The sequence below is a fragment of the Tachyglossus aculeatus genome, unplaced genomic scaffold (assembly GCF_015852505.1).
Source record: "Tachyglossus aculeatus isolate mTacAcu1 unplaced genomic scaffold, mTacAcu1.pri scaffold_108_arrow_ctg1, whole genome shotgun sequence".
In the NCBI taxonomy this organism is placed as follows: Eukaryota; Metazoa; Chordata; class Mammalia; order Monotremata; family Tachyglossidae; genus Tachyglossus; species Tachyglossus aculeatus.
This window is the reverse complement of record NW_024044845.1, coordinates 101974-173794: the sequence shown is the minus strand read 5'-3', so window position 1 is coordinate 173794 and position 71821 is coordinate 101974. Positions and strand designations below refer to the sequence as shown.

At 47.5% G+C, this 71821-nt stretch overlaps 3 protein-coding genes, 4 non-coding genes and 1 pseudogene across 7 annotated transcripts; all 8 read right to left on the bottom strand.

Moving 5' to 3' along the window:
- Positions 1-6874: 6874 nt before the first annotated feature.
- Positions 6875-7012, bottom strand: LOC119922585. Its single transcript, XR_005448673.1, has one exon. It is a non-coding gene; the product is annotated as a small nucleolar RNA SNORA7 (small nucleolar RNA).
- A 5072-nt stretch (positions 7013-12084) lies between these two features.
- LOC119922536 (olfactory receptor 14A16-like) lies at positions 12085-22746 on the bottom strand. Its single transcript, XM_038742305.1, is given in 5 exon segments — positions 12085-12264; positions 12370-12461; positions 17679-17838; positions 17840-18767; positions 22721-22746. Coding segments are annotated over 5 exon segments (1386 nt in total).
- Positions 13318-13455, bottom strand: LOC119922575. The gene has a single exon (XR_005448663.1). It is a non-coding gene; the product is annotated as a small nucleolar RNA SNORA7 (small nucleolar RNA).
- Positions 22747-26211: 3465 nt separating the features above from the next.
- Positions 26212-27114, bottom strand: LOC119922572 (olfactory receptor 14A2-like; the record flags this gene model as incomplete). The annotated part of the gene is made up of 1 exon (XM_038742324.1): positions 26212-27114. A coding segment is annotated over exon 1 (903 nt), but the record flags the coding sequence as incomplete, so codon positions are not given.
- Positions 27115-29572: 2458 nt separating this feature from the next.
- LOC119922582 lies at positions 29573-29710 on the bottom strand. The gene has a single exon (XR_005448670.1). It is a non-coding gene; the product is annotated as a small nucleolar RNA SNORA7 (small nucleolar RNA).
- Positions 29711-36109: 6399 nt separating this feature from the next.
- LOC119922531 lies at positions 36110-37180 on the bottom strand (annotated as a pseudogene).
- Positions 37181-44432: 7252 nt separating this feature from the next.
- LOC119922577 lies at positions 44433-44570 on the bottom strand. Its single transcript, XR_005448665.1, has one exon. It is a non-coding gene; the product is annotated as a small nucleolar RNA SNORA7 (small nucleolar RNA).
- A 14308-nt stretch (positions 44571-58878) lies between these two features.
- Positions 58879-63784, bottom strand: LOC119922535 (olfactory receptor 14A2-like). The gene is made up of 3 exons (XM_038742304.1): positions 62846-63784; positions 59246-59268; positions 58879-58978 (listed from the first exon to the last, which is right to left on the bottom strand). Exons 1-3 carry the CDS (start codon positions 63782-63784, stop codon positions 58879-58881), a joined length of 1062 nt encoding a protein of 353 aa, XP_038598232.1.
- Positions 63785-71821: the final 8037 nt, after the last annotated feature.

The window sequence follows — 71821 nt, the reverse complement described above, 5'->3', positions numbered from 1 at the left end:
AAAGATCCCAGGTCCGGGAGTCAGAGGATCTGGTGTGTAATCCTGGCTCCGTGACTTTCCTGCTGTGTCACCTTAGGCATGTAACCTTTCTCTACCTCAGTTCCCTCATCTGTAAGACGGGGATTCGATATTTTTCCTTCCAACTTAGACCCTGAGTCCCACGCGAGAGGGACACTGTGTCTGACTTGATTATCGTGTGCTGAACCCAGCCTTCAATATTTTGCTTAGTCTATTGTAAGGTCTTGATAAATACTACAATTAGCATTATTCGTGGAGAAGGCAGAAACTAAAATAAATTACAAATAGGAGAAGGCCAGGGAGCATCAAGAGATGTATATGATGGCTATGGATTGCTCTCGATGATTTTATCTTATTTAGACAATAACACCCTCATATGTAAGCACACATATCATGGATATATACAGAAGCACACACACACAGCCACTCAGGCACACACACAAACAAGCTTCAACTGCCTGCAGTTACTTACACATAAACACACATAGTCATACAAACCCACACCTATTTAGCCACTCATTTACTCATTTAACTATTTGTTCAAGCATCACTCACCCAATTCAGAATTGTTTCTAGAGAGTCTCCAGTACTCTACCAGTTTTGGCTCTGGGAGGGAGAGTTAAGCAGAGGCATAGCCATTCCATTCATTGCTTGCGCTGTGGTTAGTGAGCAGGAGGCAATGTGCTCCAAGTCAAAACTCACTTATGCTGGGCAGCAGTGTCATGGAAGAAAGTCGAGGGGGAGACTCAAGTTTACTGCAGGGAAGTAGGCGATGGTAAACCACTTCTGTATTATTTCCAAGAAAATTTTATGGGTAAACTTGCAGATGGAGAATGGGGCATTCTGGGAGAGATGTGTCTACTGATAGGTCAGAGACGACTCAAACAGCATAAGACAAGACAAAGCATCGCTGAAACAACATCTCTCCTCTCCTCCAAACCCTTCACTTACACCATGTATCTTTTCACATGAAACAAAAACACCTCACAGTCAGTTTCAAGGCTTTCTACCATGTGAGACCCTGCCCCACCCACCTTGTCTAGCTCCTCTATTCAGTTGCTCTTCATTGTTCCCAAGCCAACCTTCAAGCTATAACTCACTGTTGATTTTCCCATCTCCATCCCTTGACTCACTGTTCCCCTGGCCTGGGCCTGAAAGTCTTTGATGGCTCAGTGGAAAGAGCACGGGCTTTGGAGTCAGAGGTCATGGGTTCAAATCCTGCCTCCACCAATTGTCAGCTGTGGGACTTTGGGCAAGTCACTTAACTTCTCTGGGCTTCAGTTACCTCATCTGTAAAATGGGGGTTAAGACTGTGAGCTCCCTGTGGGACAACCTGATCCCCTTGTAACCTCCCCAGCGCTTAGAACAGTGCTTTGCACCTAGTAAGCACTTAATAAATGCCATTATTATTATTATTATTATTATTATTATTATTATTATTATTGTATTCGGTAAGAACTTACTATGTACCAGGCACTGTACTAGTCACTGGGGTAGAGACAAGCTAATCAGGTTGGACACAGTCCATATTCCACACGGGGCTCACGGTCTTAATCCCCATTTTACAGACGAGATAACTGAGGCACAGAGAATCGAAGGGACTTACCCAGGTGACTTCCTTCCTCCTTTCCATATCAGACAGACCACAGCTTTACCCACATTCAGAGTCCCGCTCAATCTCACCTCCCCTAACCAGTTTCCCCCATTTAATATCCGAGCACCCTAAACCATATCATTTCTTCAGGAAACTCTGGCATGAATGAAGTGACTTGCATCCTCCTTACACTCATCGCATATGTCCTCTCAGTGCTGTAAGTATTTTTATTTTCATCTCCTTGTAGACAAGGAATGGGTCATTTGCTTTCAAACTTTGCCAACACCTAGTCGAAGACACTTCATCAAGTGGGTGTTCAATAAATACTTTTTTAAAAAAATGGCATTTGCTATGTTCTTACTAGGTGCCAGGCACTGTACTAAGCACTGGGGAAGATACAAGATAACTGGGTAGACACAGTCCCTATCTCATATAAGGCTCAGTCTTAATTCCCATTTTATAGATGCGGTATCTGAGGCACAGAGAAGCAGAGTACCTTGCCCAACGTCACCCAGCAGATGGGGCAGAGTCAGGATTAGAACCCAGGTCCCCGAGCTCGTTGTTGGTTAGGGATTGTCTCTATCTGTTGCCAAATTGTACTTTCCAAGCACTTAGTACAGTGCTCTGTACTCAGTAAGTGCTCAATAAATATGATTGAATGAACAAATGAATGGCAGAGTCAAGATTAGAACCCAGGTCCCCTTACTACTAGAGAAGCAGTGTCACTCAGTGGAAAGAGCACGGGTCATGGGTTCTAATCCCGCCTCTGCCTGTCAGCTGTGTGACTTTGGGGAATTCACTTAACTTCTCTGTGCCTCAGGTACCTCATCTCTATAATAGGGGTTAAGACTGTGAGCTCCAGGTGGGACAACTTGATCACATTATATCCCCCCAGTGCTTAGAACAGTGCTTCGCACATAGTAATCGTTTAACAAATACCATCATCATTATTATTATTACTACCACTACTATTTGCCTCTCCCTGGGCCCAGACACACTTTTTCCCTGGAAGGTGATGGGAGAAGATTCCCTTCTCCTCCTCCCCTCCAGAGCGCCATCAGCCAAGGTTTGTTCAATGCCTCCTCTGCCCCAAGCTGGTCACACACATAGCCGCCGACACAACAAATCCGATTGCACTTCTCAGAGCAAAATAAGTCCGACTGAGGTTTGGTTGACTCCATTCAACTCCTTGCCATTAGCGTCAAGGCTTTTTACCAGTGTTCTCTATGTTTCCCTTCCATCTTCACCAACTACCCACCAGCCCTTGGAAATAGATCTTCTCCCTGTGCATCTTCAAGGACATTCCCTTCACCAACACATGGCTTAGATCCTTCTTTCTACCCGAATCTCCCTCTCCCTTCAAATTTTCCCAGATTGATGTTTCTTCTCCCCATGCTGAATCAGCCCAGGTAACTCATCTGCATTTACACATTCACAACTGCTCATAGCTCTTCCCTGCCTATAGATTCACATTACTATGTAAGCACTTATTAAGCTATGCATCCACCTTTCCATTCTTATTTCCCCCTAGCTGTTAATTATTCTGAATCAGTCTAGCCCAGCAGACTGGTAAGTCCAGGAGGGAAGGGATTGAATCTCTTACCTCCATTGTGTTCACCTGACATTTCTGTATGGAGGAGTTGACGATAGTGCTCGTGGTCTAGAACCAATCACACTCTCTCATTCCCTCCCTCTCACTTCCCACCAGAAACATTTTCTGACACCCAGGACCCACTTCTGTCTGATGTGACCACAGCATGATGCTGCCGCTGTGCTGCAGGGCCCCAGCCAGGGAAGCAACTTCCATGTTAGCTGGATGGAGGTAGATGAGGAAAGTGAGTTGAGTGATGGTTGGGGCCACTGCACTGTCAAATACCTATCCTCCTGGAAGCCCACCTGCCCCTCTGGGGATGAAACCTTGCCCCAAAGTCCAACATTGGTCCAGCAGGTGAGCACTTGCCCAGAATGGCTCCATTTCTTGCATCCCCATTATGGTCTCTCCCTGCCCCTCCACCACCACCCGGTCACACTCACTGGGGCAGCGTAGGGCTAGAAGACTCTGACCTCTGACGGGTTGTGATGGTCCTCTCTCCACTCCAGATTTTGGGTGCAGCTGGCTATAAAGGAAGGGACAGCATGACACTCCCAGACCCTCTCTGATCTCCTGTGGGCAGGGAGATGATCTCCAGCGAGTCCCCCATACCCAAAGATAAAGCACTCACTGCTCCGTGGGGAACCCCTGGAAGATCAACTCAGCTGGGACCTCGTATGCTGGCCGATGCCAAAAGCCTCTGCCTGTGAGGTCCCTGAGGTCCTGCAGATATAAAGGCCCAGTCCCTAGAGCTGCAGCAATGGTGCTGAACCCCAGGGTTCCCATGGAAACAACATCATCTGCATCTCAACATCCCAACTGTTTCTAATATTACTGACAATCTACATCAACTGTGGGTGGTTTCAGCTTCATCTCATATACAACCTTATACAGTTTCCCATTCAATCTGTAAATTGATCGATTTCATTTTCTGACACTTTCTGATTACAAAGCTTGAGAGAGCAAGAGATTCCTCTGAATCAATCCTATGATCCTTTCCCTAGCTGAGTGGGATGGGACTGAGGCTTTGAGAATGGGGTGATTGGAAGAAGAAATTCCTGGCTTAAGGAAGAATTATATCGAAATGGCTCCTCCTGTTGTGATGATTTACTAACCTGCGTTCTGGAAACTAGAGTTCCATCAGTGAATGTCTCTGTCTCCTCACAAGATAAGACCTAGTCTTATCAGCCAACATCACAGACCTTGACGAATTCTGAATATTCATTCAATCGTATTTATTGAGTGCTTACTGTGTGCAGAGCACTGTACTAGACGTCCCAACCTGATCTTTGGGCCTCTGGGCCAGTGGTATATATCGTTAAGTCCAAGGGCAATTCCTCTTTTAAGGAGTGGTAGGGGATTATTGGTACCTGGACACAGACATTTTGTCACAGCATGAATGCTGGGGGAATGTCCCCTTTAAGATCCTGCCCAGGGCAGCCTTCAGGTCCCTGTTCCTCAGGCTGTAGATAAGGGGGTTCACAGTGGGGGGCACCACAGTGTAGAACATGGAAACTAGCAGATCCAGAGCCGAGGGCGAGTCTGAAGTTGGTTTGAGATAGGAAAATACTGCGGTAAAGAGAAAAGTGGTGATGACAGTGAGATGGGGCAGGCAGGTGGAGAAGGCTTTGGTTCGGCCCTCAGAGGACGGCATCCTCAGCACGGCTGAGAAGATGAAGATGTAGGAGTGGATTATGTAAATGAAGCAGACGGCATCTAAGACTGACCCAGCGTTCACATTCATGTCAATGGCAATGTGGACTTCAGAACAGGCGATCTTCAGCAGAGGGGGGACATCACAGAAAAACTGCTGAACAGCATTGGACCCACAAAATGTCAGGGAGAATGTAGAAGCTGAAAACAAGATTCCAAGCAGACCCCCACTGAGCCATGATGCTGCTAGTATGCACACACAGGCTGTATGGTTCATGATGAGCTCATAGCGCAGCGGGGAGCAGATGGTGGCATAGCGGTCATAAGACATTGCAGTGAGGAGAAAAAACTCTGAAGCGGCAAACAAGACCAGTAGGAAGAGCTGTGAGACACAACCCGGAAAGGAGATGGAGCTGTCACTGGTCAAGGAGTTGACGACGGATTTGGGTATCGTTGTAGAAATGTAGCAGAAGTCTATGAAGGACAAGTTCTTGAGAAAGAAGTACATAGGGGTGTGGAGACGCTGGTCGAGAGTGGTGACAGCAAAAATGAGTAGATTCCCCAGAAGGGCCACTAGGGAACAGCGTGGCATAGACCAGCTGCAGCTCCCGGATGTCAGAGAACCCCAGGAGAAGGAATTCAGCCACCGTGGAGATGTTGGTCATTTCTGGGAGATGATGCCGACTCCCTGGAAAGGAAGAGGGGAACTTCAATTTAAAATCACTGGCATTCCCTTCAGGCTGTAAGTTCCTTTTGGGCAGGTAACACTTCTACAAATTATGTCATATTGTACTCTCTCAAGCACTTAGTACAGTGCTCTACACACTGTAAGTGATCAATAAATATGATTGATTCCCATTTTATTAAATAAAGCAGTTGTGTTCATTGATCAGCTATAGAGTTCAATAGTTTACTGTGCGGTAGGTGTGATAACCAGAAATGGGCATCCTCACAGTAAGCGTTTGGGGGTCCTTCTTAAGTACTTTTTGTGCTGGAGGGTGCTAACCAGAAATGGGTGTTCTCACAATAACCGTTGGGCGGGGAGGCCTTCTTAAGTGCATACTCTGCAGGAGGTGTGATAACCAGAAATGGGCATCCACACAGCAACCGTTGGGGGGTCCCTAAACGCTTACTGTGCAGGAGGTGTGATAACCAGAATTAGAGAAGCAGTGTGGTTCAGTGGAAAGAGCACGGGCTTTGGAGTCAGAGGTCATGGGTTCAAATCCCGGCTCCACCGGTTGTCAGCTGTGGGACTTTGGGCAAGTCATTTAACTTCTCTGGGCCTCAGTTACCTCATCTGGAAAATGGGGATTAAAAGCTGTGAGCCCCCCGTGGGACAACCTGATCACCTTGTAACTCCCAGCGCTTAGAACAGTGCTTTGCACACAGTAAGCGCTTAACAAATACCATCATTATTATTATGTAGGGGTATGAACACATCAATCAATAGCTCAATGGTATTTACTGAATACTCACTGTGTGCAGAGCACTGTACTAAGTGCTTGGGATAGTTCAATCCAACGGAGTTGGCAGACATGTTCCTGCCCACCAGGAGGTAACAGTCTGGTGGGTAGACTCTGCATACCATAAATGCTTAATAAATACAATGGAATGATAGCATCGATGAAGTAATCAACACTAATTCCTTTTGGAGTTTGCCAGCGCTTAGAACAGTGCTTCACACATAGTGAGCGCTTAACAAATACCATCATCATTATTATTAAATCAATCTGTTGTATTTATTTTTCACCTGTAGTGTTCAATAGTATTGATATGTGCAGTTGTCTGGCACGTCTTGACTTATGCTGTCTATTCGCCTATGACCCATAACGACTCCATGGATGCATCCCTCCCAGAATGCCCCACCTCCATTTGCAAGCATTCTGGTAGTGGATCCACAGACTTTTCTTGGTAAAAATGGAGAAGTGGTTTACCATTGCCTTCTTCCACCCAGTAAACCTGATTCTCCACATTCGACTCTCTCCCCTGCCACTGCTGCCCAGAATGGGTGCATTTTGACACGCAACAGATTGTCTTCCACTTGCTAGCCACTGCCTAAGCTAGGAATGGAATGGGTATCTCTCTGTTTGACTCTCCCTCCCTTGGCTGAGACTGGTAGAGTACTGGAAACTCTCCAGCTGTGATCCTGAGAGGGGGCAGGGGTATGTACCCATCATTTAATCAAACAATGGTATTTACTGAGCACTTAGGGCTCAGTCAATTCCCATTTTACAGAGGCTGTATTTGAGACACAGAGAAGCAAAGTGCCTTGCCCGACGTCACCCAGCAGTCAAGGGGCAGAGCTAGGATTAGAACCCAGGTCCCCGAGCTAATGGTTGGGTAGGGATTGTCTCTGTCTGTTGCCGAATTGTACTTGCCAAGTATTCAGTGCAGTTCTCTGCACATGGTAAGTGCTCAATGAATACGATTGAATGAATGAATGAATTAGTAGCAGAGTCAGGATTTGAACCCAGGTCCCCTTACTACTACCACTACTCTTTGCCTCTCCCTGGGCCCAGACACCCGTCTTCCCTGGGAGGTGATGGGAGAAGATTCCCTTCTCCTCCTCCCCTCCACACGTCTGCCAGCCAAGGTTTGTTCACTGTCTCCCCTGCCCCACTTTGGATACACACACAGCTGCTGACACAACAAATCAGATTGTGGTTCTCAGAGGAAAATGAATCCGATTGAGGTTTGGTGGACTCCAAACAACTCCTTGCCATTAGCTTCAAGGCTTTTGACCCATGTTCTTCTCCGTGTTTGCCTTCCTTCTTCACCAACTCCCCTCCAGCCTTTGGAAACAGATCTGCTCCCTGTGCCTCTCCAAGGACATTCCCTTCTCCAACACATGGCTCAGATCCTTCCTTCTGCCCGAATCTCCCTCTCCCTCCAAACTTGCCCAGATTAATTTTTCTTCTCTCCATGCTGAATCAGCCCAGATGCTACCTCTGCATTTACACTTTAACAACTGCTCATACCTCTTCCCTACGTATAGATTCACATTACTATGGAAGAGGTAATTAAGCTGTGCATTCACATTTTCATGCTTATTTCCCCCAGCTGTAAATTAGTTTGCCTCAGTCTAGCCCAGCAGACTGGTAAGTCCAAGGTGGAAATGGGAATGAATCTCTTAACTCCATTGTGTTCACCTGACATTTCTGTATGGAGGAGTTGATGATAGTGCTGGTGGTCTAGAACCAATCACACCCTCTCATTCCCTCCCTGTCATTTCCCAACAGAAACATTTTCTGACATCCAGGATCCACTTCTGGCCGATGTGACCACAGCATAATGCTGATGCTGTGGCTGCAGGGCCCCAGGCAGCTGCTCAGACACACACACACACACACACACACACACACACGCACACGCACACACACACACACACACGCTTCAACAGACTGTGGTTACTTACACATAAAAAACACACAGTCACACAAACCCACACCTATTTAGCCACTCATTTATTTATTTAACTATTTGCTAAAACATCACTCCCCCAAATCAGTATCGTACCTGGAGAGTTTCCAGTACTCTACCAGTCTTGGCTACCAGATGGCCGGTTAAGCAGAGGTATACCTGTTCCATTCCCAGCTTGGGCAGTGGCTAGCGGGTGGAAGGCAATCTGCTGCAATTCAAAACTCACCTCCGCCAGGCAGCAGTGTCATGGGAAGGAGTCAAGGAGGAGACTCAAGCTTACTGCAGGGAAGAAGGTAATGGTAAACCACTTCTGCATTTTTACCGAGAAAACTCTATGGATAATCTACCAGAACATTTGCAGTTGGAGAATGGGGCGTTCCAAGAGAGATGTGTCCATTCATTCGCTACAGGTCAGAGACAACACGATAGCCTAAGAAAAGACAAAGAAGTGCAAAAACATCTCTCCTCCAAACCCTTCACTGGCACCATGCATCTTTTCACATGAAACAAAAACACCTCACAATTATCTTCAAGGCTTTCTACCATGTGAGACTCACTCTTAATGCCCATTGTACAGATGCAGTATCCGAGACACAGAGAAGCAAAATGACTTGCCCGACATCACACAGCAGACAAGAAGCAGAGCCAGGATTAGAAACTAGGTCCCCGAGCCGGTTGTTGGGTAGGGATTGTCCCGATCTGTTGCCAAATTGTACTTTCCAAGCGCTTAGTACAGTGCTCTGCACACAGTAAGTGCTCAATCAATACAATTGAAAGAATGAATGAAAGAATGAATGGCAGAGGCAGGATTAGAACCCAGGTCCCCTTACTATTACCACTACTATTTGCCTCTCCCTGGGCCCAGACTCACTTTTTCCCTGGAAGGTGATGGGAGAAGATTCCCTTCTCCTCCTCCCCTCCAGACTTTTTCCAGCCAAGGTTTGCTCACTGCCTCCCCTGACCCACCTTGGATACACATACAGCCGCCGACACAACCAATCTGATTGTGGTTTTCAGAGGAAAATGAAACAGACTGAAGTCTGGTTGACTCCAATCAATTTCTTGCCACTAGCTTCAAGGCTTTTGACCGGTGTTCTCCTCTGTGTTTCCCTTTCCCTCTTTACCAACTACCCTGCAGCCCTTGGAAATAGTGCTCCCTTTTCCTCTCCTCCTCTCCCCACTCCCCCATCCTCCCCCTGCCCTATCCCCCTCCATTCCCGGCAGCATTTGTGTATGTTTATACGTATTTATTACTCTATTCATTTTATTAATGATGTGTACATAGCTATAATTCTATTTATTCTGATGGTATTTTCACCTGTCTACTTGTTTTGTTTTGTCTGTCTCTCCCTTCTAGACTGTGAGCCCATATTTGGGTAGGGACCCTCTCTATATGTTGCCGATGTGTACTTCCCAAGCGCTTAGTACACTGCTCTGCACACAGTAAGCACTCAATAAAGACAACTGAATGAATGAATGAATAAATGAATGAAAAAGGACATTCCCTTCTCCAACACATGGCTTAGATCCTTCTTTATTCCCGAATCTCACTCTCCCTTCAAATTTGCCCAGATTGATGTTTCTTCCCCCCATGCCGAATCAGGCCAGATACCACCTCTGCATTTACACATTCACAACTGGTCATTGCACTTCCCTACCAATAGGTTCACATTACTAAGCACTTCTTAAGCTGTGCATCCACCTTTCCATTCTCATTTCCCCCTAGCTGTAAATTCTTTTGGATCAGTCTAGGCCAGCCGATTGGTAAGTCCAGGAGGGAAGGGATTGAATCTCTTACCTCCATTGTGTTCACCCAACATTCCAGCATGGAGGAGTTGATGATAATGCTCGTGGTCAAATACCAATCACACTCTCTCATTCCCTTCCTGTCATTTCTCACCAGCAACATTTTTCGACGTTCAGGCCACACTCTTGGCCGAAGTGACCACAGCATAATGCTTACGCTGTACAGTGGGGCCCCAGCTGGACATGTTAGCTGGATGGAGGTGGACGAGGAAGGGGAGATGAGTGATGGTTGGGGCCACGGCACTGTCAAATACCTACCCTCCTAATAGCCCACCTGCCCCTCTGAGGATGTAGCCATGACCCAAAGTCTGACACTGGACCCATGTGTGAGCATTTCCCCTAAATGGCTCCATCTCTTGCATCCCCATCATGGTCTCTCCCTTTCCCTTCAACACCCCCCGGTCACACTCACTGGGGCAGAGTAAGACTGTAGGGCTCCGACCTCTGTTGGGGAGGGATTGTCCTCTCTCCACTCCAGTTCTTGGGTGCAGCTGGCTATGAAGGTAGAGACAGCATGGCACCCTCAGCCCCTCTCTGATCTCCTCTGGGCAGGGAGATGTTCTTCAGAGAGTCTCCCATCCCTAAAGGCAAAGCAGCTACTGCTCTGTGGGGAACCCTTGGAGGATCAACTCAGGTGGGACCTCGTGTCCTGGCCGATGCCAAAATCCTCTGCCTGTGAGGTCCCTGAGGTCCAGTAGAGATGAAGGCCCAGTCCCTAAAGCTGCAGCAATGGTGTTGCACCCCAGGGTTCCCATGGTAACAACAGCACGTGCATCCCAACATCCCAACTGTTTCTAATATTACTGACAATCTACATCAACTGTGGGTGGTTTCAGCTTCATGTCATATACCACCTTAGACAATCAGCTTCTCATTCAGTCAGTCAATTGACAGATTTCATTTTCTGACACCTTCTGATTTCAAGGCTCGAGAGAGCAAGAGATTCCTCTGAATCCATCCTCTGATCCTCCCCCAGGCTGAGTGGGTTGGGGCAGGGGACTGAGGTTTTGAGAATGGGATGATGGGAAGGAGAAATTCCTGGCCTGAGGAAGAATAAGATGGAAATGACTCCTCCTGTTGTGATGATTTACTAACCTGGGTTCTGGAAACTAGAGTTCCAAACCGCTCCCTTCCTGTTCAATCTCTCATCCTATCCCGACTGGATTACTGCACCAGCCTCCTCTTTTCAAACACCATTATTATTATTATTTTTATTATTCCGTGTTAACAATTTCTGTGTCAAAGTCTGTGCCACGTGATGATAAATAATTTAATCGTTGATGGCATTTGTTGAGTGTTTACTGTGTGCATGACATTGTACTAAGCGCTTTGAGCAGTACAATGCAATGGAGTTGATAGATACAATCCTTGCCGACAATGAGCTTACAGTCCAAAGATGAAATTACAGTCCGAAGAGACACGTTTCCTGTCCCACAGGGGCTCAGAGTGTAAGAGGAAATAAGAGACCAGGAATGGTAGGGCACTAATGCCAGGTCACACAGCAGACCAGTGGCCGAGCTGGGATTAGAACTCAGGTCATGTGACACCCATTCACATGCCATTGAACCATGAGGCCTCCTAGGGAATGCATTGCCACTCATGACCTAGTCTTATCAGCCAACCTCCCAGACCTTGACAAATACTGAATATCCAGACGTGTTCTTTGGGACTCTGGGCCAGTGATATATATGCATATGTCTAAGGGCAATTCCTCTTTCAAAGAGGTGGTAGGGGATTATTAGTACATGGACACAGACATTTTGTCTCAGAATGGATGCTGGGGGAATATTCCCTTTAGGATCCTGACCAGGGCAGCTTTCAGGTCCCTGTTCCTTGGGCTGTAGATAAGGGGGTTCACAGTGGGGGGCACCACAGTGTAGAACATGGAAACCAGCAGATCCAGAGCCGAGGGCAAGTCTGAAGGTGGTTTGAGATGGGCAAATGCTCCGGTAAAGAGAAAAATGATGATGACAGTGATATGGGGCAGGCAGCTGGAGAAGGTTTAGGCCCAGCCCTCGGAAGACGGCATCCTCAGCACGGCTAAGAAGATGCAGACATAGGAGAAGATGATGAAAAAGAAACAGATGCCATCTAAGACTATCACACTAACCACACTCACATCTATGGCAATGTGGTCCTCAGGGCAGGAGATCTTCAACATACGGGGGACATCACAGAAGAACTGCTGGACAGCATTGGACCCATAAAGGTTCAGAGAGAATGTAGAAGCTGAAAGCCTAACTCCAAACAGACCCCCATTGAGCCATGATGCTGCTACTAAGCGCACACAGGCAGTTTTGTTCATGATGAGCTCATAACACAAAGGGGAGCAGATGGTGGCATAGTGGTCAAAGGATATTGCAGTGAGGACAAATAGCTCTGAAGCACCAAAGAAGATCAGTAGGAAGAGCTGTGAGACACAACCCAGAATGGAGATGGAGCTGTCACTGGTCAAGGAGTTGACAATGGATTTGGGTACTGTTGTAGAAATGTAGCAGAGGTCTATTATGGACAGGTTCTTGAGAAAGAAGTGCATGGGGGTGTGGAGACGCTGGTCAAAGGTGGTGACAGCAACAGTGAGGGGATTCCCCAGAAGGGCCATTAGGTAGACAAAGAGGAACAGTGTGGCATGGAGCAGCTGCAGCTCCCAAATGTCAAAGAACCCCAGGAGGAGGAACTCAGTCACAGTGGAGGCGTTGGTCATTTCTGGGAGTTGATGTTGACTCCCTGCAAAGGAAGAGGGACACTTCAATTTAGAAACATTGACATTCCCACTGAACTGTAAGTTCCTTGAGGTCAGGTAACATGTCTACCAACCATATCAAATTGTACTCTCTCAAGCAGTTAGTACAGTGCGCCGCATATGATAAATGCTTAATAAATACGATGGATTGGTAGCATCGATGTAGGAATCAACACAACTTCTCTTTGGAGTAAATCAATCCATTGTATTTATTTATCACCTATAGTGTTTCATATGATTAATATGTGCAGGGGTCTGGCATGTCTTGTCTTATTTATGCCATCAAGTCGTCTCCAAACCGTAGCGACTCCATAGACGCATCTCTCCCAGAATGCCCCACCTCCATCTGCAAGCATTCTCATAGTGGATCCATAGAGTTTTCTTGGTAAAAATAGAGAAGTGGTTTACCATTGCCTTCTTCCACCCAGTAAACCTGAGTCTCCACCTTCAACTCTCTCCCCTAACACTGCTGCCCAGAATGGGTGTGTTTTGACTTGGAGCAGATTGTCTTCCTCTCGCTAGCCACTGCCCCAGCTAGGAATGGAATGAGTATCCCTCTGCTGGATTCTCCCTCCCTTGGCCGAGACTGGTAGGGTACTGGAAACTCTCCAGGTGTGATCCTGAGAGGGGGCAGGAGTGTGTACCAATCAATTAATCAAGTAATGGTATGTACTGAATACTTACCGTTTGCAGAGCACTATACTAAGAACATGGGAGAGTACATTCCAACAGAGTTGGTAGACACATTCCCTGACAACCAGGAGCTTACAGTCTAGAGGGGGAACTAATAAGACTGTTGATTATGTGGTGCATAAAAAGGGGGCTTAGAGAAACGGCAACAGTAATAAAATATAGAAGAAAATATGTGGCAAAGTGCATACTCACAAGGCTTGCGAGTTTATGTTGCACAACACTATATAGAATGTAACTAAACATAACTGACTGTGGTATGCTTCATAATTTATAACTGTATGTCATGCTTTATGGGAAGGTGGTGCTTAGACAGCTGGAGTCCTTTGAGGTCCTAGATTAGGGTGACACATAGCATGACAGAGAGATGAAGGGGGAGGAAGGTTTGCTTGAAGTCTACATGTAGTGGCAACAAAGAAGTAACTGTGTCAAAGTACAGAGGTCAGCTTGAGGAGATATCACTTGCCAGATTGCCATAGTGGCATGAGGGCTGGATGACCTCATAGCAGCCAAGGTGGGACACGGGTAACACAGACGTCCAACATGGATTGGACATCCAGTGTTAATACTGGAGACCAATGGATATGAGGGTGGTGGTATTGTTGTGGGTTTATTCTCTAGTAGTTCCGGAGAGTGTATTCATGGATGTGTCTTTCTTGATGTGTGACAATAATCCTGCTTTTGGGAACTTCTGAGTGCCTCCTTGTTGTGGTTTTGTGGTATGATCACCGGAGCTAACAGTTCATATGATCCCTTCCCTCACAGTGCTTCCATTCCATTGTGGAGGGGCCTAGTGGAAAGATCCCAAGCCCGAAAGTCAGAGGATCTGGTGTGTAATCCTGGTTCCACCACTTTCCTGCTGTGTCACCATAGGCATGTAGCTTTTCTCTGCTTCAGTTTCCTCCTCTGTAAAATGGGGATTTGATACTTCTCCTTCCAACTTAGACCCTGAGTCCCACGCGAGATAGACACTGTGTCTGACTCGATTATCATGAGTTGAACCCGGCCCTCAATATTTTGATTAGTCTATTGTAAGGTCTTGATAAATACCACAATTAACATTATTCGTGGAGAAGGCAGAAACTAAAATAAGATAGGAGAAGGCCAGAGTGGATCAAGAGATGCACATGATGGCTATGAATTGCTCTCGATTCATTCATTCATTCAATCATATTTATTGAGCGATTACTGTATGCAGAGCACTGTACTAAGTGCTTGGGAAGTATAGGTTGGTAAAATATAGAGATGGTCCCTACCAAATAACGGGCTCACAGTCTAGAAGGGAGAGACAGACAAATAAAACCGTCGTATGTAAACACACTTATCATGGAGATATACACGAGCACACACACACACACAGCCACTCACACACACACATACATACACAAGTTCACACACAAGCTTCAACTGACTGTAGTTACTTACACATAAACACCCACAACCACACAAACCTACACCTATTTAGCCACTCCTTTACTCATTTAACAATTTGCTAAAGCATCGCTCCCTGGACTCAGAATCGTACCTGGCGAGTTTCTGCTACTCTGCCAGTTTTGGCTATGGGAAGGAGAGTCAAGCAGAAGCATATCCATTCCATTCCTTGCTTGTGCAGTGGCTAGTGAGTGGAAGGGAACCTGCTATAAGTCAAAACTCACCTGTGCTGGGCAGCAGCAGCAAGGGAGAGAGCCGAGGGCGGAGATTCAGGTTTGCTGCAGGGAAGAAGACAATGGAATACCACTTCTGTATTTTTACCAAGAAAAATATTAGATAAACTTACAGATGGAGAATGGGGTGTTCTGGGAGACATGTGCCCACTGATAGGTAGGAGATGACTCGACAGCATAAGACAAGACAAAGCATCGCTAAGGCAGTATCTCTCCTCTCCTTCAAACCCTTCACCTGCACCATGTATCTTTTCACATGAAACAAAAACACCTCACAATCAGCTTCCAGGCTTTCTACCATGTGAGACCTCCCCCCACCCCCCAACCCTCAGCCCTTGTACATCTCCTCTATTCAGTTCCTCTTCATTGCTCCTATGCCAAATTTCAAGCTTTAACTCACTCTTGATTCTCCCTTCCCCATCCCTTGACTCACTGTTCCCCTGGCCTGGGCCTGGAATTCTTTTTTTTTATGGTATTTAGTACGAGCTTACTATGTACCAGGCACTGTACTAGTCACTGGGGTAGAGACAAACTAATCAGGTTGGACACAGTCCATGTTCCACATGGGGCTCACGGTCTTAATCCCCATTTTACAGATGAGATAACTGAGGCACAGAGAATTGAGAATTGAAGCGACTTACCCAATTGACTTCCCTCCTCCTTTCCATATCAGACAGACCACAGTTTTCCCCACATTCAGAGTCCTGCTAAATCTTACCTCCTCTAACCAGCTTCCCTGATTAATTTCCCAGCACACTAACCCATATCATTCCTACAGGAAACTCTGGCTTGAATGTGGTGACTTGCAAGCTCCTTACACTCATCTACAAATGAACTCTCAGTGCTGTAAGTCTTTTTATTCATCTCTTTGTAGGCAAGGATTGGGTCACTTGCTTTCAAGCTTTGCCAACACCTATTGCATCAAGTGGGTGCTCAATAAATACTTTTTTAAAAACCAATGGTGCTTGCTAAGTGCTTACTAGGTGCCAGGCACTACACTGAGCACTGGGGAAGATACAAGAAAATTGGGTAGATGCAGTCCCTATCTCATGTAGGGCTCAATCTGAATTCCCATTTTACAGATGGGATATTCCAAGGCACAGAGAAGCAAAGTGACTAGCCCAACATCACACAGCAGACAAGGGGCAGAGCCCGGATTAGAACCTGTGTCCCAGAGCCCATTGTTGGGTATGGATTCTCTCTATCTGTTGCCAAATTATACTTTCCAAGGGCTTAGTACAGAGCTCTGCACATAGTAAGGGCCCAATTAATATGATTGAATGAATTAATTAATTAATGGCAGAGTCAGGATTAGAACCCAGGTCCCCTTACTACTACCACTACTCTTTGCCAGTCCCTGGGCAGACACACTTTTTCTCTGGAAGGTGATGGGAAAAGATTCCCTTCTCCTCCTCCCCTCCAGACCTCCACCGCCCAAGATTTGTTCACTGCCTCCCCTGCCCGACCCGGGGCATACAAACAGCCGCTGACACAACAAATCCGATTGTGGTTCTCAGAGGAAAAGAAAAAGACAGAAGATTCATTGACTCCAATCAACTCCTTGCCATTAGCTTCAAGCTTCTTACTGGTGTTCTCCTCTGTGTTTCCCTTCCCTCTTCACCCACTCCCCTCCAGCCCTTAGAAACAGATCTGCTCCCTGTGCCTCTCTAAGGACATTCCCTTCTCCAACACATGGCTCAGATCCTTCCTTCTGCCCGAATCTCCCTCTCCCTCCAAACTTGTCCAGATTAATGCTTCTTCTCCCCACACCGTGTCAGCCCAGATACCACCTCTGCATTTACACATTCACAACTGCTCATAGCCCTTTGCTACCTATAGATTCACATTACTATGTAAGCACATATTAAGCTGTGCATCCACCTTTCCATTCTTATTTTCCCCAAGCTGTAAATTTATTTGGATCAGTCTAGCCCAGCAAACTGGCAAATCCAGGAGGGAAGGGATCGAATCTCTTACCTGCATTGCATTCACCTAACATTCCTGCATGGAGGAGTTGATGATAGTGCTGTTGGTCTAGAACCAATCACACTCTCTCATTCCCTCCCTGTCATTTCCCACCAGAAACATTTTCTGACATCCAGGACAAACTCCTGGCAGAAGTGCTGACGCTGTGCTGCAGGGCCCCAGCCAGGCAAGTGGCTTCCATGTTAGCTGGATGGAGGTGGATGAAGAAGGGGAGATGAGTGATGGTTGGGGCCACTGCACTGTCAAATACGTACCTTCCCAAAAGCCCACCTGCCCCTCTGGGGATGTAGCCCTGCCCCAAAGTCCGACACTGGCCCCGTGTGTGAGAATTTCACCTGAATGGCTCCATCTCTTGCATCCTCATCATGGTCTATGTCTCCTCTTCCACCACCCCCCGGGACACACTCACTGGGGCAGCATAGAGCTGGAGGACTCTGACTTCTGCTGGGTTGGGATGGACCTCTCTCCACTCTTGGGTGCACCTGACTAGTCTTATCAGCCAACCTCCCTGACCTTGACAAACGCTGAATATCCTGACGTTGTTTGGGCCTCTGGGTAAGTGGTATATATCATTATGTCTCAGGGCAATTCCTCTTTTAAAGGGTGGTAGAGGAGTATTCGTGCATGGACACGGACATTTTGTCCCAGAATGGATGCTGGGGGAATGTCCCCTTTAGGAACCTGCCCAGGGCAGCCTTCAGGTCCCTGTTCCTCAGGCTGTAAATGAGGGGGTTCTCAGTGGGGGGCACCACAGTGTAGAACATGGAAACCAGCAGATCCAGAGCCGAGGGCGAGGCTGCAGGTGGTTTGAGATAGGCAAATGCTCCAGTGAAGAGAAAAATGATGATGACAGTGAGATGGGGCAGGCAGATGGAGAAGACTTTGGTTCGGCCCTCGGAGGACGGCATCCTCAGCACGGCTGAGAAGATCAAGACATAGGAGTGGGTGATGTAAGTGAAGCAGACAGCAGACAAGAAGAACCCAGCAGCCAAACTCACATCAATGGCAATGTGGACTTCAGAGCAGGAGATCTTCAGCAGAGGGGGGACATCACAGAAGAACTGCTGGACGGCATTGGACCCACAGAAGGTCAGGGAGAAGGTAGAAGCTGAAAACAAGACCCCAAGCAGACCCCCACTGAGCCATGATGCTGCTGCCATGCGCATACAGGCTGTTTTGTTCATGATGAGCTCATAGCGGAGGGGGGAGCAGATGGCGGCATAGCGGTCATAAGACATTGCGGTGAGGACATAAAACTCTGAACCGGCAAACAAGACCACTAGGAAGAGCTGGGAGACACAACCCAGAAAGGAGATGGAGCTGTCACCGGTCAAGGAGTTGGCAATGGATTTGGGTACCGTGGTAGAAATGTAGCAGAGGTCTATGAAGGACAAGTTCTGGAGAAAGAAGTACATGGGGGTGTGGAGACGCTGGTCGAGGGTGGTGACAGCAACGATGAGGAGATTCCCCAGAAGGGCCATTAGGTAGACAAGGAGGAACAGCGTGGCATGGAGCAGCTGCAGCTCCCGGATGTCAGAGAACCCCAGGAGGAGGAATTCGGCCACCGTGGAGATGTTGGTCATTTCTGGGAGATGATGCTGACTCCCTGGAAAGGAAGAGGGGAACTTCAATTTAGAATCATTGGCATTCCCTCCAGAGTGTAAGTTCCTTTTGGGCGGGTAACACTTCTACAAATTATGTCATATTGTACTCTCCTAAGCACTTAGTACAGTGCTCTCCACACTGTAAGTGATCAATAAATATGATTGATTCCCATTTTAATAAATAAAGCAGTTGTATTCATTGATCACCTATAGAGATCAATAATATTGATACAATGAGCGGTATGAACACATCAATCAATAGCTCAATGGTATTTACTGATACTCACTGTGTGCAGAGCACTGTACTAAGTGCTTGGGAGAGTTCAATCCAACGGAGTTGGCAGATACGTTCCTGCCCACCAGGAGGTAACAGTCTAGTGGGTAGACTCTGCATACCGTAAATGCTTAATAAATACGATGGATTGATAGCATCGATGAAGTACTAACACTAATTCCTTTGGGAGTTTGCCAGAGTGCTTAACAAATACCATCATTATTATTATTAAAGCAATCTGTTGTATTTATTTGTCACCTATTGTGTTCCATAGTATTAATATTTTCAGGGATATAGCATGCCTTGTCTTATGCTGTGGAGTCGTCTCCGTCCCTTAGTCACTCCACAGACGCATCTCTCCCAGAATGTCCCACTCCATCTGCAAGCCTTCTGGTAGTGGATACATAGACTTTCTTGGTTAAAATAGAGAAGTGGTTTACCATTGCCCTCTTCCACCCAGTAAACTTGTCTCCACCCTCGACTCTCTCCCCTGCCACTGCTGCCCAAAACAGGTGAGTTTTGACTTATAGCGGACTGCATTCCACTCGCTATTCATTCATTCATTCAATCATATTTATTGAGCGCTTACTGTGTGCAGAGCACTGTACTAAGCGCTTGGGAAGTACAAGTTGGCAACATATAGAGACGGTCCCTACCCAACAGTGGGCTCACAGTCTAGAAGGGGGAGACAGACAACAAAACAAAACATATTAACAAAATAAAATAAATAGAATAAATATGGACAAATAAAATAAATAAACGAATAGAGTAATAAATACGTACAAACATATATGCATATATACAGGTGCTGTGGGGAGAGGAATTAGGTAAGGCGAGGGGGGAGGGGGGAGAGGGGGACAGGAAGGAGGGGGCTCAGTCTGGGAAGGCCTCCTGGAGGAGGTAAGCTCTCAGTAGGGCTTTGAAGGGAGGAAGAGAGCTAGCTTGGCAGATGTGTGGAGGGAGGGCATTCCAGGCCAGGGGGATGACGTGGGCCGGGGGTCGACGGCGGGACAGGCAAGAACAAGGCACAGTGAAGAGATTAGTGGCAGAGGAGTGGAGGATGTGGGCTGGGCTGGAGAAGGAGAGAAGGGAGGTGAGGTAGGAGGGGGCAAGGTGATGGAGGGCCTTGAAGCCGAGGGTGAGGAGATTTTGCCTGATGAGTAGGTTGATTGGTAGCCACTGGAGATTTTTGAGGAGGGGAGTAACATGCCCAGAGCGTTTCTGCAGCAAGACGATCCGGGCAGCGGCGTGAGAAGCAACATGGCTCAGTGCAAAGAGCACAGGCTTTGGAGTCAGAGGTCATGGGTTCAAATCCCGGCTCCCCACTTGTCAGCTGTGTGACTTTGGGCAAGTCACTTAACTTCTCTGGGTCTCAGTTACCTCATCCGTAAAATAGGGGTTAAGACTGTCCCCCCCATGGGACAATCTGATCACTTTGTAACCTCCCCAGTGCTTAGAACAGTGCTTTTCACATAGTAAGAGCTCAATAAATGCCATTAAAAAAGTATGGATTGAAGTCGGGAGAGACAGGAGGATGGGAGATTGGAGAGGAGGCTGATGCAGTAATCCAGACGGGATAGGATGAGTGACTGAATGAGCAGGGTTGCGGTTTGGATGGAGAGGAAAGGGCGGATCTTGGCAATGTTGCGGAGGTGAGACCGGCAGGTTTTGGTGACGGATTGGATTTTAGTGATGTCATGAGGGTAGAACTGACAGGATTTGATGATAGAGTGAATATGTGGGTTGAATATGAGAGATGAGTCAAATATAATGTTATGGTTATGGGCTTGTGAGATGGGGGTAGTGGTGCTGTCTACAGTGATGGGAAAGACTCAGGGAGGAGAGGGTTTGGGTGGAAAGATGAGGAGTTCTGTTTTGGATATGTGACGTGGATATGTCTGAAAGTAGGAAGAAATACTAGACTGCAGAGAAGGAGAAAGATCAGGAAGTCGATTTGAGAGCCAACCGTATAGAGATGGTAGCTTACATTTAGCAGCTGGTGCCCTGTATAGAGATGGTAGTTGAAGACATGTGAATGAATGAGTTCTCCAAGGGAGGGGGTGCAGATTGAGCCTTGAGCTTTGAGGGACTCCACAGTTAAGGGGTGGAAAGCAGCCACTGCCCAAGCTAGGAATGGAATGGGTATTCCTCTGCTTGACTCTCCCTCCCTTGTCTGAGACTGGTAGGGTACTGGAAACTCTCCAGGTGTGATCCTGAGAGGGGGCAGGGGTATTTACCCATCAATTAATCAAACAATGGTATTTACTGAGCACTTAGGGCTCCATCTTAATTCCCATTTTAGAGATGCGGTATTTAAGGCACAGGGGAAGCAAAATGCCTTGCCCAACGTCACCCAGCCAACATGGGGCAGAGTCAGGATTAGAACCCAGGTCCCCGAGCTCGTTGTTGGGTAGGGGTTGTCTCTGTGGCCGAATTACACTTTCCAAGTGCTTAGTACAGTTCTCTGAACACGGTAAGCACTCAATAAAAACGATTGAATGAATGAATTAATAGCAGAGTCAGGATTAGAACCTAGGTCCCATTACTACTAGCACCTCCCTGGGCCCAGACACCCTTTTTCCCTGGGAAGTGTTGGGAGAAGATTCCCTTCTCCTCCTCCCCTCCAGACCTCCACCAGCCAACGTTTGTTCACTGCCTCCCCTGCCCCACCTTGGATACACACACAGCCACGGACACAACCAATCTGACTGTGGTTCTCAGAGGAAAATGAAACGGACCTAAGTCTGGTTGACTCCCATCAACTCCTTGCCACTAGCTTCAAGACTTTTTACCGGTGTTCTCCTCCGGGTTTCCCTTCCCTCCTCACCGACTCCCCTCCAGCCCTTGGAGACAGATCTGCTCCCTGTGCCTCTCCGAGGACATTCCTTTCTCCAACACAAGGCTTAGATCCCTCCTTCTGCCTGAATCTCCCTCTCCCTCTGAATTTGCCCAGATTAATGTTTCTTCTCCCCATGTCCAATCATCCCAGATGCCACCTTTGCATTTACACATTCACAACTGCTCATAGCTCTTCCCTATGTATAGATTCACATTACTATGGAAGAACTTATTATGCTGTACATTCACATTTTCATGCTTATTTCCCCCTACCTGTTAATTATTTTGGATCAGTCTAGCCCAGCAGACTGGCAAGTCCAGGAGGGAAGGGATTGAATCTCTTACCTCCATTGTGTTCACCTGACATTTCTGCATGGAGGAGTTGATGATAGTGCTCATGTTCCAGAATGAATCACACTCTCTCATTCCATCCCTGTCATTTCCCACCAGAAACATTTTCTGACGTCCAGGACCCACTTCTGGCCGAAGCGACCACAGCATAATGCTGACGCTGTGCTGCAGGGTCCCAGCCAGCCACTCACACACACACACACACACACACACACACACACACACACACACACACACGCGCGCACGCTTCAACTGACTGTGGTTACTTAAATCTAAGTACACACAGTCACACAAACCCACACCTATTTAGCCACTCATTTATTCATTTAACTATTTGCTAAAGCATCACTCCCCCCACACTCAGAAACATACCTGGAGAGTTTCCAGTACTCTACCAGTCTCAGCTAACAGACGGACGGTTAAGCCGAGGCATACCTGTTCCATTCCTAGCTTGGGCAGTGGCTAGCGGGTAGAAGGCAAGTCAAAACTCCCCTGTGCCGGGCAGCAGTGTCATGGGAGAGAGTCGAGGAGGAGACTCACATTTACTACAGGGAAGAAGGCAATGGTACACCACTTCTGTATTTTTACCAAAAAAACTCTATGGATAAACTACCAGAACATTTGCAGTTGGCGAATGGGGCATTCCAGGAGAGATGTGTCCATTCATTCATTATGGGTCAGAGAGGACACGATAGCATAAGAAAAGACAAAGAAGCACTCAAACATCTCTCCTCTAAACCCTTCACTGGCACCACGTATCTTTTCACATGAAACAAAAACACCTCACAATTATCTTCAAGGCTTTCTAGCATGTGAGACTCACTCTTAATTCCCATTTTACGGATGCGGTATCTGAGGCACAGAGAAGTAGAGTGACTTTCCCGACGTCACACAGCAGACAAGGGGCAGAGCCAGGATTAGAACCTAGGTCCCCGAGCCGGTTGTTGGATAGGGATTGTCCCGATCTGTTGCCAAAGTGTACTTTCCAAACACTTAGTACAGTGCTCTACACACAGTAAGTGCTCAATCAATATGATTGAATGAATGAATGAATGAATGGCAGAGTCAGGATTAGAACCCAGGTCCCTTTACTACTACCACTACTCTTTGCCTCTCCCTGGGCCCAGACTCACTTTTTCCGTGGAAGGTGATGGGAGAAGATTCCCTTCTCCTCCTCCCCTCCAGCCGTTTTCCAGCCAAGGTTTGCTCACTCCCTCCCCTGCCCCACATTGGATACACACACAGCCACCGACACAACCAATCTGAATGCGGTTCTCAGAGGAAAATGAAACAGACTGAAGCCTGGTTGACTCCAATCAACTCCTTGCCAATAGCTTCAAGGCTTTTGACCGGTGTTCTCCTCCGTGTTTCCCTTGCCTCTTCACCAACTATCCTCCAGCCCTTGGAAATAGATCTCCTCCCTTTTCCTCTCCTCCTCCTCCTCCCCCCATCCCCCACAACCCTATTCCCTTCCCCTCCCCACAGTACTTGTGTATGTTTGTACATATTTATTACTCAATTTATTTTATTAATGAGGTGTACATAGCTATAATTCTATTTATTCTGATGGTATTGTCACCTGTCTACTTGCTTTGTTTTGTTGTCTGTCTCCCTTTTCTAGACTGTGGGCCCTTTATTGGGTAGGGTCCTTCTCTATATGCTGCCAATTTGCATTTCCCAAGTGCTTAGTACACTGCTCTACACACAGTAAGTGCTCAATAAATACGATTGAATGAATGAATGAGTGAATGAATGAGTGAAAAAGGACATTCCCTTCTCCAACACATGGCTTAGATCCTTCTTTCTTCCCAAATCTCCGTCTCCCTTCAATTTTGCCCAGATTGATATTTCTTCTCCCCATGCCGAATCTGGCCAGATACCACCTCGGCATTTACACATTCACAACTGTTCATTGCACTTCCCTACCTATAGATTCATATTACTTAGCAGTTTTTAAGCTGTACATCCACATTCCCATTCTTATTTCCCCATAGCTGTAAATTCTTTTGGATCAGTCTAGCCCAGCAGACCAGTAAGTCCAGGAGGGAAGGGATCGACTCTCTTACCTCCATTGTGTTCAGGAATGTTGATTCCTGCACGGAGGAGTTGATGATAGTGTTGGTGGTCTAGAACCAATCACACTCTCTCATTCCCTCTCTGTCATTTCTAACCAGAAACATTTTCTGACATCCAGGACAAACTCCTGGCCGAAGTGCTGATGCTGTGCTGCAGGGCCCCAGCCAGGCAAGTGGCTTCCATGTTAGCTGGATGGAGGTGGATGAAGAAGGGGAGAGGAGTGATGAGTGGGGCTACTGCACTGTGAAATACATACCTTCCTGAAAGCCCACCTGCTCCTGTGGGGATGTAGCCCTGCCCCAAAGTCCGAAACTGGCTCCGTGTGGGAGTACTTCCACAGAATGGCTCCATCTCTTGCATTACCATCATGGGTTCTCCCTCCCGCTCCACCCCTCCCCCCAGTCAGACTCCCTGGGGCAGCATAGGGCTGGAGGGCTCTGACCTCGGCTGGATTGGGATGGTCCTCTCTCCAAGCAAGCTCTTGGGTGCAGTTGGCTATGAAGGAAGGGACACCATGGTACCCTCAGCCCCTCTCTGGGCACAGAGATGTTCTCCAGCAAGTCCCCTTCTCCAAAGATAAAGCTGCCACTGCACCGTGGGGAATCCCTGGAGGATCAACTCTTGTGGGACCTCTTGTCCTGGCCGAAGCCAAAAACCTCTGCCTGTGAAGTCCCTGAGGTCCTGCGGAGATAAAGGCCCAGTCCCTAAACCTGCAGCAGTGGTGCTGCACCCCAGGGTTTCCATGGAAACAACAGCATCTGCATCGCAACATCTCAACTGTTTCTAATGTTACTGACAATCTACAACAACTGTGGGTGGTTTCGGCTTCACCTCATATACAACCTTAGTCAATCAGCTCTCATTCAATCAGTCAATTGAACAATTTCATTTTCTGACACCTTCTGATTGCAAAGCTAGACAGAGCAAGACATTCCTCTGAATCCATCCTATGATTCTCCCCCAGGCTGAGTGGGGTGGGGCAGGGAACTGGGGTTTTGGGAATGGGATGATGGGAAGGAGAAATTCCTGGCTTGAGGAAGAATAGGATGGAAATGGCTCCTCCTGATGTGATGATTTAATAACCTGGGATCTGCAAACTAGAGTTCCAACAGTGAATGTCTCTGTCCCCTTTCAAACACCATTATTATGATTCTTATCATTTTTATTATCAGGTGTTAACAATTTCTGTGTCCACGTCTGTGCCACATGATGAAGCAGAAACAAAATAATTGTATCGATCGAATGTATTTGTTGTGTGCTTACTTTGGGCAGAACATCGTAGTAAGCACTTTGAAGAGTACAATACAACGGAGTTGGTAGATTCAATCCATGCCCACAATGGGTTTACAGGCCAAAAATGAAATTACAATCCAATCAGACACGTTTCCTGTCCCACAAGGGCTCAGGGTGTAAGAGGAAGTGAGAGCCCTGGAATGGTAAGACACTGATGCCAGATCACACAGCAGGCCAGTGGCCGAGCTGGGATTAGAACTCATCTGTAAAATGGGGATTAAGCCTGTGAGCCCCAAGTGGGACAACCTGATCACCTTGGAAACTCCCCAGCGCTTAGAACAGTGCTTTGCACATAGTATGTGCTTAATAAATGCCATCATCATTATTATTATTAACTCAGGTCATCATGTGACACCTATTCACATGTCATTTAGCCATGAGGCTTCCTAGGGAATGCATTGTCACTCACGACCTAATCTTATCAACCAACCTCCCAGACCTTGACAAATCCTGAAAACCCAGACTTCTTCTTTGGGACTCTGGTTCAGTGGGACGTATATGGATATGTCCAATGGCAATTCCTCCTTTAAGGGCGGGTAGGGGATTATCGGTACAGGGACACAGGCATTTTGTCCCAGCATGGATGCTGGGGGAATGTCCCCTTTAGGATCCTTCCCAGGGCAGCCTTCAGGTCCCTGTTCCTCAGGCTGTAGATAAGGGGGTTCAGAGTGGGGGGCACCACGGAGTATAACACGGAAACCAGCAGATCCAGAGCTGAGGGCGAGTCTGAAGGTGGTTTGAGATAGGCAAATGCTGCGGTAGAAACAAAAATGATGAAGACAGTGAGATGGGGCAGGCAGGTGGAGAAGGCTTTGGTTCGGCCCTCGGTGGACGGCATCCTCAGCACGGCTGAGAAGATGAAGACGTAGGAGAGGGTGACGCAAGTGAAGCAGACAGCATCCAAGACGAATGCAGCAGCCACACTCACGTCAATGGCAATGTGGGCTTCAGAGCAGGAGATCTTCAGCAGAGGGGGGACGTCACAGAAGAACTGCTCGACTGCATTGGATCCACAGAAGGTCAGGGAGAAAGTAAAAGCTGAAAACAAGACTCCAAGCAGACCCCCACTGAGCCAAAACGCTGCTGCCATGTGCATACAGGCCGTCTTGTTCATGATGAGCACATAACGCAGGGGGGAGCAGATGGCGGCATAGCGGTCATAAGACATTGCAGTGAGGACACATAGCTCTGAAGCAGCAAACAAGACCACTAGGAAGAGCTGAGAGACACAACCCAGAAAGGAGATGGAGCTGTCACCGGTCAAGGAGTTGACAATGGATTTGGGTACCGTGGTAGAAATGTAGCAGAGATCAATGAAGGACAAGTTCTTAAGAAAGAAGTACATGGGGGTGTGGAGACGCTGGTCGAGGGTGGTGACGGCAATAATTAGGAGATTCCCCAGAAGGGCCACAAGGTAGATAAGGACGAACAGCGTGGCATGGAGCAGCTGCAGCTCCCGGATGTCAGAGAACCCCAGGAGGAGGAATTCAGTCACCGTGGAGATGTTGGTCATTTCTGGGAGATGATACTGACTCCCTGGAAAGGGAAAGGGGAAATTCAATTTAGAATCATTGGCATTTCCTCCGGGCTGTAAGTTCCTTTTGGGCAGGTAACACTTCTACAAATGATGTCATATTGAACTCTCTCAAGCACTTACTACAGCACTCTACACACTGTAAGCGATCAGGAAATATGATTGATTCCCATTTTAATAAATTGATCACCTATAGAATTCAATAGCATTGATACATGTACGGGTATGAACACATCAGCAATAGCTCAATGGGTATTTACTGAGTACTCACTGTGTGCAGAGCACTGTACTAAGTGATCCTACTCTATCCTAATCCTCCTCGACCTCTCACCTGCCTTTGACACCTTGGACCACCCCCTTCTCCTCCACATGCTACCCAACCTTGGCTTCACAGACTCCGTCCTCTCCTGGTTCTCCTCTTATCTCTCCGGCCATTCATTCTCAGTCTCCTTTGCGGGCTCCTCCTCCCCCTCCCATCCCCTTACTGTAGGGGTTCCTCAAGGGTCAGTTCTTGGTCCCCTTCTGTTCTCTATCTACACTCACTCCCTTGGTGAACTCATTCGCTCCCACGGCTTCAACCATCATCTCTACGCTGACGACACCCAAATCTACATCTCTGCCCCCGCTCTCTCTCCCTCCTTTCAGGCTCGTGTCTTCTCCTGCTTTCAGGCCATCTCCATCTGGATGTCGGCCCGCCATCTAAAACACAATATGTCCAAGACTGAACTCCTTATCTTCCCTCCCAAACCCTGCCCTCTCCCTGAATTTCCCGTCACTGTAGATGGCACTACCACCCTTCCCGTCTCACAAGTCCACAACCTTGGTGTCATTCTCGACACAGCTCTCTCATTCACCCCACGCAATCCAATCCGTCACCAAAACCTGCCGGTCTCACCTCCGCAACATCGCCAAGATCCGCCCTTTCCTCTCCATCCAAACCACTACCTTACTGGTTCGTTCTCTCATCCTATCCCGACTGGATTACTGCACCAGCCTCCTCTCTGATCTCCCATCCTCCTGTCTCTCCCCCGTTAAGTCCACACTCCACTCTGCTACCCGGATTATCTTTGTACAGAAACGCCCTGGGCGTGTTACTCCCCTCCTCAAAAATCTCCAGCGTGGCTGCCTGTCAACCTACGCATCAAGCAAAAACTCCTCACTCTCGGCTTCAAGGCTCTCCATCACCTCGACCCCTCCCACCTCACCTCCCTTTTCTCCTTCTACAGCCCAGCCTGCACCCTCCGCTCCTCTGCCACTAACGTCCTCACTGTACCTCGTTCTTGCCTGTCCCGCCGTCAACCCCTGGCCCATATCCTTCCCCTGGCCTGGAATGCCCTCCCTCCGCACATCCGCCAAGCAAGTTCTCTTCCTCCCTTCAAAGCCCTACTGAGAGCTCACCTCCTCCATGAGGCCTTCCCAGACTGAGCCCACTTTTTCCTCTCCTTCTCCCCATCCCCCCGCCCTACCTCCTTCCCCTCCCCACAGCACCTGTATATATATATATATTTGTACAGATTTATTACTCTATTCATTTACCTTGTACATATTTACTATATTATTTATTTTGTTAATGATGTGCCTATAGCTTTAATTCCATTCATTCTGACAATTTTGACACCTGTCTACATGTTTTGTTTTGTTGTCTGTCTCCCCCTTCTAGACTGTGAGCCCGTTGTTGGGTAGGGACCGTCTCTATATGTTGCCTACTTGTACCTCCCAAGCGCTTAGTATAGTGCTCTGCAACACTCAGCGCTCAATAAACATGATTGATTGAATGAATGACTGACTGAATGAATAATAATAATAACAATGATGGTATCTTTTAAGTGCTTACTATGTGCAAAGCACTGTTCTAAGCGCTGGGGGGATACAAGGTGATCCGATTGTCCCACGTGGGGCTCACAGTCTTAATCCCCACTTTACAGATGAGGGAACTGAGGCCCAGAGAAGTGAAGTGACTTGTCCAAAGTCACACAGCTGACAATTGGCAGAGCCGGGACTTGAACCCCTGACCTCTGACTCCAAAGCCCGGGCTCTTTCCACTGAGCCACGGGACACACTGCCCAGGGGCCGTGGAGCCTGGGGCTTATTAAAACAATTGCATGCCCCATTGGAGAAGGACAATGGATGAGGGGGCCAAGAGCCCTGTGACCAAGGGAGTTGGCCACTTAATTGTCTCCGTGCCAGGGAGGGTCAAACGGTAACTGGGTGTCCACCATGTCTGCCAGGCCCTCTTAGCAATGAACTGGTGAGACTGCCAAGAGGTATGATGTCATCACCAAACACGGAATGCTTGGGAGAGTTCAATCCAACGGAGTTGGCAGATATTTTTCTGCCCTCTAGGAGGTAACAGTCCAGTGGGTAGACTCTGCTTACCATCAGTGCTTAATAAATACGATGGACTGATAGCATCGATGCCCAGAACAGGTGCGTTTTGACTTGTAGCAGATCACCTTCCACTCGCTAGCCACTGCCCAAGCTAGGAATGGAATGGGTATCCCTCTGCTTGACTCTCCCTCCCTTAGCTGAGAATGGTAGAGTCCTGGAAACTCTCCAGGTGTGATCCTGAGAGGGGGCAGGGATATGTACCCATCAATTAATCAAACAATGGTATTTACTGAGCACTTAGGGCTCAGGCTTAATTCCCATTTTACAGATGCGGTATTTCATTCATTCATTCATTCAATCATATTTATTGAGCACTTACTGTGTGCAGAGCACTGTACTAAGCGCTTGGGAAGTACAAGCTGGCAACATATAGAGACGGTCCCTACCCAACAGCGGGCTCACAGTCTAGAAGGGGAAGACAGACAACAAACCAAAACATATAAACCAAATAAAATAAATAGAATAAATATGTACAAGTAAAATAAATAAATAAATAGAGTAATAAATATGTACAAACATATATACATATATACAGGTGGTGTGGGGAGGGGGAGGAGGCAAGGTAGGGGGGTTGGGGAGGGGGAGTAGGGGGAGAGGAAGGAGGGGGCTCAGTCTGGGAAGGCCTCCTGGAGGAGGTGAGCTCTCAGTAGGGCTTTGAAGGGAGGAAGAGAGCTAGCTTGGCGGATGTGCGGAGGGAGGGCATTCCAGGCCAGGGGGAGGACGTGGGCCGGGGGTCGATGGTGGGACAGGCGAGAACGAGGCACGGTGAGGAGGTTAGCGGCAGAGGAGTGGAGGGTGAGGGCTGGGCTGTAGAAGGAGAGAAGGGAGGTGAGGTAGGAGGGGGCGAGGTGATGGAGAGCCTTGAAGCCGAGGGTGAGGAGTTTCTGCCTGATGGGTAGGTTGATTGGCAGCCACTGGAGATTTTTGAGGAGGGGAGTAACATGCCCAGAACGTTTCTGCACAGAGCTGATCTGGGCAGTGGCGTGAAGTACGGATTGAAGTGGGGAGAGACAGGAGGATGGGAGATCAGAGAGGAGGCTGATGCAGTAATCCAGTCGGGATAGGATGAGAGATTGAATGAACAGGGTAGCGGTTTGGATGGAGAGGAAAGGGTGGATCTTGGTGATGTTGCGGAGGTGAGACCGGCAGGATTTGGTGACGGATTGGATGTGAGGGGTGAACGAGAGAGCGGAGTCGAGGATGACACCAAGGTTGTGGGCTTGTGAGACAGGAAGGATGGTAGTGCCATCAACAGTGATGGGAAAGTCAGGGAGAGGGCAGGGTTTGGGAGGGAAGATAAGGAGTTCAGTCTTGTACATGTTGAGTTTTAGATGGCGGGCAGACATACAGGCACAGAGAAGTAAAGTGCCTTGCCCAACATCACCCAGCAGTCAAGGGGCAGAGCCAGGATTAGAACCCATGTCTCCGAGCTCCTGGTTGGGTAGGGATTGTGTCTGTCTGTTGCCGAATTGTACTTTCCAAGCATTTAGTACAGTGCACATAGTACACATAGTAAGTGCTCAATAAATACGATTGAATGAATGAATGAATGAATGAGTAGCAGAGTCAGGATTAGAACCCAGGTCCCCTTACTACTACCACTACTCTTTGCCTCTCCCTGGGCCCAGGCACACTTTTTCCCTGGAAGATGATGGGAGAGTATTCCCTTCTCCTCCTCCCCTCCAGACCTCCGCCGGCCAAGGTTTGCTCACTGCTTCCCCTGTCCCACCCTGGGCACACACACAGCCACCAACACAACAAATCGGACTGTGGTTCTCAGAGGAAAATGAAACAGACTGAAGTCTGGTTGACTCCAATCAAATCCTTGCCACTAGCTTTAAGGGTTTTGACCAGTGTTCTACTCCATGTTTCCCTTCCCTCTTCACCAACTCCCCTGCAGCCCCTGGAAACGGATCTTCTCCCTGGGCCTCTCCAAGGACAGTCCCTTCTCCAACACATGGCTTAGATCCTTCCTTCTGCCCAAATCTCCCTCTCCCTCCAAACTTGCCCAGATTGATGTTTCTTCTCCCCATGCCCAATCAGCCCAGATGCCACCTCTGCATCTAAACATTCACAACTGCTCATAGCTCTTCCCTACGTATAGATTCACATTACTGTGGAAGAAGGTATTAGGGTGTGCATTCACATCTTCATGCTTATTTCCCCCTAGCTGTAAATTATTTTGGATCAGTCTTTCCCAGCAGACCGGTAAGTCCAGGAGGGAAGGGACTGAATCTCTGACTTCCATTGTGTTCACCTGAAATTTCTGTATGGAGGAGTTGATGATAGTGCTGGTGGTCTAGAACCAATCACACTCTTTCATTCCCTTCCTGTCATTTCCCAACAGAAACATTTTCTGACATCCAGGACCCACTTCTGTCTAATGTGACCACAGCATAATGCTGATGCTGTGCTGCAGGGCCCTAGCCAGCTGCTCAGACACACACACACACACACACACACACACACACACACACACACACACACACACGCATACACACACATGCACACACACACACACACGCTTCAACTGACTGTGGTTACGTTCACATAAATACACACAGTCACACAAACTCACACCTATTTAGCCACTCATTAATTCATTTAACTATTTGCTAAAGCATCACTCCCCCCAAATCAATATGATACCTGGAAAGTTTCCAGTACTCTACCAGTCTTGGCTACCAGACGGCTGGTTAAGCAGAGGCATACCCGTTGCATTCCCAGCTTGGGCAGTGGATAGCAGGTGGAAGGCAATCTGCTACAAGTCAAAACTCCCCTGTACTGGGCAGCAGTGATGGGAAAAGATTCCTTCCTCCTCCTCCCCTCCAGCCCTCTTCCAGCCAATGTTTGTTCAGTGTCTCCCCTGCCCCACCTTGGATACACACACAGCCACCGACACAACAAATCTGATTGTGGTTCTCAGAGGAAAATGAAACAGACTGAAGTCTGGTTGACTCCAATCAACTCCTTACCACTAGCTTCAAGGCTTTTAACCGGTGTTCTCCTCCGTGTTTCTCTTCCCTCTTCACCGACCAGCCCTTGGTCGGTTCCAGCCCTTGGAAATAGATCTTCTCCCATTTTCTCTCCTCCTCCTCCCCTCCCCATTTCCCCATCCCCCCCAGCCCTGCCCAATCCCCATCTGCTCCCCACACCACTTGTATATGTTTGTACATATTTATTACTCTGTATCTTTTATTAATTATGTGTATATTGCTATAATTCTATTTATTCTGGTGGTATTGTCACCTCTCTACTTGTTTTTTGTTGTCTTCCTCCCCTTCCTAGACTGTGAGCCCGTTATTGGGTAGGGATCTTCTCTATATGTTTTCTAGACTGTGAGCCCACTGTTGGGTAGGGACCATCTCTACATGTTGCCAACTTGTACTTCCCAAGCGCTTAGTACAGTGCTCTGCACACAGTAAGCGCTCAATAAATGCGATTGAATGAATGAATGAATATATGTTGCCAATTTGTACTACCCAAGCGCTTAGTACAGTGCTCTACATACAGTAAGCGCTCAATAAATATGATTGAATGAATGAATGAATGAAAAAGGACATTCCCTTCTCCAACGCATGGTTCCGATCCTTCTTTCTTCCCGAATCTCCCCCTCCCTTCAGATTTGGCCAGATTGAAGTTTCTTTTCCCCATGCCAGTTCAGGCCAGGTACCGCCTCTGCATTTACACATTCACAACTGCTCATTGCACTTCCCTACTTATAGATTCATATTACTAAGCACTTATTGAGCTGTGCATGCACCTTTCCATTCTTATTTCCCCCAGCTGTAAATTCTTTTGGATGAGTCTAGCCCAGCAGACCGGTAAGTCCAGGAGGGAAGGGATTGAATCTCTTACCTCCACTGTGTTCACCCAACATTCCTGCATGGAGGAGTTGATGATAGTGCTCTTGGTCTAGAACCAATCACACTCTCTCATTCTCTCCCTGTCATTTCTCACCGGAAACATTTTCTGACATCGAGGACCCAATCCTGTCTGAAGTGACCACAGCATAATGCTGACGCTGTGCTGCAGGGCCCCAGCTTGGCATGCTAGCTGGATGGAGGTGGATGAAGAAAGGGAGATGAGTGATGGTTCGGACCACTGCACTGTGAAATACGTACCCTCCTGAAAGACCACCTGCCCCGCTGGGGATGTAGCCCAGCCCCAAAGTCCGACACTGGCCCCATCTATGAGCATTTCCCCTGAATGTCTCCATATCTTGCATCCCCATCATGGCCTCTCCCTCCCCCTCCAACACCCCCCGGTCAGACTCACTGGGGCAGGGTAGGGCTGGAGGGCTCTGACCTCTGCTGGGTAGAGATGGACCTCTCTCCACTCCAGTTCTTGGGTGCAGCTGGCTACGAAGGAAGGGACAGCATGGCAATCTCATCTCCTCTTTTATCCCCTGTGGGCAAGGAGATGTTCTTCAGAGATAAAACAGCCACTGCTCTGTGGGGAACCCCTGGAGGGTCAACTCAGGTGGGACTTCGTGATCTGTCCGATGCCAAGATCCTGTACCTGTGAGGTCCCTGAGGTCCTGTAGAGATAAAGGCCCAGTCCCTAAAGCTGCAGCAATGGGGCTGCACCCCAGGGTTCCCGTGGAAACAGCATCTGCATCCCAAAATCCCAAATGTTTCTAATGTTACTGACAATCTACATCAACTGTGGGTGGTTGAAGCTTCATCTCATATACTACCATAGACAATCAGCTTCTCATTCAGCTAGTCAATTGTTCGATTTCATTTTCTGATACCTTCTGATTTCAAAGCTCGAGAGAGCAAGAGATTCCTCTGAATCCATCCTCTGATCCTCCCCCAGGCTGAGTAGGGTGGGGCAGGGGACTGAGGTTTTAAGAATGGGATGATGGCAAGGAGAAAGTCCGGGTTGAGGACAAATAGGACAGTAATGGCCCCTCCTGATGTGATGATTTACTAACCTGAGTCCTGGAAACTAGAGTTCTAAACCGCTACCTTGCTGGTTCAATCTCTCATCCTATCCCGACTGGATTACTGCACCAGCCTCCTCTCTGATCTCCCATCCTCCTGTCTCTCCCCACTTCAGTCTATACTTCACTGTGCTACCCACATTATCTCTGTGGCGGCGAGAAGCGGCGTGGCTCAGTGGGAAGAGCACGGGCTTTGGAGTCAGAGGTCATGGGTTCGAATCCCAGCTCCGCCACATGTCTGCTGTGTGACCTTGGGCAAGTCACTTCACTTCTCTGAGCCTCAGTGACCTCATCTGTAAAATGGGGATGAAGACTGTGAGCCCCACGTGGGACAACCTGATCACCTTGTATCCCCCCAGTGCTTAGAACAGTGTTTTGCACATAGTAAGCGCTCAATAAATACGATTGAATGAATGAATGAATCTCTGTACAGAAACACTCTGGGCATGTCACTCCCCACCTCAAAAATCTCCAGTGGTTGTCTGTCAACTGACGAATCATGCAAAAACTACTCCTCTCGGCTCCGAGGCTCTCCATCCCCTTGCCCCCTCCTACCTCACCTCCCTTCTCTCCTTCTCCAGCCCAGCCCGCACCCTCTGCTCCTCTTCCACTAACCTCCTCACTGAGCTTCATTCTCACCTGTCCCGCCATCGACCCCCGGCCCACGTCCTTCCCCTGGCCTGGAATATCCTCCCTCCACACATCTACCAAACTAGCTCTCCTCCTCCCTTCAAAGCCCTACTGAGAGCTCACCTCCCCCAGGAAGCCTTCCCAGACTGAGCCCCATTTTTTCTTTCCTCCTCCCCAATCACCCCCACTCTGCCCTACCTCCTTCCCCTCCCCACAGCACTTGTATACACTTGTACAGATGTATTACTCTATTTATTGTACTTGTGCATATTTACTACTCTATTTTGTTAATGATGCACATATATAGCTATTATTCTATTTATTCTGATAGTTGTGACACCTGTCTACATGTTTTATTTCGTTGTCTATCTCCCCCTTCTAGACTGTGAGCTCGATGTTGGGTAGGGACTGTCTCTATATGTTGCCAACTTGTACTCCCCAAGTACTTAGTACAGTGTTCTGCATACAGTAAGTGCTCAATAAATATGATTGAATGAATGGAGTTCCATCAGTGAATGTCTCTATCTCTTTTCAAACACCATTATTATTTTTTTTTATTATTCGGTGTTAACAATTTCTGTGTCAAAGTCTGTGCCACGTGATCATAAATAATTCAATTGATCGATGGTATTTGTTGAGTGTTTACTGTGTGCATTACATTGTACCAAGTGCTTTGAAGAGTGCAATACAATGGAGTTGGAAGATACAATCCATGCCCACAATGAGCTTATAGTCCAAAGATGAAATTGCAATCCAAATGGATATTTTTCCTGTCCCACAGGGGCTCAGAGTGGAAGGGGAAGTAAGAGCCCAGGAATGGTAAGACACTAATGCCAGGGCACACAGCAGGCCAATGGATGAGCTAGGATTAGAACTCAGGTCATGTGACACCCATTCACTTGCCACTGAACCATGAGGCCTCCTAGGTAATGCATCGCCACTCATGACCTAGTCTTATCAGGCAACCTCCCAGACCTTGACAAATCCTGAATATCCCAACTTGTTGTTTGGGCCTCTGGGTCAGTGGTATATATTGTTATATCTAAGGGCAATTCCTCTTTAAAGTGGGGTAGGGGATTATTGGTACCTAGACACAGACATGTTATCCCAGAATGGATGCTGGGGGAATGACCCCTTTAGGATCCTGGCCAGGGCAGCCTTCAGGTCCCTGTTCCTCAGGCTGTAGATAAGGGGGTTCACAGTGGGGGGCATCACAGTGTAGAACACGGAAACCAGCGGATCCAGAGCTGAGGGCGAGTCTGAAGGTGGTTTGAGATAGGCAAATGCTCCGGTAAAGAGAAAAATAATGATGACAGTGAGATGGGGCAGGCAGGTGGAGAAGGCCTTGGTTCGGCCCTCGGAGGACGGCATCCTCAGCACGGCTGAGAAGATCAAGACGTAGGAGAGGGTGACATAAGTGAAGCAGACGGCATCCAAGACTAACGCAGCAGCCACACTCACGTCAGTGGCAATGTGGACTTCAGAGCAGGAGATCTTCAGCAGAGGGGGCACGTCACAGAAGAACTGCTGGACAGCATTGGATCCACAAAAAGTCAAGGAGAAAGTAGAAGCTGAAAACAATACTCCAAGCAGACCCCCACTGAGCCATGATGCTGCTGCCATGCGCATACAGGCTGTTTTGTTCATGATGAGCACATAACGCAGGGGGGAGCAGATGGCAGCATAGCGGTCATAAGACATTGCAGTGAGGACACATATCTCTGAAGCAGCAAACAAGACCATTAGGAAGAGCTGTGAGGCACAACCCAGAAAGGAGATGGAGCTGTCACTGCTCAAGGAGTTGACAATGGATTTGGGTACCGTGGTAGAAATGTAGCAGAGATCAATGAAGGACAAGTTCTTAAGAAAGAAGTACATGGGGGTGTGGAGACGCTGGTCGAGGGTGGTGACAGCAATAATGAGGAGATTCCCCAGAAGGGCCGCTAGGTAGACAAGGAGGAACAGCGTGGCATGGAGCAGCTGCAGCTCCCGGATGTCAGAGAACCCCTGGAGGAGGAATTCGGCCACCGTGGAGATGTTGGTCATTTTTGGGAGATGATGCTGACTCCCTGGAAAGGAAGAGGGGAACTTCAATTTAGAATCATTGGCATTCCCTCCAGACTGTACGTTCCTTTTGGGAAGGTAACACCTCTACAAATTATGTCATATTGTACTCTGTCAAGCACTTAGTATAGTGCTCTACACACTGTAAGTGATCAGTAAATATGTTTGATTCCCATTTTAATAAATAAAGCAGTTGTATTCATTGATCACCTATAGAGTTCAATAATATTGATACATGTAGCGTTATGAACACATCAATCAATAGCTCAATGGTATTTATGGAATACTCACTGTGTGCAGAGCACTGTACTAAGTGCTTGGGAGAGTTCAATCCAACGGAGTTGGCAGATACTTTCCTGCCCACCAGGAGGTAACAGTCTAGTGGGTAGACTCTGCATACCGTAAACACTTAATAAATACGATGGATTGATAGCATCAATGAAGTAATCAACAGTAATTCCTTTCAGAGTTTGCCAGCGCTTAGAAGTGCTTCACACATAGTGAGCACTTAACAAATACCATCATCATTATTATTAAATCAATCTGTTGTATTTATTTGTCACCCGTAGTGTTCATAGTATTATTATGTGCAATGGTCTGGCACGTCTTGACTTATGCTGTCGATTCACCTCCGACCCATAGTGACTCCATGGACGCATCTCTTCCAGAGTGCCCCACCTCAATGTGCAAGCATTATGGTACTGTATCCATAGAGTTGTCTTGGTAAAAATAGAGAAGTGGTTTACCATTGCCTTCTTCCACCCAGTAAACCTGAGTCTCCACCCTCGACTCTCTCCCCTGACACTGCTGCCCAGAACAGGTGCGTTTTGACTTGGAGCAGATTGCCTTCCACTCGCTAGCCACTGCCCAAGCTAGGAATGGGATGGGTATCCCTCTGGTTGACTCTCCTTCCCTTGGCTGAGACTGGTAGGGTACTGCAAACTCTTCAGGTGTGATCCTGAGAAGGGATAGGGGTATTTACCCATCAATTAATCAACAATGGTATTTACTGAGCACCTAGGGCTCAGTCCTAATTCCCATTTTACAGATGTGGTATTTAAGGCACAGGGAAGCAAAGTGCCTTGCCCAACATCACCCAGCCGACAACGGGCAGAGCCATGATTAGAACCCAGGTCCCCGAGCTGACTGCTAGGTTGGGATTGTCTCTGTTTGTTGCCGAATTGTATTTTCCAAGTGCTTAGTACAGTTCTCTGCACACAGTAAGCACTTAATAATAATAATAATGATGATGATGGCATTTCCTAAGTGCTTACTATGTGCAGAGTACTGTTCTAAGTGCTTGGGAGGATACAAGGTGATCAGGTTGTCCCTCGGGGGCGCACAGCCTTAATCCCCATTTTAAAGATGTGGGAACTGAGGCACAGAGAAGTTAAGTGACTTGCCCAAAGTCACACAGCTGACAGTTGGCAGAGCCGGAGTTTGAACCCATGACCTCTGACTCCAAAGCCCAGGCTCTTTCCATTGAGCCATGCTGCTTCTACTATAAAAATGATTGAATGAATGAATTAATTAATAGCACAGGCAGGATTAGAACCAAAATCCCGTTACTACTACCACTACTACTGCTGCTATTACTACTACTACTACTACCAGTACTACTACTACTATTACTACTACTCTTACTAGTACCACTACTATTTGCCTCTTCCTTGGCCCAGACACACTTTTTCCCTGGACTGTGATGGGAAAAGATTCCCTTCTCCTCCTCCCCTCCAGCCCTCTTCCAGCCAAGGTTTGCTCACTGCCTCCCCTGCCCCACCTTGGATACACAAACAGCCGCCGACACAACAAATCTGATTGTGGTTCTCAGAGGAAAATGATACAGACTAAAGTCTGGTTGACTCCAATCAACTCCTTGCCACTAGCTTCAAGGCTTTTGACCGGTGTTCTCCTCCGTGTTTCCCTTCCTTCTTCACCGACTACCCTCCAGCCCTTGGAAATAGACCTTCTCCCTTTTTCTCTCCTCCTCCTCCCCTCCCGAACTCCCCATCCCAAGCCGCTCAAACCCCGCCCCTTCCCCACAGCACTTGTGTATGTTTGTACATGTTTATTACACTGTATCTTTTATTAATGATGTGTATATTGCTATAATTCTATTTACTCTGATGGTATTGTCACATCTCTACTTGCTTTGTTTTGTTGTCTTCCTCCCCTTTCTAGACTGTGAGTCTGTTATTGGGTAGGGACCTTCTCTATATGTTGCCAATTTGTACTCCCAAGTGCTTAGTACAGTGCTCTGCATACAGTAAGCGCTCAATAAATATGATTGAATGAGTGAATTAATGAAAAAGGACATTCCCTTCTCCAACACGTGGCTCAGATCCTTCATTCTTCCCAAATCTCCCTCTCCCTTCAGATTTGGCCAGATTGATGTTTCTTTTCCCCATGCCAATTCAAGCCAAATACCGCCTCAGCATTTACACATTCACAACTGCTCAGTGCACTTCCCTACCTATAGGTTCACATTACTAAGCACTTTTTAAGCTGTGCATCCACCTTTCCATTCTTATTTCCCCCTAGCTGTAAATTCTTTTGGATCAGTCTAGCCCAGCAGACCGCGAGGTCCAGGAGAGAAAGGAAGGAATCTCTTACCTCCACTGTGTTCACCCAACATTCCTGCATGGAGGAGTTGATGATAGTGCTCTTGGTCTAGAACCAATCACACTCTCTCATTCCCTCCCTGTCATCATCATCGTCATCATCAATCGTATTTATTGAGCGCTTACTGTGTGCAGAGCACTGTACTAAGCGCTTGGGAAGTACAAGTTGGCAACATATAGAGACAGTCTCTATGCCTCAGTTACCTCATCTGTAAAATGGGGATTAAGACTGTGAGCACCCCGTGGGACAACCTGATCAACTTGTAACCTCCCCAACACTTAGAACAGTGCTTTGCACATAGTATGCGCTTAATAAATGCCATTATTGTTATTATTATTATTACCTACCAGAAACATTTTCTGACATCATGGACCCAGTCCTGTCTGAAGTGACCACAGCATAATGGCATGCTAGCTGGATGGAGGTGGATGAGGAAAGGGAGATGAGTGATGGTTTGGGCCACTGCACTGTACTCCTGAAAGCCCGCATGTCCCGCTGGGGATGTAGCCCGGCCCCAAAGTCCGACACTGGCCCTATCTATGAGCATTTCCCCTGAATGGCTCCCCATCCCCATCATGGCCTCTCCCTCCCCCTCCAACATCCCCCGGTCAGACTCACTGGGGCAGGGTAGGGCTGGAGGGCTCTGACCTCTGCTGGGTAGAGATGGACCTCTCTCCACTCCAGTTCCTGGGTGCAGCTGGCTATGAAGGAAGGGACAGCATGGCAATCTCAGCTCCTCTTCTATCCCCTGTGGGCAAGGAGATGTTCTTCAGAGAGTCCCCCCTCCCCAAAGATAAAACAGCCACTGCTCTGTGGGGAACCCCTGGAGGGTCAACTCAGGTGGGACCTCGTGATCCGGCTGATGCCAAAATCCTCTGCCTGTGAGGTCCCTGAGGTCCTGTAGAGAGGAAGGCCCAGTCCCTAAAGCTGCAGCCATGGTGCTGCACTCCAGAGTTTCCATGGAAACAACAGCATCTGCATCCCAATATCCCAACTGTTTCTAATATTCTGACAATCTACAACAACTGTGGGTGTTTTCAGCTTCACCTCATATACAACCTTAATCAATCAGCTTCTCATTCAATCAGTAAATTGAACAATTTCATTTTCTGACACCTTCTGATTGCAAAGCTAGACAGAGGAAGACATTCCTCTGAATCCATCCTATGATTCTCCTCCAGGCTGAGTAGGGTGGGGCAGAGGACTGGGGTTTTGAGAAGGGGTGATGGGAAGCAGAAATTCCTGGCTTGAGGAAGAATAGGATGGAAATGGCTCCTCCTGTTGTGATGATTTACTAAGCTGCATTCTGGAAACCAAAGTTCCAAACCACTACCTTGCTGGTTCAATCTCTCATCCTATCCCGACTGGATTACTGCACCAGCCTCCTCTCTGATCTCCCATCCTCCTGTCTCTTCCCCGGTTAAGTCCACACTGCACTCTGCTGCCTGGATTATCTTTGTACAGAAACGTTCTGGGCAGGTTACTCCCCACCTCAAAAATCTCCAGTGGTTGCCTGTCAACCTACGAATCATGCAAGCACTCCTCCTCTTGGCTTCAAGGCTCTCCATCACCTCGCCCCCTCCTATCTCACTTCCCTTCTCTCCTTCTCCAGGCCAGCCTGCACCCTCCACTCCTCTGCCGCTAACTTCCTCACTGTGCCTCGTTCTCGCCTGTCCCGCCATCGACCCCCAGCCCACGTCCTCCCCCTGGCCTGGAATGCCCTCCCTCCACACACCCGCCAAGCTAGCTCTCTTCCTCCCTTCAAAGCCCTACTGAGAGCTCACCTCCTCCAGGAGGACTTCCCAGACTGAGCCCCCTTTTCCCTCTCCTCCTCTCCATCCCCCCGGCCCTACCTCCTTGCCCTCTCCACAGTACCTGTATATATGTTTGTACAGATTTATCATTCTATTTACTTTACTTCTACATATTTACTACACTATCTTGTTAATGATGTGCATATATAGCTATTATTCTATTTATTCTGATAGTTTTGACACCTGTCTACATGTTTTGTTTTGTTGTCTGTCTCCCCCTTCTAGACTTCGAGCCTATTGTTGGGTAGGGACCATCTCTATATGTTGCCGACTTGTACTCCCCAAGCGCTTAGTCCAGTGCTCTGCACACAGTAAGCCCTCAATAAATATGGTTGAATGAATGAATAGAATTCCATCAGTGAATGTCTCTGTCTCTTTTCAAACACCATTATTATTATTTTTTTATTATTCGGTGTTAACAATTTCTGTGTCAAAGTCTGTGCCACGTGATGATAAATAATTCAATCGATTGATAGCATTTGTTGAGTGCTTACTGTGTGCATTACATTGCACTAAGCGCTTTGAAAAGTACAATGCAATGGAATTGGTAGATACAATCCATGCCCACAATGAGCTTGCAGTCCAAAGATGAAATTACAATCCAAACGAACATGTTTCCTGTGCCCTAGGGACTCAGAGTGTAAGGGGAAGTAAGAGCCCAGGAACGGTCAAACAATAACGCCAGGTCACACAGCAGGCCAGTGGCCGAGCTGGGACTAGAACTCAGGTCATGTGACACCAATTCACATGCCATTGAGCCATGAGGCCTCCTAGGGAGTGCATTGCCACTCATGACCTAGTCTTATGAGCCAACCTCATAGACCTTGCCAAATCCTGAATATCCCAACTTGTTCTTTGGGACTCTGGGTCACTGATATATCTGGATACGTCTAAGGGCAATTCCTCTTTTAAAAGGTGGTAGGGGATTATTGGTACATGGACACAGACATTTTGTCCCAAAATGGATGCTGGGGGAATGTCCCCTTTAGGATCCTGCCCAGGGCAGCCTTCAGCTCCCTGTTCCTCAGGCTGTAGATAAGGGGGTTCACAGTAGGAGGCACCACGGTGTAGAACATGGAAACCAGCAAATCCAGAGCTGAGGGTGAGTCTGCAGGTGGTTTGAGATAGGCAAATGTTCCGGTAAAGAGAAAAATGACTATGACAGTGAGATGGGGCAGGCAGGTGGAGAAGGCTTTCGTTCGGCCCTCGGAGGACGGCATCTTCAGCACGGCTGAGAAGATGAAGACGTAGGAGAGGGTGATGTAAGTGAAGCAGATGGCATCTAAGACTAACCCAGCAGCCACACTCACATCAATGGCAATGTGGACTTCAGAGCAGGAGATCTTCAGCAGAGGAGGGACGTCACAGAAGAACTGCTCGACAGTATTGGACTCACAAAAGGTCAGGGTAAAGGTAGAAGCTGAAAACAAAATTTCCAACAGACCCCCACTGAGCCATGACGCTGCTAGTATGCACACACAGGCTGTTTGGTTCATGATGAGCTCATAGCACAGTGGGGAGCAGATGGCGGCATAGCGGTCAAAAGACATTGCAGTGAGGACAAAAAGCTCTGAAACGGCAAACAAGGCCAGTAGGAAGAGCTGCAAGACACAACCCAGAAAGGAAATGGAGCTGTCACTGGTCAAGGAGATGACAGTGGATTTGGGTACCGTTGTAGAAATGTAGCAGAGGTCTATGAAGGACAAGTTCTTGAGAAAGAAGTACATGGGGGTGTGGAGACGCTGGTCGAAGTTGGTGACAGCAACAATGAGAAGATTCCCCAGAAGGGCAACTAGGTAGACAAGGAGGAACAGCGTGGCATGGAGCAGCTGCAGCTCCCGGATGTCAGAGAACCCCTGGAGGAGGAACTCAGTCACGGTGGAGATGTTGGTCATTTCTGGGAGATGATGCTGGCTCCCTGGAAAGGAAGAGGGGAACTTCAATTTAGAAATATTGGCATTCCCTCCAGACTGTAAGTTCCTTTTGGGCAGGTAACACTTCTACAAAGTGTTACTTTGTACTTTGTACTGTACTCTCTCAAGCACTTAGTACAGTACTCTATACACTGTAAGTGATCAATAAATATGATTGGTTCCCATTTTAATAAATAAAGCATTTGTATTCATTGATCACCAATAGAGTTCAATAGTACTGATACATGTAGGGGTATGAACACATCAATCAGTAGCTCAATGGTACTTATAATGGCGCTTAGTACAGTGCTCTTCACATAGTAAGCACTCAATAAATACGATTGAATGAATGAATACTGAATGCTCACTGTGTGCAGAGCACTGTACTAAGTGCTAAGTGCTTGGGAGAGTTCAATTCAACAGAGTTGGCAGATATTTTCCTGCCCACCAGGAAGGTAACATCCTACTGGGTAGACTCTGCATACCATAAATGCTTAATAAATACGATGGACTGATAGCATCGATGAAGTAATCAACACTAATTCCTTTTGGAGTTTGCAAGCGCTTAGAACAGTGCTTCACACATAATGAGCGCTTAACAAATACCTTCATCATTATTATTAAATCAACCTGTTTTATTTATTTGTCACCTGTAGTGTTCAATAGTATTAATAGGTGCAGTGGTCTGGTACGTCTTGACGTATGCTGTCGATTCGCCTCTGACCCGTAGTGACTCCATGGACGCATCTCTCCCAGAATGCCCCACCTCCATCTGCAAGCATTCTGGTACTGTATCCATAGAGTTTTCTTGGTAAAAATAGAGAATTGGTTTACCAATGCCTTCTTCCACCCAGTAAAACTGAGTCTCCACCCTTGACTCTCTCCCCTACCTCTTCTGCCCAGAACAGGTGTGTTTTGACTTCTAGCAGATTGCCTTCCACTCACTAGCCACTGCCCAAGCTAGGAATGGAAAGGGTATCCCTCTGCTTGACTCTCCCTCCCTTGGATGAGACTGGTAGAGTACTGGAATCTCTCCAGTATTAAACCTGAGAGGGGGAAGGGGTATGTAATAATAATAATAATAATGGCATTTCCTAAGCGCTTACTATGTGCAAAGCACAGTTCTAAGTGCTGGGGAGGTTACAAGTTGATCAGGTTGTCCCACGGAAGGCTCACATTCTTAATCCCCATTTTACAGATGAGGGAACTGAGGCCCAGAGAAGTTAAGTGACTTGCCCAAAGTCACACAGCTGACAATTGGCAGAGCCAGGATTTGAACTCATGGCCTCTGGCTTCAAAGCCCATGCCCTTTCCACTGAGCCATGCTGTTAATTGTACCCATCAATTAATCAAGCAATGGTATTTACTGAGCACTTAGAGTTCAGTTTTAATTCCCATTTTACAGATGCGGTATTTGTGGCACAGAGAAGCAAAGTGCCTTGCCCAACGTCCCCGAGCAGACAAGGGGCAGAGCCAGGATTAGAATCCAGGTCCCCGAGCTCATTGTTGGGTAGGGATTGTCTCTATCTGTTGCCAAATTGTACTTTCCATGTGCTTTGTATAGTTCTCTGTACATGGTAAGTGCTAAATAAATACGACTGAATGATTGAATGAATTAGTAGCAGAGTCAAGACTAGAACCCAGGTCCCCTTACTACTACCACTACACTTTGCCTCTCCCTGGGCCCAGACACCCATTTTCCCTGGGAGGTGATGGGAGAAGATTCCCTTCTCCTCCTCCCCTCCAGACCTCCATCGGCCAAGGTTGGTTCACTTCCTCCCCTGCCCCACCCTGGGCACACAAATCTGATTGTGGTTCTTCGAGGAAAATGAATTCGAATGAAGTTTAGTTGACTCCAATAAACTCCTTGCCATTAACTTCAAGGCTTTTTACCCTTGTTCTCCTCCGTGTTTCCCTTCCCTCTTCACCAACACCCCTCCAGCCCTTGGAAACAGATGTGCTCCCTGTGTCTCTCCAGGGACATTCCCTTCTCCAACACATGGCTCAGATCCTTCCTTCTGCCTGATTCTCCCTCTCCCTCCAAACTTGCTCAGATTGCTGCTTCTTCTCCCCATGCCAAATCAGCCCAGATGCCACCTCTGCATTTACACATTCACAACTGCTCATAGCTCTTCCCTACATGGAGATTCACAATACAATGTAAGAACTTATTAAGCTGTGCATTCACATTTTCATGCTTATTTCCACCTAGCTGTAAATTATTTTGGATCAGTCTTGCTCAGCAGACTGGCAGGTCCAGTAGGGAAGGGATTGTATCTCTTACTTCCACTGTGTGCACCTGACATTTCTGCATCGGGGAGTTGATGATAGTGCTGGTGGTCTAAAACCAATCACACTCTCTCATTCCCTCCCTCTCACTTCCCACCAGAAACATTTTCTGACGGCCAGGACCCACTTCTGGCCGATGTGACCACAGCATAATGCTGACGCTGTGCTGCGGGGCCCCACCCAGCCGCTCAGACACACACACACACACACACACACACACACACACACACACACACACACACACACACTCGCTTAAACTGACTGTGGTTACGTACACATAAATACACACAGTCACACAAACCCACACGTATCTAGCCACTCATTTGTTCATTTAACTATTGGCTAAAGCATCACTCCCCCAACTCAGAATCATACCTGGAGAGTTTCCAGTACTCTACCAGTCTCGGCTACCAGATGGATGGCTAAGCAGAGGCATACCTGTTCCATTCCAGTGCTTTGCACACAGTAAGTGCTCAGTAAATACGATTGATTGATTGACTGGGCAGTGGCTAGCAGGTGGAAGGCAATCTGCTACAAGTCAAACCTCACCTGTACTGGGCAGCAGTGTCATGGGAGAGAGTTGAGGAGGAGACTCAGGTTTACTGCAGGGAAGAAGGAAATGGTAAACCACTTCTGTATTTTTATCAAGAAAACTCTATGGGTAAACTACCAGAACATTTGCAGTTGGAGAATGGGTTGTTCCTGGAGAGATGTGCCCATTCATTCGCAATGGGTCAAAGATGACACGATAGCAAAAGAAAAGATGAAGAAGAGCTCAAACATCTCTTTTCCAAACAATTCACTGTCACCATGTATCTTTTCACATGAAGCAAAAATACCTCACAATTATCTTCAAGGCTTTCTACCATGTGAGACTCACTAAATTCCCATTTTACAGATGCGGTATCTGAGGCACAGAGAAGCAAAGTGACTTGTCTGATGTCACACAGTAGATAAGGGGCAGAGCCAAGATTAGAAGGTAGGTCCCCAAGCCAGTTGTTTGGTAGGGATTGTCCCTATCTGTTGCCAAATTGTACTTTCCAAGTGCTTAGTACAGTGTTCTGCACAGAGTAAGCACTCAATCAATACGATTGAATGAATGAATGAAAAAATGAATTGTAGAGTCAGGATTAGAACCCAGGTCCCCTTACTACTACCACTACTGTTTGCCTCTCCCTGGGCCCAGACACACTTTTTCCCTGGAAGGTTACAGGAGAAGATTCCCTTCTCCTCCTCCCCTCAAGACCTCCACCAGCCAAGGTTTGTTCACTGCCTCCCCTGCCCCATCTTGGGAATACACACAGCTGCCAACAAAAGAAATCTGATTGTGGTTCTCAGAGGAAAATGAAACAGACTGAAGTCTGGTTGACTCCGATCAACTCCTTGCCACTAGCTTCAAGGTTTTTGACCGGTGTTCTCCTCCGTATTTCCCTTCCCTCTTCACCGACTACCCTCCAGCCCTTGGAAATAGATCTTCTCCCTTTTCCTCTCCTCCTCCTCCCCTCCCTATCTCCCCATCCCCTTCCTGCCCAATCCCCTTCGCCTCCCCACAGCACTTGTGTATGTTTGTACATATTTATTATTCTATTCATTTTATAAATGATGTGTACATAGCTATAATTCTATTTATTCTGATGGTATTGTCACCTGTCTACTTGTTTTGTTTAGTCATCTCTCTCCCCTTTCTAGACTGTGAGCCTGTTATTGGGTAAGGACCTTCTCTATACGTTGCCGATTTGTACTACCCAAGCGCTTAGTACCCTGCTCTGCACACAGTAAGCGCTCAATAAATACGATTGAATGAATGAATGAATGAATGAAAAAGGACATTCCCTTCTCTAACACGTGGCTTAGATTCTTCTTTCTTCCCGAATCTCCCTCTCCCTTCAAATTTGCCCAGATTGATGTTTTTTCTCCCCATGCCAAATCAGGCCAGATACCACCTCTGCATTTACACATTCACAACTGCTCATTGCACTTCCCTACCTATAGATTCACATTACTAAGCACTTATTAAGCTGTGAAGCCACCTTTCCATTCTTATTTCCCCCTAGCTGTAAATTATTTTAGATCAGTCTAGCCCAGCAGACTAGTAAGTCCAAGAGGGAAGAGATTTAACCTCTTACCTCCATTGTGTTCACCCAACATTACTGCATGGAGGAGTTGATGATAGTACTCCTGGTCTAGAACCAATCACACTCTCTCATTCCCTCCCTGTTATTTCTCACCAGAAACATTTTCGGACCTCCAGGACCCACTGCCGTCCGAAGTGACCAGAGCATAATGCTGACACTCTGCTGCAGGGCCCCAGCCAGGAAACAACTTCCATGTTAGCTGGATGGAGGTGGGTGAGGAAAGGGAGATGAGTGATGGTTGGTGCCACTGCACTGTCATATACGTACCCTCCTGAAAGCCCACCTGCCCCTCTGGGGATGTAGCCCTGCCCCAAAGTCCGAAATTGGTTCCATGTGTAAACATTTCCCCAGAATGGCTCCATCTCTTGTATCCCCTTCATGGTTTCTCCCTCCCACTCCACCACCCTCTGGTCACACTCACTGAGACAGTGTAGGGCTGGAGGTCTCTGACCTCAGCTGGCTTGGGATGGTTCTCTCTCCACTCCAGTTCTTGTGTGCAGCTGGCTATGAAGGAAGGGACAGCATGGCACCCTCAGCCCCTCTCTGATCTCCTCTGGGCAGGGAGATGTTCTCCAGAGAATCCCCCATCCCCAAAGATAAAGCAGCCACTGCTTCGCAGGGAACCCCCGGAGGATCAACTCACGTGGGACCTTGTGTCTTGGCTGATGCCAAAAGCCTCTGCCTGTGAGGTCCCTGAGGTCCTGCGGAGATAAATGCCCAGTCCTTAAAGCTGCAGCAATGGTGGTGCACCCCAGGGTTCCTATGGAAACAACAGCATCTGCATCCCAACATCCCAACGGTTTCTAGTGTTACTGGCAATTTGCAACAATTGTGGGTGATTTCAGCTTCATCTCATATACAACCTTAGACAATCAGCTTCTTATTCAATCAGTCAATTGAACAATTTCTGATTGCAAAGCTAGACAGAGAAAGACATTCCTCTGAATCCATCCTATGATTCTCCCCCAGGGTGAGTGGGGTGAGGAAGGAGACTGAGGTTTTGAGAATGGGATGATGGGAAGGAGAAATTCCTGGCTTGAAGAAGAATAGGATGGAAATGGCTCCTCCTGTTGTGATGATTTACTAACCTGGGTTCTGGAAACTAGAGTTCCGTCAATGAATTCCTCTGTCCCCTTTCAAGCACCATTATTATGATTATTATCATTTTTATTATTTAGTGTTAACAATTTCTGTTTCCACATCTGTCACATGATGAAGCTGAAACAAAATAATTCAATCGATCGATGGTATTTGTTGTATGTTTACTGTGTGCAGAACATTGTAGTAAGCACTTTGAAGAGTACAATACAATGGAGTTGGTAGATTCAATCCATGCCCACAATGGGCTAGCAGCCCAAATATTGTTACAATCCAAGCAGACACGTTTCCTGTCCCACACGGGCTCAGAGTGTAAGAAGAAGTGAGAGTTCAGGAATGGTAAGACACTATCGACAGGTCACACAGCAGGCCAGTGGCTGAGCTAGGATTAGAACTCAGGTCATGTGACACCCATTCACATGCCATTTAGCCATGAAGCCTCCTAGGAAATGCATTTTCACTCACGACCTAGTCTTATCAGCCAACCTCCCAGACTTTGACAAATCCTGAATACCCAGACTTGTTCTTTGGGCCTCTGGTTCAGTGGGATATATATGGATATGTCTAAGGGCAATTCCTTTTTTAAGGGGTGGCAGGGGATTATTGGTACATGGACAGAGACACTTTGTCCCAGAATCGATACTGGGGTAATGTCCCCTTCAGGATCCTGCCCAGGGCAGCCTTCAGGTCCCTGTTCTTCAGACTGTAGATAAGGGGGTTCACAGTGGGGGGCACCACAGTGTAGAACGTGGAAACCAGCAGATCCAGAGCCGAGGGTGAATCTGAAGGTTTGAGATAGACAAATGCTCCGGTAAAGAGAAAAATGATGATGACAGTGAGATGGGGCAGGCAGGTGGAGAAAGCTTTGGTTCGGCCCTCAGAAGACGGCATCCTCAGCACGGCTGAGAAGATGAAGATGTAGGAGAGGAAGATGTAAATGAAGCAGGCAGCAGACAAGATAAACCCAGCAGCCACACTCACATCAATGGCAATGTGGACTTCAGAGCAGGAGATCTTCAGCAGAGGGGGGACGTCACAGAAGAACTGCTCCACAGTATTGGACCCACAAAAAGTCAGTGAGAAGGTAGAAGCTGAAAGCAAGACTCCAAACAGACCCCCAATGAGCCATGATGCTGCTGCCATGCACATACAGACTGTTTTGTTCATGATGAGCTCATAACGCAGAGGGGAGCAGATGGCGGCATAGCGGTCATAAGACATTGCGGTGAGGACAAAAAACTCTGAAGCGGCAAACAAGACCACTACGAAGAGCTGCGAGGCACAACCCAGAAAGGAGATGGAGCTGTCACCAATCAAGGAGTTGACAATGGATTTAGGTACCGTTGTAGAAATGTAGCAGAGGTCTATGAAGGACAAGTTCTTGAGAAAGAAGTACATGGGGGCGTGGAGACGCTGGTCTATGATGATGACAGCAACGATGAGGAGATTCCCCAGAAGGGCCACTAGGTAGACAAGGAGGAACAGTGTGGCATAAACCAGCTGCAGCTCTCGGATGTCAGAGAACCCCTGGAGGAGGAATTCAGCCACCGTGGTGATGTTGGTCATTTCTGGGAGACGATGCTGACTCCCTGGAAATAAAGAGGGGAACTTCAGTTTAGAGACACTGACATTCCCTCCAGAGTGTAAGTTTCTTTTGGGCAGGCATCACTTCTACAAATTGTATCATATTGTACACTCTCGTTCACTTAGAACAGTGCTCTGCACACTGTAAGTGAACAATAAGTACGATTGATTCTCATTGGAATAAATAAAGCAGTTGTATTTATTAATCACCTTTAGAGTTCAATAGTATGATACATGTAGGGGCATGAACACATCAATCAATAAATCAATGGTATTTATTGAGTACTCACTGTGTGCAGAGCACTATACTAAGTGCTTGGGAGAGTTCAATCCAACATAGTTGGCATATATTTTCCTGCCCACCAGGAGGTAACTGTATAATGGGTAATTTTATACTTTGTGTAAAACGTTGCCTAGAGAAACAACAATGATAAAATAGACCACAGCACTCCCATTATTTGGAGCCCTGCTACAATCCCACTTCCTTTAACAAGCTTTCCCATCACCCTAACGCATATCATTCCTGAATGAAGTGGTGTACAGCCTCCTTAGCACTTAGGTGCATGTGTCCACTCAGTGCTTTTTTTTTTAAGTATTTTCATGTTTGCCTCTTTTTGGGTGGGGGATTATTCACTTATTTTTCAAAACTTTTCAAGCACCTAGTACAGTGCACTGCCTCAAGCAGGCACTCAATAAATCATCTAACCTTTACTACTACTATTTACCTCTCCCTGGGTCCAAAGACATTTCTTTGTTTGGATGTTATGGGAGAAGATTCCTTCCTCCTCTCCCCTCCAAAGTACCACCAGACTAGGTTTCTTCGCCACCACCCCCGCACCACTCTGGGCACAAACACAGCTTCTTACACAAGTAGACTGATTTTGGCTCTCCCTGTTTGGAGGAAAATGAAACACAGATTGAATAATAATTATAATGCTGGCATTTTTTAAGCGCTTACTATGTGCCAAGCACTGTTCTAAGCGCTGAGGTTTGGATGTCTCCAATCAACTCCTGACTACTGGCTCCAGGGTTCTCCACTGTCTCTCTCCTCTCTGCTTCCCTCCCCTCTTCACTTAGTGTGCTGCAGCCCTTGGAAACGGACCTTCCCTCTTTCCCTCTCTCGACTCTTTGGTTTCAGATGTGTCTTTCTGCCTGGAATTCCCTCTCTTTTCATATAATAATAATAATGATGATGGCATTTATTAAGCGCTTACTATGTGCCAAGCACTGTACTAAGCGCTGGGGAGGTTACAAGGTGATCAGGTTGTCCCACGGCGGGCTCACAGTCTTCATCACCATTTTACAGATGAGGGAACTGAGAAGTGAAGTGACTTACCCAAAGTCACACAGCTGACAATTGGCGGAGCCAGGATTTGAACCCATGACCTCTGGCTCCCCAGCCTGGGCTCTTTCCAATGAGCCACGCTGCTTCTCATATCATTCAGACCACAGCTCTCACCATCTTCAAAATCCTTCTGAAATCCCACGTTCTCCAGGAGAACTTCCCAGGTTAATGTTTTTTCTCACCAGACCCTATCAGCCCAATTACCACCTCTGACCTTGTAAGTTCACTACCACCCATAGCACTTCCCTACCTAGAGATTTACATTCTTATGTAAGCACTTATTAATCTGCATACCCATTTTTCCATTCTTCGTTTCCCCCACTGTAAATTGCTTTATAATCGGTGTAGCTCAGGAATCCATGAGGTCAGGAATTACATCTCTTACCTGTATTGTGCTCTCCCAACATTTGGGAAGAACTCCTGCATGGAGGACTTGATGATAGGGCTAGTCGTTGTCCAGAACCAGTCACAACTTCTCTTCCCTGTCTGTCATTTCCCCACCAGAAATATTTTTGATGTCCGGGACACACTTCTGGCCAAAACAACCACAGCATAGTACTGACTCTGTGCTGCAGTGTCACAGCCAGGCCGGTATTTGTCATGGCAGCTGGAATGGAGGTGGGTGGGAAAGGGGAATTGTGTGATGGTCGGGGCCACTGTACTGGCAGACACTTGCCCTCCTGCCAGCCCGCCTGCCCCTCTGGGGATGCAGCCCTGCTGTGAGCTCCAACTTTGGCTCCATGTATGAAAGTCTCCTCAGAATCTACCATCTCTTGAATCCCCATTCTGGTCCTTTCCTGCCGCTCTACCTCGCTGATCCCACTCACCAGGCAGCGTGGGACTTGGAGGCAATGACCTCTGCTGGGCTGGGATGATCCCCTCTCCCTTCCAGTTCCTGGGTGCAACTGGCTTTGAAGGGACAGTGTGGTGCTCTCAGCCCCTCACTGCTCTCCCGTGGGTGCTGAGATGTTCTCCAGATGGTCCCCCATCCCCATAGATAAAGCAGGCTCTGCTCCATGGGGAGCCCCTGGAGGACTGGCTCGAGTGGGACCTTGTGGCCTGGGCAATGCTAGAACCCTCTGCTCATGATGTCCCCGAGGCCCCATAGAGGTGAGAGTAAGCTCCCTGAATCTATAGCAGTGGCACTGAACTGCGGCGTTCCCATAGAAACAAAGGCATCTGCAACCCAACACTGCAACAATTTCTGATGTTTACCAACCATCTATATCAACTGTGGGTGAATTCAGCTTCGTCTCATTTAAAACCTCAGACTATCAGTCTGTCATTCAGTCATCCGGGGGGAAATTTGTATTCGATACTTTCTGACTGCAAATCTAGAGAGAGCGAGAGATGTCTCTGAATCCATCCTAAGGTCCTCTCCCAGGCTGAGTGGGGGTGGGCAGAGGACTGACGTTTTGAGAATGAGGAGATGGGAAGGGCAAATTCCGGGCTTAAGGAGGAATAGGACAGAGGCTATGCTTTTTCCTCCCTTTAACTCAGTATCAAAAATGGCTCCTCCTACTGGGATGCTTTACAAACCTGGGCTGTGGAAACAATTGAGTTCCTTCCAGTGAATGACCCTGTCCCTTTTCAAAGTATCTCAATGACCCTCAAGGAAAATGAAGAAATAATCTGTCGGTCTCAGAGCCTCCTCCGATCCCTGGCTCATTCATTCATTCAATCATATTTATAGAGCGCTTACTGTGTGCAGAGCACTGTACTAAGCGCTTGGGAAGTACAAGTTGGCAACATATAGAGATGGTCCCTCATGCTACTTCACCTGACTGGAACTCCTTCACCCTTCCAGTCCATCAGACCACGACTCTCCCCATCTTCAAAGTCCTTCTGAAATCACCACCTCCTAGAGAATACCTTCCCCGATCAATTTTTCATCTCTGTAAGTCACTTCCTCCTAACACTAATTGGCATTTTGGACCACTTATGGACTTATTCACTCACTCCCACCACTTGAAGCTCTCTTCATAGTGACTACACAAACTGTAGTCTCAAAACTCACCTGTTCTGAGCAGCAGCAGCATGGGAGAGAGTTGAGGGCGTAGAGTTAGGTTTACTGCATGGAAGGAGGCAGTGGTAAACCACCTCCTTATTTTTACCAAGAAAACTCAATGGATATGCTACCAGAGCGATTGCAGATGGAGGTGGGGCGTTCTGGGAGAGATATGTCCATGGCAGCGCTATAAGTCAGAGACAACTAAACAGCATAAGACAAGTCTTGATGCAAACATCTATTTCCTTTTCTATTTTTCCCTCCATTCCTTCCTATTCTAGGCAATTTATTCTGTACCTATCTCCCCCATTATATTGTAGTCTCCTAGATAGCAGGGACAATGCATTTTGTTTTACTCTCCTTTATGCACCCAGAATGTGATTGCAATTATAATTGATTGATTGATTCATGGAAGGATGGATGGAGGGATAAGAGGATGAATTGATAAGACAGATGGAGCTGTAACCATTCTGTCTCCATTCTCCCATATTGTCCCCTATTTTCCAACTTTCATACCCACTACGAGTGATCTTAACGTGCACATTAGCACAATAACTACTAATAAAGTTTTTATTAAGAGCTTAGGTGCCAAAAAAATTGTTCCAAGTGCTTGAGTGAAAACAAAATAATCAAAGCAGACACATTCCCTTGCCCACGGAGTCTGTATCGAATTCCCACTTAACAGAGAATTCTAGAGATGTTAATTCCCTGATTCAAGGTCACACAGCTGTTCAGCGTCAGAGTCGGGATTGGTACTTTTGTCTCATCACTCCCAGTCACACGTTCGCTCCATTAGTACATGATGCCTCCCAAAGAATGAATGGATTGTCAGTCACACACTAGATTCAACAACCACCCTCCGAGACTTGGACAAATACTCACTCTCAGGGCTATCTCTTTGGACTTGTAGGACATTTTTGTATGTGGATAAGTCCTTGAGTGGGTATCATGCTGAGGGATGGGATCATCAGCACAAGGAAACACACAGCTTATCCCACAGGAGCCACCGGGCATTTCCCCCTTTTAGGGTCCTCCCCAGGGCGGCCTTCATGTCCCTGTTTATCAGGCTGTAGATAAGAGGGTTCAGGGTAGGAGGCACCATGGCATAGAACGGCATAGAACACAGATATTGGAAGGTCAAGGGCTGAGGAAGAGTCTGAGGGAGGCTTGACATAGGCAAATATCCCTGTGAAGAGGAAAACTGTGACAACGGTGAGGTGGGGCAGACAGGTGGAAAAGGCCTTGTTCCGTCCCTCAGAGGATGGAGTCCTCAGCGCGGCTGAGAAGATGCGGACATAGGAGATGATGATGGAAGTGAACCCGACGACAACTAAGACTACTCCAACAGCCACGATCACATCAATAGCATCATGGTCCTCGGAGCAGGAGATCTTCAGCAGTGAGGGGACATCACAGAAGAACTGCTGGACAGTGTTGGACCCACAGAAGGGCAAGGAGAACGTTGAAACTGAAAACAAGACTCCAAACCGACTTCCGCTGAGCCAAGAGGCAGCCACCATCTGCACACAGGCCCATCTATCCATGATGAGCTCATAGCGCAGGGGGAGGCAGATGGCAGCATAGTGGTCGTACGACATTGCCGTGAGAACAAAAAACTCTGAACCAGCAAACCAGGTGACCAGTAAGACTTGAGAAGCACAGCCCAGGAAAGAAGTGGAATTGTTATTAGTCAGGGAGACGGCAATGGATTTGGGGACGGTGATGGAGATAAGACACAAGTCATTGAAAGACAAGTTCTTAAGGAAGAAGTACATGGGCGTGTGAAGGTGGTGGTCCAGGGTTGTGATAGTGATAATGAGGAGATTCCCCAACAAGGCCACCACATAGACAAGGAGGAACAGCACGGCGTGGACCAGCTGCAGCTCTCGGGCATCGGAGAACCTCAGGAGGAGGAATTTGGTCACCGTGGAGATGTTGGCCATTTCTGGGATATGAGGTTGTCTCCCTGCACAGGACAAGAGAAATCTTAAATTTAGAGACACCGATAGCATGGATGAAGGAATCGGCATTCATTTCAATAGGAGTAAATCAATCAGTTGTATATGAGCACTTCAGGAGTTCAGTAATATTAGTGCATATGAGCCCTGCTTTCAGTGAGTTTCTATTTTATTGGAATCTCTAAGTTTCCAGTCCTGTAGAAACAATATGGCCTAGTGGAAAGAGCACAGCCTTGGGACTCAAAGTATCTGGCTTCTAACCTCAGCTCTGGCATATGCTTGCTCTGTGACCTTCAGAAATTCACTTTACTTTTCTATGCCTCAGTTTTCTTATTTATAATTTGAGGGTTCAATACCTGTTCTCCCTTCGACAGAGACTCTGTTCTCTCCAGATTCCATGTTGTACTCCAGCATTTAGTTCAGTGCTTGACACATAACAAGATCTTAAAAAATGCCACAATATTATTATTAGTGGAGGAGAACAAAACTAAAATAGATTACAGCTAGGAGAAGGTTAGAGAGTGTAAAGAGATGCATATAACGCCTATGAAATGTCAATGATTTAATTTTGTCTTGTCATATGCCGTCGAGTCATCTCTGACCCATAGCGACGCCTTGGACACTTCTCTCCCAGAAGGCCCCACCTCCATTTGCAGTCGTTTTGGTAGTGGATCCAGAGAATTTTCTTGGTAAAAATACAGAAGTGGTTTACCACTGTCTCCTTCCACGCGGTGAACTTGAGTCTCTGCCCTCGACTCTCTCCCATGCTGCTGCTGCCCAACACGGCTGAATTTGGACTTGTAGCAGATTGCCTTCCACTCGCTAGCCACTGCCCAAGCTAGGAATGGAATGGATATGCCTCTGCTTGATTCTCATTCATTCAACCACATTTATTGAGCGCTTACTGTGTGCAGAGCACTGTACTAAGTGCTTGGGAAGTACAAGTCAGCAATTCTCCCATAGTCGAGATTGGTAAGGTACTTGATTTAATATTTAATTTGATTTAATATTCAGACAAAAATGTCCTTATATATAAGCATACTCATTCTTACAGTGACCCAAACGTTAGCAAACACACATACACACAAGTACACACACACACGCTTCCAACTGATTCGTTGCTTACCCATACTGAAAATCGTAAAAGCACACACACACACACACACACATACATACATATATATATATATAAATGCATGTATATAGTCACTTATTTAACTATTTCCTAAAGCATCTCTCAGACTACATCTCTCCTCTCCTCAAAACCCTCCACTGACTCTACATGTCTTTTCAGATGAAACAAAAACTCCCCACAGTTGGCTTCAATGCTCTCTACCACCTAGCCCACCCCACAGTTTAGTAAGGTGCCCGGCACATAGTAAGTGCTTAATAAATACCACAGTTATCATCATCATCATCATCCTCTATTCAATCCATCTTCAGCACTCCCAAGCCAACCTTCTAGTTGTAACGCACTCTTGACTTTCCTGTTTCCACTCTTTGCTCGGGCTGTTTCCCCAACCTGAAGCACCTCCCTTCCCAATCAGATAAACCACAGCTCTCCACACATTCAGAGCCCTGCTGAAATTCCTATGAGCTTCTCCAGATTAATTTCCCAGCACTCGAAACCATACGATCACTTCAGATAATTCTGGCATGAATGAGCTTATTAAAACCTCCATAGCACCCATATAACACATATGTACTTATTTAGATAGTTATGTAAATACTTTAATGCTTAAATACTTGTGGGCAGAGAATATGTCAATTTGGAATTTGGTTGGTTCATCTCCTTGTGGGCAGGGAACATGTCAACAAATTCTGCTGTATTATACTCTTCCCAAGTGCCTTGTTCAGTGCTTGGCACACAATAATCACTCAATAAATACTGTTGATTGATTGGTAGAGTGCACTGTTCTACGTGGGCATGCAGTAAATGTTATTACTCCTACCACAACTGTTTATCTCTCCTTATGCTGAGATGCACTTCTTCCCTTGGTGTTGATGGGAGAAGATTCTCATCTATCCTCCCCTCCAGACTACCTCCCAAGATACAAGAAGAAGAAATTCAGTTCGCCAAGTTCTGCAGAATTCTTTGCCTGTTAAGACAAAGAGAAAGGCAAAATTAGGAAGAGTTGATCAGAACACTCCCTTGAAAGGCAGGTTCCCCACCATTTAGCGCAGTGCTTGGCATGTAGGAAGTACTCAAAAATACCATAACTAGATAGCCATGTCTTTCCCTGACACCAACTCTTCTTTCTGCATTTTGAAAATCCCAACAAATAAATGATGAATAAAGCAGATGTGAGTGTGTCCCTACAACCACTTATAGACTGGTTGAGGATACGACAGGGCCTGCTACTGAGAGGATGAGCCTGCTTTTCTGTGCCACCCCACTCTGCCGTCATCTTTATCAACTGTCTTGCAGGGTTGGCTACAGCAGGGTTAGACTGGAGAGTGAGAATAGTTCACTGCAAACCATCACTGCTACTTCATAAACAATTCAAGAGCAAGTCTTACTGATTGAGAGATACCTCATTCTTGCACCCACTGGGGAATTTAAATGTCAGTGGATCCTCCTCCAACTTAAAGAAGCCTCCTCTCTTAGATTCACCCCAAAGCCCTCCATCCAACTCGGTTAAGGACTGAATAAAAAAATAAAATAAATAATGGTACTTGTTAAGCACTTACTATGTGCCAAACACTGCTCTAAGCACTGGGGTATATATAAAGTAATCAGTTTGGACACAGTCCCCATCCCACATGGGGCTCAGAGTTTAAATAGGAGGGAGTAAGACTTAATCCCCATTTTACAGATTAGGTAACTGAGGTGGAGAGAAGTTAAGTGACTCGTCCAAGGTTGTACAGCAGACATGTGGCAGAGCCAGGATTAGAACCCAGGTCCAGCTGTCATAAATGGAGCAAGACCTAGGGGCAACATGGTACCCTAAGGGGGGATGGGGGGCGTGGGGGGCTCCTTTTCAATTTGCTCCATGGTGACATAGGACACAAAGTCTGTGATAGAATGGGATGACTTGCAATGCTGACTGGGATATTTTGACAAGCAGAGTGAGTGGTGGAAGGCCCAGTGGGAATCACAACTACTCAAGTTGTGAGTAGTTCTGGACTGTGAGCCCGTTGTTGGGTAGGGACCGTCTCTATATGTTGCCAACTTGTACTTCCCAAGCACTTAGTACAGGGCTCTGCACACAGTAAGCACTCAATAAATATGATTGAATGAATGAAAAGTAAACTCATGCAACGGAAACTCACGTGCACACACTCACCCAAAAATACAGAACTAGGACCCTTACCCCCCCCCCCCCGCCAAAAACACCTATAACACACCCACATAAACCGTTAGCTCCAACAGAGGCTTCCCCTCTAGTCCATACGCTCTTTATGGACAGGGATCATATCAATCTACACTACTGTACTGTATTCTCCCAAGAACTTAGTGTGGGGCTATGCCTGCACTAAGCACACAATAAATACCAGTGATTGGTTGATTTTTTTCACACCTACACAATCTGATTGAGAATCCACACACTCCCTTACCCCAAAAAGGACAAGATTTGCTGCTGCTGCTGTTTTTACTGCTGATAATGATGAGGGCGGTCCCTCGCCCCCCGTGCCAATCAAATTAGGTATGGAGGAGGCGGGGAGGGCAGAGATTGGATAGACTGAGGCCGGAATCTGGAATGGCCTAAGGGCACAGGCAATAAATACCTGTCGTCTCTGACCTTCGGGGTCAGAACACCAGGACACGCAGCAGCAGGAGCTGCCGCTTCAGCAGCAGCAGCAGCAGCAGCAGCCCACGTGTCTCTCCCTGCCCAGAAGGCCAGGTGCCGGCTCTACAACCAGAAACAACACACTGAGGCAAGGGCCGCGTGATGGGTGAGTGTCTCGTGGGTGGGACCCAGGTATCCCGCTGCTGATGGGAATTATGAGTGGATTCCTCCCATGTAGGGAGAACACATTGTGAGAGCTAGCCGCCCACCACGTGCGCGGGTAATGTAATGAATTCTTCCCATGTGGGAAAGTAAGTGGATTCTTCCCGAGTGAGAAGTGCACATGGGTGAGAGTTAACCAACTCACCCACGCGCGATTAACGGATGATTGTGTTATGGAGAAGTGTTCCATGGGAATGTCAGGCAGATCTCACTCTGTAGACTTCGAGCCTGAGATTTTGTATGTGGGAATCCGTTATAGTGTGAGTGGCATCTGCAATGTGACTCACACACCCTCATCCTTAGCCACCTTGTGCCCCCTGGGTAAGGAGTGCAATGAGCAAAATGTTGGCCAGGAGTGCAGCACAATACCAAGGGAGACAGTGCCCCAGCCCAAACTAAAACCTCATGTGCTTCTGTCTCCCCGGAGTGGCCCTTCTCTCACATTGAACTCCTGGTCCCTTCCCACCCTGGTTACAGTCACCTGGGCAGTGTGGGGATGTCAGTCCAGGATGGCCCCTGTACCCCTCGGGCTCCTTGGTGGTACTGACCATGAAGGGAAAGTGTGGCTCTCAGCCCTTCTCTGCTCTCCTGCGGATACCGAGATGCTCTTTAGATGGTTCCCCATCCCTGTGGATAAAGCAACTGCTGCTCTGAGGGGAATCCCTAGAGGACAGGCTCAGAGCTCCACAGAGGGAACTCATGGCCCTGGATGGTGTGAGAACTCTCCCTTCACAGGGTCCCTGAGTCCCCGTGGAGATGAGGTCCATGTAGCTGTTGGGCTGCTGACCTGCAAGGTTCCCATGGAAACAATAGCATCTATGTTCCAACATCCCAGAGGCCCTCTTTGTTAATGATATTCTGGTCAACTGTGGTTTTAGCTTCGTCTCATTCACAACCTCAGACAATCAATCTGTTGATAAAATAATAGCAACAATAACAATAATAATAATGGTATTTGTTAATCACTTACTATGTACCAAGCACTGGGGTAGATACAAGGTGATTAGATTGTCTCATGTGGGGATTCCAGTCTTAATCCACATTTTATAGATGAGGTAACTGAGGCACAGAGAAGTTAAGTGGCTTGCTCAAGGTCACGCAACAAACAAGTGGCAGAGCTGGGATTAGAACCCATGTCCTCTGACTCCCAAGCCCATGCTCTTTCCACTAAGCCAAGAATCAATCAATTGTATTTTCTGATGCCTATGCAGTGCAAATCTAATGAGAGTTAGGAATGTCTGGGTATTCCCCCTAAGAACCCTCCTCCCCAAGCAGTGTGGGTGGATAAATATGGGCAGGGCAGGAGGTTGAGGGGTTCTGAGATAGGGGTGATGAGAAGGAACTACAGGGACCGGAAATCCCTGGCTTGAGGAGGAATAGGGTGCAGCCTTTGCTTTGTCGTCTTGTAACTCGGTTTTGTAACCAGGTCCTCCTGACGGGACACTTTATCAAACTGGAGTGTGGAAACAACTGGCTTCCTTCCAATCAATGACCCTGTCCCCTTTCAAAGTATATGACTCTTCCTCCTGAGGAAGGAGAAATAATCTGTGGGGCTGGGCCTTTGGACTCCAACTCACGCTTGCTAAAATCGTGCTCTCCTTTCAGGCTCACCACACACCTTCACACTCAGTCGAAGTGCAACCAATGCAAGTTATTGATCTGCTGTTGGGTTGCCCAGATCTTCACTGGTTTGAAAGCTCCTTGAAGGCAGTGACCACTTGTCTTGTTCTGTTGCACTATTCCCATTTCTTCAATTAGTTTTCCACTCTCAGCAGGGACTCGATACACATCACCATTTAATTGATTGATACCAAATAACCACCAATGTTGACCGACAGCTATATGACATGTTGGCCCCCAGAAATGCCCTGCAGAATCTGGAGTTGGCAAACCCCACCTGAAGCGCTGAAGTGTGGAGAGCTGTTCTCTGCCAGAGAAGCAGTGTTCCATAACACTGGTGAACAGCCAGGGAAGACCATTGTGGGGTGCAACCATGCAGGGGATTCTAAGGGAAATATAATGGGTTAGGGCTAGGGTTAAGGTTAGGGTTCAGGTTTGGGTTAAGTTTTTAGTTAGGATTAGGGTAAGGGGTAATATAAGGACGTGGGTTCTGCTTAAAGTTAAGGTTAGGATTAATATCTTAATTCAAAGAGCTAATTAAGGATTATGCTGAAACAAAACCCTGCACTAGCCCAGATAACATCTATGGTGAACCTAAATTCTGCCAAGGTCATATGGCAATACACAGCACTTCCTCTATCTGCACAAATTGTCAGAAGTGGCCCAAAGAGCTGTGCCTTCCCGCTGGTAAGATATGTAGTTCCGGGAATGACTCTCAGCCCTTGACTGAGCTTGGAAATTTGTGTCCGACCTTTAAGGGACTGGTCACTTAGCAGGTGAAAGAGGCACCAGGATGAACCCAGGGGTCGGGGAAGATCCGGAAAGTCACGGTCAGTGAGTTGGGGTAGGTGAAGTCTGGATTTCTCTGAGGCACACACTCTCCCAAGTTATTTTTACAGAGTAGGTAGTAAATCAATACTATTGATTGATTGATTGAATATCTGTCCCGGTGAAAGTTATGCTTGCCTGAGCCATAACACTTAATCAATTAGTGATATTCATCGTGCACTTACTGTGTGCAGAGCACTGTACAGAGTGCTTGGGAGAGTACAACAGAGTTTGTAGACATGTCGCCTGCCCACAATTGGGCCACAGTCTAGGGTCGGGGGATTGGTCAGACATTGATATGAATATAAATAAAGTATGGGTATGCAAATAAGTTCTGTAAGGCTGGGTACCCACCCCTCCTTAAGAAGAGTTTGTTCGTTACTCTTGCACACATTGAAATCCCTCACTGTCGAGACTTCAGACAAGAAGGACAGCTCTACAGATGCATATGCCACTGGAGATTCCCTCTGATTAAGGAGGGGAATACGAGAGAAAGGAAGCAGACATTTTAACCCAGAAGGGAGGGCGAAGGAGTCTTCCCTTTAGGGTCCTTCTCAGGGCAGCCTTCTTGTCCCTGTTCCTCAGGCTGTAGATGAGGGGGTTCAGGGCTGGGGGCACCATGGTGTGCAACACGGACACGAGTGGGTCCAGCACTGAGGGGGAGTCTGAGGGTGGTTTGAGATAGGCAAAGGCACCATTCCCTACGAACAAGGTCACCACCATGAGGTGCGGCAGACAGGTGGAGAAGGCTTTGGCCCGGCCCTCCATGGACGGCATCCTCAGCACGGTGGAGAAGATGTGCACATAGGAGAGGGTAATATAAATGAAGCAGATGACAGCTAATGCTACCCCAGCAGTCACACTCACATCGATGGCACTGTGGTCCTCAGAGCAGGAAATCTGCGGCAGGGAGGGGACGTCGCAGAAGAACTGTGGGACAGCATTGGACCCATAGAAAGGCAGGGAGAACGTGGAAGCCGAAAGCATGAAGCCAAACACGCTCCCTATGAGCCAGGAAGCTGCCACCATTTTCACACAGACCCCTCTGCTCATCATGATCTCATAGCGCAGGGGATAGCAGATAGCAGCATAGCGGTCATAGGACATCGCCGTGAGGACAAAAATCTCTGAACCGGCAAACAGGACCCACAGCAAGAGCTGTGCGGCACAGCCAAGGAAGGAGATGGAGCTGTTGTCGGTCAGGGAGTTGTGGACGGACTTGGGGACGGTGGTGGAGATGAGGCAGAGGTCGAGGATGGACAGGTTCTTAAGAAAGAAGTACATGGGGGTGTGGAGGTGCCGGTCAAGGGTGGTGACGGTGATGATGAGGAGATTCCCTGTCAGGGTTGCCAAGTAGACCAAGAGGAACAGCACGGCATGGACCAGCTGCAGCTCCCAGACATCGGAAAACCCCCGGAGGAGAAATTCAGTCACCATGGAGAAGTTTGCCATTGGGAAATGATGTTGAATCTCTGCATAGGACAAAGGAAGGATCAAATTTAAAGATACTGATGAGGTGAAGAAATCAATAGGAAATTTGTCAGTAATTCTATGAGAGGGGCAGCTGATGGCACATTGACAGTTGTTGATTACAAAATGACCTAGAAAATTTGGAAAATTGCTTCCACATAATTACAGGGGACTCCCAAAGAAGTGTTAGCAAAATAATGCTGCAAGTGGGGACAAAATGACAAGGATGTAAGGCAGGAAAGTAGTTGTAGTAATAATAGCAGTAATAGCAGCAAAAGCAGTAGTTCAAGCAAGTAGTAGTAATAGTAGTTGTGGAAATAGTATTAGTGGTAGTAACAATGGTATTTATTGAGCACCCAGTGGTCAGAGTCCCCTTCTCTGCAACACTAATTGTGAGTGATGGAGAATGGAGTGTGTTGTCCAGGAGAATAATGAGAAGTGGAAGAGGTTTTTATTCACATTTACCCCTACCCCTGATTTTAGGAGTGGACAAAGAGGAGTCTCTTCAAGATTTCCAATGGCTATACAGGAAAAAGTCTGGCTTGGGAAGTCCAGCAGTATGAGGCCTCTGGCCTGGCAGAGGGATGGGGGAGATCAGTCGATGAATCAATGTTGTTTATAGAGCACTTACTGTGTGCAGAGCACTGTATTCAGCCCTTGGAAGAATATCATACAACAGAGTTGGTATATTAAGCCCATAATGAGCTTACAGTCTAGAGGGGGAGACAGACATTAAGATAAATGCATAGTTTATGGGTATAATTTATGGACATAATCCCAAGATGGGGAAGAGAGTGTTCTAGCATGAACAGTGGATGAACAAAGACCCTGTGACTGAGAAGCTGAGCAGAGGAATTGATTCCAGTAGTAGTGGCTTGTGCTGCGGCATTTCACACCCTCTTGTCCCTTCCAGTCCTGCTGAGGCCTGGTTTCTGCTCCTGCAAATCCGCCTGCCCCACGGCCCTGCCCTGAACCCCAAGCAGAGGCTGAAGTGAGCATCTCCCCAGAATGGCTCCATCTCTCACATCGACCTGCTGGCCCCTCTGTGCCCTTCCCAGCCCCAGTCACACTCACCAGGGCAGCGTGGGGCAGGGGGACTGACCTCTGCTGGGTTGGGATGGTCCCCCCTTCCCTCAGACTCCTGGGTGCGGCCGGCCATGAAGGGACAGTGCGGCACCTTCAGCCTCTCTCTGCTCTTCCCCGGATGCTGAGATGCTCTCCAGAGCCTCTCCCTGTAGATAAAGCAGCTGCTGCTCTGTGGGAGATCCCTGGAGGACTGGCTCGGGTGCTGCCGAGGGACCCAGTGGCCTGGGTGACATGAGAACCTGCTGGCCGTGTCATCCCTGAGGCCCTTCAAGACAAGGGTCTGGTCCCTGAAACTGCAGCAATGGCTCTGGCTCGTGGGATTTCCATGACAACAGCAGCATCTGCTTCCCAATGTCCCAAAGGTTCCCATCACTAGGGATGATTTGGGTTACTTGTGGACAGATTTAGCTTTGTCTCTTTCGTGACCTTGCAGTTATTCATTCAATCAACTGCATTGGCTGACCTCTACGGAGTGTGACACTCTAAGCTGATTATAGGCAGAGGACATGTCGCCGACTCTGTTATAATGTACTCTCATAAACATTTAGTATAGTGCGCTGCACACAGCATTCAATAAATACCTTTGAAAGTAGAGTGAGAGATGCCTTTGAATCCATCTTAAGACCCTCTCGCAGGCTGAGAGGGAAGGGTCCAGTGTGGGCGGGACAGGGGTCTGAGAGATTCTGAGATTGGGTTCATTCATTCATTCAATCATATTTATTGAGCACTTACTGCATGCAGAGCACTGTACTAAGCGCTTGAGAAGTACAAGTTGGGAAGGAACCACTGATAGAGACCACGTGCACATGAGGGGGAAATCCCTGCTTTGAGGAGGAATAGGACAGAGCCTACCCTTTGTCTTCTTGTATCTTGGGATTGGAATCAGCCCTTTCTGCTGGGAAGCTGTATCATCCTGGGGAGTGGAAATCACTGAATTCAATCTAATCCTTTTCAAAGCAGCTGACTGTCCCTCATGGAGAATGGAGAAATAATCCATGGGCTGGGCCTCTGGGCTTAAGGTCAAGCTTGCCAATGTTGTGCTCTCCTCCTGTGATCAAAACAGAACTCTACACTTAGTAGATGCGTAACAGTCGATCGGTCAGTCAGTCGATCGTATTTATTGAGCACTTACTGTGTACTTGGGAAAGTACAATATAACAGACACATTGCCTGCCCACAATGAGCTCACAGTCTTTGTTACTGTAGAGTTGGTGTTAGGCTTGGAGTTAGGGATGAGGTTGATGTTAGAGTTAAGGTAAGGACAAGCAGTAGAGTTATAGGGGTAGAGTTAGGAATAGTACCAGGGTTAGGGTTAGTGACAATTCAAACAGATAAATTAAGATTCTGTTAAAACAAACTACTGTGTTTTCCTCGATATAGCTAGTGTCCTTTATAATTGAAGTAGACACAACTGACAGTGAAGTTCAAGTATGGATGTGTGAGTGAATGAAAATGCTAATGTGGGATTGTTAAGTGCCAGGGCACTGTACCAAATGCTGGGGTAGATACAAGATAATCAGGTTGGACATAGTCCCTGTACCACATGGGGATCACAGTTTAAGTTGGAGGGGGAGGATTTAATCTCCATTTTACAGATGAGATAATTAAGACAAAGAGACTTGGCTAAGGTCACAGAGCAGACAAGTGATAGATCTAGGGTAAGAACCCAGGTCCTTCAAATTCATTCAATCGTATTTATTGAGCACTTACTGTGTGCAGAGCACTGTACTAAGCGCTTACCCGACTCTGTCCACTAGGCCATGATGCAGCTCAGGAACTAACTCCCCACTGATGACACTATTCTCCCAGGAAAATCAATTCCAAATGACAATGTTATGACTTAAGTGCCATTTTCCAGGAAGGCTGGTGCTAGTCATTCATTCATTCATTCAATTGCATTCATTGAGCACTTACTGTGTGCAGAGCACTGTACTAAGCGCTTGGGAAGTACAAGTCGGCAACATATAGACAACAGGGAAGCAGCATGGCTTAGTGGAAAGAGCACGGGCTTGGGAGTCAGAGGTCGTGAGTTCTAATCGTGGCTCTGCCACTTGTCAGCTGTGTGACTTTGGGCAAGTCACTTCACTTTTCTGGGCCTCAGTTCCCTCATCTGTAAAATGAGAATGAAGACTGTGAGCCCCATGTGGGACAACCTGATTACCTTGTATCGACCCCAGCGCTTAGAACAGTGCTTGGCACATAGCAAGCGCTTAAGAAATACCAACATTATTATTATTATATAGACGGTCCCTACCCAACAGTCTAGAAGGGTTCAGCTCATAAGGCAGAAGATATACCTAGTCTGACCTGTTCTGTCTACGGAAATGAGGAGATTGTTCTAAACAAGTGTCACCAATGAGTGACAGACGTTTAGGTGCAAAGATCGGTCACTGATGAGTGCTGGGGTCATTCACTTGGTCCACAGTAAGTCCAGCGGGGAAGGGATGTTGACATCACATCCCCAAGATGGAAGACATTTCCCACCCAGAATCTTCCCCAGGGAGGCTTTCATGCCTCTTCCTCAAGTTGTAGATGAGGGGATTCAGGGCAGAGTGCACCACAGCATAGAATACAAGCAGGTCCAGTATTGAGGGGGAATTAGAGGACAGCTTCATGTAAGCACAGAAATAAATCATGACAAAGAGAGTGACTACCACGAGGCGGGGCAAGTAAGTGGAGAAAACTTGGGTCCAACCCTCTGTGAATAATAATCGTAGTAATAATAATGATATTATAATTCTCTTCTCTGCTGAACTGGTATCCGCAGCACAGCAGAGAAGATGCAGATATAGGAGGTGATGATGGAAATGGAGCAGAAGACACCTAAGACTACCACAAAAATCACACCAACATCAATAGCAACATGGTCCTCAGAGCAGGGGATATTCAGGAGGGAGAGAGCACCACAGAAGTACTGCTGGACAGCGTTAGACCCATAGAAGGATAAGGAAAATGTTGAAGCTGAAATCAAGATTACAAACAGAATCCTTCTGAACCAAGAATCTGCCACCATCTGCACATAGGCTTTTTTGCTCTCCGTGACCTCATAGCACAGGGGGCAGCAGATGGTGGCATAGCAGTTTTAGGACATCACCATGGGGACAAATCACTTTGCATCTAGGAAGAAAATCACCAGCCAGACCTGTGCTGCACAGCTCAGGAAGGAGAGGGAGCTGCACTGTCAGAGGTATGAGAATGGATTTGGGGATGGTGACGGAGATGTAGCAGAGAACTAGGACAGACGTATTCTTGAGGCTCTTGAGAAAGATGTACCTGGGGGTGTGGAAGTGCTGGTCGAGGGAGGTGACAGAAACAATGAGGAGATTCCCTCTCAGGGCCACCGAGTAGACCAGGATGAAAAGCGTGGTATGGGCCAGCTGCAGCTCCTGGATGTCTGAGAACCGCAAGAGGAGAAATTTGATTACCATGGTAATGCTGGCCACATCCTGCAAATTGCCTCTGGGCATCATGGGATAGGATCCGATTTCAGACAAGGATGACAACACTCCAAGAGAGTTTCATTCAGCAAGATAATCCCCTTGTCCTGGAATGAATCTCAATCAGTAGTTTCTAATTGAGTGATTACTGTGCGCAGAGCACTGTACTAAGCACTTGGGAGAGTTCAATACAACAGAATTGGTAGAAACTCAGTAGCTCTCACCTCAACTGATATCGATCCATTGTTCACATCCTCCCTTCTGCTTGGAACTCCCTCTCTCTCCAAATCCAAAACATCACTACTCTCCCCATGTTCAAACACTTACTGAAATCATATCTCCTTCAAGAAGCCTTCCTGGACTAAGCTTTCAAAACCCCTGACACTATTTTCCCTTCCTTCTGCCTCTCCTCACACTTATTCCCACACACAAGGACTTAGATATTACCCCCCCACACACACACACCCATCCCCTTTACTCAGTATCTATGTCCATATCCTTACACTCTGCTCCCCCTAATCTCCAGGAAGGCAGAGAGCATAGCTACCAATTCTATCAATTGATGAAATGTAGTGAGGGCTTACTGTTTGGAGTGATACACACAACTAGGATGTTCACACTAACCTTCTGTATATTCCATGAGATCCAGCAGTTCTTCTGCAATGGCCCCTCCCTGCTGAATATCTCCTGTATTGAAACACATACTGTTTCTGATGCTGGCATGGCCTTTGGGATTGGATTCACTTTAACGTTTTTCCTTTTCATCATCATCTCCTATGTCCACATCTGCTCTGCTGCTCTGAAAATGCCATTCAGCGAGGGCTGGACCAAAGCCTTGTCCACCTGCCTGTCCCACCTCACTTTCATCATGGTTTTCCTCTCTACGGCTACCATTGCCATTGCCATTGCTTAAGATAAGCCCCCCTTAGACTCCTCCTCAATGCTGGACAATGCGGTACACTTCTACACTCTGATCCCCATCAATCAATCAATCGTATTTATTGAGCACTTACTGTGTGCAGAGCACTGTACTAAGCGCTTGGGAAGTACAATTTGGCAACATATAGAGACGGTCCCTACCCAACAGTGGGCTCACAGTCTAGAAGGGGGAGACAGAGAACAAAACCAAACATATTAACAAAATAAAATAAATAGAATAGATATGTACAAGTAAAATAAATAAATAAATAAATAGAGTAATAAATATGTACATATATACATATATACAGGTGCTGTGAGGAAGGGAAGGAGGTAAGACAGGGGGATGGAGAGGGGAACGAGGGGGAGAGGAAGGAGGGAGCTCAGTCTGGGAAGGCCTCCTGGAGGAGGTGAGCTCTCAGTAGGGCCTTGAAGGGAGGAAGAGAGCTAGCTTGGCAGATGGGCAGAGGGAGGGCATTCCAGGCCAGGGGGATGACGTGGGCTGGGGGTCGACGGCGGGACAGGCGAGAACGAGGCACGGTGAGGAGATTAGCGGCAGAGGAGTGGAGGGTGCAGGCTGGGCTGGAGAAGGAGAGAAGGGAGGTGAGGTAGGAGGGGGCGAGGTGATGGAGAGCCTTGAAGTCGAGGGTGAGGAGTTTCTGCCTGATGCGTAGATTGATTGGTAGCTACTGGAGATTTTTGAGGAGGGGAGTAACATGCCCAGAGCGTTTCTGGACAAAGACAATCCGGGCAGCAGCATGAAGTATGGATTGAAGTGGGGAGAGACACGAGGATGGGAGATCAGAGAGAAGGCTGATGCAGTAGTCCAGACGGGATAGGATGAGAGCTTGAATGAGCAGGGTAGTGATTTGGATGGAGAGGAAAGGGCGGATCTTGGCAATGTTGCAGAGCTGAGACCGGCAGGTTTTGGTGACAGCTTGGATGTGAGGGGTGAATGAGAGAGCAGAGTCGAGGATGACACCAAGGTTGCGGGCTTGTGAGACGGGAAGGATGGTAGTGCCATCAACAGTGATGGGAAAGTCAGGGAGAGGGCAGGGTTTGGGAGGGAAGACAAGGAGTTCAGTCTTGGACATGTTGAGCTTTAGGTGGCGGGCAGACAGCCAGATGGAGATGTCCTGAAGGCAGGAGGAGATGCGAGCCTGGAGGGAGAGGGAGAGAGCAGGGGCAGAGATGTAGATCTGGGTGTCATCAGCGTAGAGATGATAGTTGAAGCCGTGGGAGCGAATGAGGCCACCAAGGGAGTGAGTGTAGATCGAGAACAGAAGGGGACCAAGAACTGAACCTTGGGGAATCCCCACAGTAAGGGGATGGGAGGGGGAGGAGGAGCCTGCAAAAGAAACTGAGAATGAACGACCGGAGAGATAAGAGGAGAACCAGGAGAGGACGGAGTCTGTGAAGCCAAGGTTAGATAGCATGTTGAGGAGAAGGGGGTGGTCCACAGTGTCGAAGGCAGCTGAGAGGTCGAGGAGGATTAGGATAGAGTAGGAGCCGTTGGATTTGGCAAGCAGGAGGTCATTGGTGACCTTTGAGAGGGCAGTTTCCGTGGAATGTAGGGGACGGAAGCCAGACTGGAGAAGGTCGAGGAGAGAGTTGGTGTTGAGGAATTCGAGGCAGCGCATGTAGACAACTCGTTCAAGGAGTTTGGAAAGGAATGGTAGGAGGGAGATGGGGTGACAACTAGAAGGTGAGGTGGGGTCAAGAGAGGGGTTTTTTTTAGGATGGGAGAGGCATGGGCATGTTTGAAGGCAGAGGGGAAGGAACCAGTGGAGAGTGAGCGGTTGAAGATGAAAGTTAAGGAGGGGAGAAGGGATGGAGCGAGAGATTTCATGAGATGAGAGGGAATGGGGTCAGAAGCACAGGTCAAGGAGAGGAGGGGGGTCTTTCACCTTCTCCAGGACACATCGAAGCTTGGGGACACTTGGGTTACTGTTGATTAGCACCAATGGGCGGGGAGAGAGAGGGATAACAGGCCCCCAGGAATGTTGCAATGTCATTCAGGTTGTAGTCTCTATCCTCTGCAAAATTGAAGGCTAGGTTAAAACTGCAATTGATCCAGTAAAAGCAAACGAAGGAGGTGAGGAGGAGCAGGAGGGTCTGGGTGGCCCTGGCCCTGGGGGAGGATTTGGGGGAGAGACTGGTGCTGTGGATGTGCTGGACTTGCTTGCGGTGTTGGTGTAGCACCATCACCATGTAGCCACTGGACCAGCACATGAGGAATACAAAGATGACATCTTGGAGAGTTATGATGCTGAGAAACATCATATCATTCAAATATTTCACCCAGAATATATTAGAGCAGTATTTTATATTTAAACTACTAACTGTGATGGTGGCATTTTTGATGACTATTGTGGTGGTTAGTAAATTCATGTATATTGAAAGGTTGAGGATCCAGCAGAAGAGAAAAGAAGGGAGGATAATGATAATGATGGCATTTATTAAGCGCTTACTATGTGCAAAGCACTGTTCTGAGCGCTGGGGAGGTTACAAGGTGATCAGGTTGTCCCACGGGGGGCTCACAGTCTTAATCCCCATTTTACAGATGAGGTCTCTGAGG

Excerpts from the sequence above, each read along its gene's own strand:
- LOC119922535 (XM_038742304.1), bottom strand. The coding sequence starts at position 63,784 with ATGGCAAACTTCTCCATGGTGACTGAATTTCTCCTCCGGGGGTTTTCC. Across the intron at positions 59,269-62,845 it reads TCCTTCGCCCTCCCTTCTGG|GTGTTTTTGGCGGGGGGGGG; the intron begins GTTAAAATGTCT and ends GGTGTGTTATAG. Across the intron at positions 58,979-59,245 it reads TTTTTGGCGGGGGGGGGGGG|TCAGCATTGCAAGTCATCCC; the intron begins GTAAGGGTCCTA and ends AAAATATCCCAG.